At 35.9% G+C, this 61,387-nt stretch overlaps 2 long non-coding RNA genes across 6 annotated transcripts; both read left to right on the plus strand.

Moving 5' to 3' along the window:
- The first annotated feature begins 12,379 nt into the window (after window positions 1–12,379).
- Window positions 12,380–17,295, plus strand: LOC149776782 (uncharacterized). The gene is made up of 3 exons (XR_016416258.1): window positions 12,380–13,286; window positions 13,685–13,822; window positions 17,199–17,295. It is a non-coding gene; the product is annotated as an uncharacterized LOC149776782 (long non-coding RNA).
- A 12,421-nt stretch (window positions 17,296–29,716) lies between these two features.
- On the plus strand, window positions 29,717–59,980 carry LOC149776783 (uncharacterized). Of its 5 annotated transcripts, none has more exons than XR_016416120.1 (5): window positions 29,727–29,792; window positions 44,976–45,155; window positions 58,541–58,662; window positions 58,956–59,116; window positions 59,872–59,980. It is a non-coding gene; the product is annotated as an uncharacterized LOC149776783 (long non-coding RNA). The 5 variants fall into 5 exon arrangements; XR_016416122.1 differs by having other exon boundaries at window positions 29,730–29,792; window positions 45,049–45,155; XR_016416124.1 differs by lacking the exon at window positions 44,976–45,155 and adding an exon at window positions 35,064–35,154 and having other exon boundaries at window positions 29,756–29,792.
- Window positions 59,981–61,387: the final 1,407 nt, after the last annotated feature.

The raw sequence follows: 61,387 nt of genomic DNA on the forward strand, positions 1-61,387 counted from the left end.
GTCTCCGGCAGCCTCACGTTCATCCACTTCTCCGTTGATGACACCAAGAACTGAAGAGTACTTGGAGACGTTGATCACACCAAGAACTTCTCCGTTGATGACCCCAAGAACTTCCCCAGTGGCAGGACCCTCCAATTTAGTGGCAGTGGCTGCTGCTCACAAAGTACCTTCTCCCAAAATCAAAGTCCAAGAAAGATCGGGCATGTTACAAAGTTTACTGGATTTGTCCAAGCAAGAACTGGCTCGATTTAGTCCGTTGCGTACACCTGCACGACGTGTCATGCCTGTCCTGAAGTTGATACGACGTAAAGACAATCAGTGGCGACGCGTTCCAGTATAAAAAAGGCCTGTGACCAAGTCGGGGGTATCAGTATTTTTGGTGCTGAAGACTCAAAGATGTCACCCTCCAGAAAACATCCCTCTTCTAAACATCCCCAAGGAAAGAAAAGAAAAGGACTGCCTCCTCGTTTAGTCAAATATGGGGATATGTTATCTGTCCTGTCCAAAGCTTCTCCACCTCTACGAAAAAAACTCATTCAATCAGCCTCCAAAGAGGTCATCGATACCGTGTGCGAATGCTGTTTGAACGTCTTGAAAGGCACGATCCCTTTGTCCAAACACCAGAAACAATGCTTAGGCAAACATCGTCACGTTCTTCGCCAAATGGTTCAAAAGAAAATTCCCATTCGTCAAAAGAAGAAGATGTTGGTCCAACGTGGAGGCATTTTACCCCTCTTGTTAGGCCCCTTACTGAAAGGAGTCTTGGGAACCATGTTGGGAGGACTGGTGGGAGGAAGATAAAAAGGCCCTCTGAAGTCCCAAGATCTCAGAATCGACCCCTGACAACCCCATGGAAGGACGAAAACTAGCTTTAGTGCCTTACAAACGATGGATGGAATACCATCGTTGGCAAGAACAACGCACCCCGCATTTACCTCCCAATCCCAATTCGAGCGAGATGTCCCAGTTACAACACGAATTGCAGTCCTTGATGGATCGCCAAAATTTGTCCGAAACAGAAAAATCGCAAAAGTACGGTCAACTCTTGCAACGACTGCAACTCTTTCACCAGAAAGCTTTAGAAGAAACAGCTCTACCCATTCTGAAAGATTTTAAGACCTTGATGAAAAGTCCAGCACCATCATCACTACCACCACCACCACCACCACTACTACCGTCCCCAGGGGTCACCAGAGATGCTACCCCACGAAGACCTGAGGAAGAAGAGATGCGAGAAGTGTTTCAAACACCGTCAGCAGCTCCCATTTCGAGTAAGATTGCAGCATCCTTGTTGACCCCGTCCCCCACACCCCAACGAGAAGAAATGAAAGCTTGGGTTAAAAAGATGATGTCCACTCCTCCTTCGACAGAAGTGAAAAAGAAAGAAGGGAAACCAGAATTGAAAAAAGAAAAGAAGACCAAAGCCATTCCATTGCCACCTCCACCACGACTACCTTCGACTTCTACTCCCGTAGCCCATCGGACACGTAAATCCGTTTCTAAACCACCCTTTCGACCCACCCAAAGTAGCATCACCGAAGAGTGGGTGACTTATTAACACACAAACAAACACAAAAAATGGAAAAAGTCTTAGCCAGCATTTACTACGATCCCTCCCATCCTGCAGGTTACGCAGGAATTCAAAAATTGTATCGTGCTGCCAAAACGCGACTGAAAAGTCTCCGTTTACCTCAAGTACAACGATGGTTACAAGAACAAGCTACATACACTTTACACAAACCCATTCGACGCAAGTTTTCCAGAAGTCGCTCCCGAGTGGAAGGCATCGATCATCAATGGCAAGCCGATTTAGCCGATGTCTCTCATTTGGCCAGCTACAATCGTGGCTACAAATATTTGTTTTGTGTCATCGACGTCTTTTCCAAATTTGCCTGGGTCGTGCCCTTGACTTCCAAATCCAGCAACGAGTTAGTGCGAGCCCTGCAACGAGTGTTGAAACAAAGCGGTCGTCACCCTCTTCGATGGCAAACGGACAAAGGTACCGAATTTCTGAACCAAGCTTTCCAAAATGAATTAGAGAAACGTGACATTCATTTTTTTACCACCGAGAATCCCGAAACCAAAGCCAGCATCGTGGAACGTTTTCAACGCACTTTGAAAGAACGCATGTGGAAATATTTTACGCATCACCACACTCTGAAGTACATCGACATCTTACCGCACCTGGTGCAAGCGTACAACCAATCTTACCATCGAAGCATTGGACGTGCCCCGCAAGCAGTGACTCCCGACAACGAAGTGCTGGTGTTTGAGCGCCTGTTTGGTACGTCCCCGACGAGGGCTGTCCCCAAGAAAAGTGGAGAGTTGACCGTAGGAGATTGGGTGCGCATTGGCAAAACCAAACGCACTTTCGACAAAGGTTACTTACCTAACTGGACCACCGAATTGTTTCGTGTCACTGGACGAGTGCATGGCCGTCATCCTACCGTCTATAAATTGGAAGACATGAACGGAGAAGTGCTCAAAGGAACGTTTTATTTGCCCGAGTTACAACGTGTCACCAAAAAAGAAGACGACGTGTACGACATCGAAAGCATTCTCGAACGCAGAACCCGTAAAGTGGGTAAACGACATGTCAAAGAAGTCAAAGTATGTTGGAAAGGATATTCACCCAGTTTTGATTCTTGGATCGACGCTTCGCAAGTCATCGACTATAAAAAGAAGTGACCATCATGCCCTTTCACACAGACGCAGCTACGTCGAACACTCCTTCACCTAGTTCTTCTCTGCAAGATTTACAAAAACAACCCTTGTGGGTGTGGTGCGGAGAAAGTGTGCCTAAAATGCAAATCGTCTTTTTCTGCCAAATCTTCGTGGTGTATTGTATCATCGGGGCAGCCATCGCCAATTTGAGTTTGCAACAAGGAGACAAACAGTTGTGGACCATTTTATTGAGCAGTTGCATCGGTTACCTGCTTCCTAATCCCTCCCTGAAATTCACCTCGAACGGGAACCACGGGAACCTAGTGTCCAGTGACAGTGCCAGTCACCAGTCCAACAACAACAACAACCCTATTTTGGGCGGAGACACGCCTCTGACGTCCAGTAACCCCTCGGACAGTCACAGAACTCTGGAATTATGAGTCACCAAAACCAATTTTACTTAACCTTACCCAGTGACAGTTCCATGGAGGTGTTTCCCAAGAACACGTTGTGCTATTACACGGCCAAATTACCCCAGGCCATCCCATTAGATCACGAAGCCCATTGGGAAATGGCTTTAGTTGAAATCATTGACCCGACCCAAGTCCTCAATGTCCTTTCCAATCAAACTTTTTTTACGGTGGAAGTTCAGTGCAAAAGTACTTGAATACCCATGTCAAATATGATCACAAAACCTATGATGACAAAACTCAAAAGTGGTCCTACCACTTGTTGATTCCCCCAGGCTACTATTTTAGTGGTCAACATTTGGTCAGCACCATTACCTCCAGATTTAACGTCGTGTTTCTGAAAGCTTTGGAAAGTGTCAAAAAAGTGTCACCATGAAGTACCACAAAGCAGCTCGTCGCTTCCTGATGAAATTTGACGGGGGTAAAATCATGTCTTTTTTATTTTGTCCTGAATCGTTTGACATGTTGGGCGGGGACATGGACATGAGAATGGCCATGCTAAAGAAAAACGAATTACCAGTCATTTCCGACAACGATTCTTTTACCAAGTTATTTCGTGCCCCGGTAGAACTGAACCAAGGACTGAATTTGATGTTTGTGTACTCCGATGTGGTGGAGTATAACGTGGTGGGACACACCTCTGTGCCGTTATTGCGTGTCATTCCTTTCAAAGTGGATTCTGCCACGAGCGCTGACGAGGAAGGTGGAAACACTTACCACTTTCACCGCGAATTTGTACATCCTCACTATTTGCCTGTCAGCAAGTCGTATTTGGACACGGTCAACATTGCTATAAAAGGAGATCTGGGACAAAATATTCCATTCACCAAAGGAAAAGTCACGGTGAAACTGCATTTTCGAAAACAGTTCTCTCACGACTCGTAAGTCATGTATCCAGTGTACCGAGGGGTTGCTCGACAGCGAGGACACGGTTTAGGAGATATGTTAAAATCGGCTTTTCGTTCGGTGGCTCCGGTGTTGAAACCGATGGCGACACGCGGATTGCACGCCTTGAAAGATGCGGCACTGACACAAGGCAAAGAATTTCTCCAAAATGTCATCATCGACAAACAAAACCCCAAAGAAGCTTTCATGAGGGCAGGTAAAAATGTCTTGCTGCAAACGGGTAAAGACCTTTTGGGCCGACGAGAAACACCTATAAATGCCCTGCACGCTACCCAGTCAGGCATTCAGCAAGGACAAGGCAGAAAGAGACGACGAAGAAAACACCCTTTCACCAGACTTCACACGTCTAAAGCTAGAAAGACAAAGAAAAGAAGAACCGTTCGAGACTTAGATGTTTTCGATTATTGAGAAAGAACAAAAAAAAATGATGCACCGAGAGTCTTGCGCTTGTTCCAAGTCGGAACTGGATCTGTTTGCCATGCCGCCCACCATGATGACCATGCAAGAATCCCAATGGGTGGAATTTCACCCGGTCTCCTCTTTGACGGATTCTGCTCCCATCGAGTTTGACATCAAAGGTCAGCCCGAAGATTACATCGATCTGAATAGCAGTTACCTGTACTTGAAAGTCAAAGTGATCAAAACGGACAACACCAATCCTGGAGCCAATGATAGAGTAGCTCCTGTCAACAATTTCATGCATTCCTTGTTCAGTGAAGTGGACTTGTACTTGAATAACAAACTGGTCAGAGGCAGCATGGATACTTACCCTTATCGTGCCTACCTGGAAAATCTCTTGACGTACGGAAAAGAAGCCAAGAATACTCATCTGGATGCTTGCGTGGCATGGAAACCTGACACGACAGGCACGTTTAACGACACAGTCCTCACATCAGATGACGCAGCTCACAATGTGGGGTTTAACACAAGTAGAAATAAAATTCTGCAAGGGCGAAGTTTAGAACTGATGGATCGTTTGCATTTGGACATGTGGTTGCAAGAAAAGTATTTGCTGAACGGAGTGGATATCCGTCTGAGGCTGAATCGTAGCAGTGCCGCTTTCCATTTGATGGCCCATGCCAATGAATACAAAACTTTCATTCAAGAAGCCCGACTTTACGTGCGTCGTGTGGAAGTGTTACCTAAAGTGGGAAACGACGTCAGTCAGACGTTGAGCAGAACGACCGCCAAGTATCCGATACGACGCATAGAAGTGAAAACGTTCACCATTCCTGTTGGACAGCGATCCATGATCGAAGATCATCTGTTCCAAGGACAGTTACCCAAACGTTTGATCGTTGGTATCGTCAGGAATTCAGCTTTCAATGGACTTCACAACGAAAATCCTTTTGAGTTTCGACACTTAGTCGTGTCCAAGATCGAAGTCAGTCGCGACGGCAAGACCTTGTGCACCCGACCCTTTGAGCCTAATTTTACCCAGAACAATTACTTGAGATCGTACTTGTCCCTGTACGAAGCCACGGGACAGTTAGGAACCAACACCAGTCATGGCATTACGTACGAGGATTATGCAGGAGGCTATGCTTTGTGGGGTTTTGATTTCACTCCAGACCAAGGCAGCGACGAGGGACATTTCCACCCTATAAAATCCGGCCAGATTCGTGTGGAAATTCAGTTTGCAAACCGAGACCCTGCTGATCCAACGTTGAACGTCATCCTGTATGCGGAATTCGACAATACGATAGAAATCAACAGTTTGAGAGAAGTCATTCTAGATTATTAGAAGCCATGGAAGACTGTTATCCCTCTTTACCTAGTGGAGAAACTTTGGACATGGAATGTGAGGAGACCGTGGAAGAATCCCAAGACAAAGACGAAGAAGTGATCATGATGAAGTCAAGATGGCCAGAACAAGAAGCCCATTTAGTCTCCTGTTTTGCCAAACACTTGGTCGAAAAAATGACGGAATTGATCAAGAAAGATTGCTATGGATGTCAAAACGATCATCCCAGTCAAATTCAACACGATAAATGCCTGATGCTGAGTCAAGAAGAAAAATTGGACGAGTATCTGGACGAAGCTTGGAGTCTCATCTCGGACGAAGTCGTGTTGCATCAGTGGTATAAAGGCTTGCGTGAACATTCTTGTCCACCATTAACCACTCAAGAGATCCATCGTATCGAAGCTCTCCTGAATCAGAGTGAGGAGACGAAACGAAGAAACGGTTATTTGTCAGACATTTTCAAGCAAAAAGTCAGGATCGAATTGATGACTTATTATTACCTGTGAAGAAGAAAAAAACCACAAAAAATGGATACCTGGGAACTTTATTACCTTTTGAACCACAGTTCGTATACGGCTTCTTGGAATCCTGTCGTCTGTGCTAAAGATGAACTCCCTCATCGCAAACTTCAAGACCATCTAGCTTATGTGATCAACACGGACGACAGTCATCTCCCAGGAACCCACTGGGTAGCCGTTTACTTTCCTCAAGAAGGATGTGTGGAATATTTCGATTCGTATGGATTGCCCCCTTTGGAAGACGATATCACTGACTTTATGAGAAGAAATGCTCAGACCACCCGATTCAATAATGTGAAATTACAAGGCACAGATTCCTTGGTATCTGGACAATATTGTGTGTATTTTCTGCATCATCGCAGCCTGGGTCAGACACAGTCTGATACCGAAGCCAGAAGAGATAGAGAATGTGAGAATGTTAAAAGTCACTGAAGACCTGATAGAAGAGCTCTTCAGAGAAGAAGTGAACAGGGAGAAAGAAGAATGGACAGAGAAGTACAGACTTCAGAGACAGCAGCAACAGCAACAACAACAACAGCAGCAGCAGCAGCAGCAGCAACCTGAACCTGACAGAGGCTTTGTCGATTGTCGTATCGACACCAAAGAGTTCTTCTTCTCTTTCCGAAGAAGCAGACCTATCGTCAGAAAGTCTATCCTCAGAGGACGTCGCATTCTTAGAAACTAAAAGATTGCCATAGCAAACAAAAACACAACCCTTCTCAGGGCTACCCAATACTCTAGAATAGAAATAACAATCGATTTGCCAATGTGTGTATGTAGAGTAGTGTGAATATAAACACTGACTCTTTTTTATAGTGTGAGTGTATGTGTTTGTGTATATGATTGTGCGTTTGTAAGTGCTCATGTACGTTTGTGTGGATAGTAGATTAAGATCATGTTTTTTGCTGTTTGAGGTGTGGGGAGAGTAGATTTGGGGTTTGATTGGATTGCTTTGCGTATGTGAATAGTATATTATTTGTTTAATAAAATTTTTTAGAATAGTGATGGGCAGTATAAAAAAGTGAGTGAGTGTTTCTTTTAGGTCCGCGCGTTGTTTGGTTACGATCTAGGTAAGATCAATTTTGTTTTAGGGGGATGTATTCCATAACGTCCGCGCTTTCAGTATAAATTAAAAATCGTTCGGCAGTCTAGCTACCCTTGTTGATTGATCAACACCACCAGAATGAACACCAGACTAGCTAAACTGCTTGAACTTCATGTACACCTGGAATATGCCAGGCGTATAGTGAATGAGCTGGCTGCAGAGGCCATCGTAGAAGAGGGAAGGATGAAAGAGGAGGAGAGAAGAAACAAAGAAGAGGAGGAGAGAAGAAACAAAGAAGAGGAGGAGAGAAGAAACAAAGAAGAGGAGGAGAGAAGAAACAAAGAAGAGGAGAGAGGAAATTTCAGAATCCCAGAGACAGAAAATTGGGATTCTGAAGCCACTTATCCCGCCTCTGCTCTTCCCCCAAAAAGAGTGAAAAGAGACTGGGGAAGAAGATGTGTGTGTGGTGCCAGGCCTGGAAGGTGCCATCATTAACCAGGTGTCATGGAGTTCAAAAAAAAACAACAGCCCTTTTCAGGGCTACCCAATACTCTAGAAAAGAAATAGTAATCCATTTGCCAATGTGTGTATGTAGAGTAGTGTGAATATAAACACTGACTCTTTTTCCTAGTGTGAGTGTATGTATTTGTGTTTGTAAGTGATCAAGTAGGTTTGTGTGAATGGTAGATTTTGTGGTTTTGTAAGCGCTCACGTAAGTTTGTGTGGATAGTAGATTTGGGTTTAATTTTATTGCTACTTCACGTATGTGGATAGTATATAATATGAGATGAGAAAAGTAGGGGATGTTTTCCTTCACGTCCGCGCGTTGTTAGGTTATGATCTAGGTAATATCAATTTTATGTCTTAGGGGATGTTTTCCTTCACGTCCGCGCTTTAACTATAAGAACCCACAAAGTTTGATGTTGGAACCATTCTAAGGAATAACTGAGACAAAATGACTCAAGTATCAGTTTTATTTAATCTACTGAGAGACATCTATTTTTGGATAATGGATGTAGAATATGTTGTAGGAAGAATAGAAGAGGAATGGAGGCATGGAGATATGAAAGACTTGGTAACCAGTCAAGTTCAAGGCCTAAAGACAGCATGAGATATCATAGCACGGATGATAGAAGAAGAAGTCAATAAGTCAAGAGGCTTCATTAACCCACCTTACTTCAGAGTGAGAAGTTTGAAGGAAGCACTGGATCATGTCATCCAAGTCCGGTGCTTCCTAGAAAAGATATTGTACTGGACAGAGTGGAGGAATGTAAAATGGGGGTTGGACAAGATGAAGAAAGGGGAAGATCTGATGAGAAAAGTAATGGAGGAAGAAGTAGAGAAGATTAAAGAGAGATGGAGGGAAGAAAGAAAAGATGAGGAAAACAAAAAGAAAAAGGAAGAGTTTGAGAGGCTTAACAACAATTGGATGAAGATACAGACGAAGTTTAGAGAGTGCGGCATCCTGACTGGTTACCGGAGTCAGATATAAAGAAGAAGAAAGGATTATTAGAAAAGATAAGGGGATGGATGAAGAAGTGGAGGAAATAAAAGAAGAAGAAGAAACCCAAAGGCCCTTTTCAGGGCCACTCATAGGTCTCGAAAAGAGATTGACTTTCAATTGCCTACCCATTTTTTATTTTTATGTTTTTTTTAATAAAAAAAAAATCCCATGTTAAATTTCCCTTGACGCTATACAGTCCCACCCTGTTTAAATTCCCTTGACGCTATACTGTCCCATATTCCCATGTTCAATTCCCCTTGTCGCTCAACAGTCCCAAAATCTATTTCCCATGTTAATTTCCCTTGTCACTAAACAGTCCCACGATTTTTCGTCCATGTTAAATTTACATAGTCGCTAAACAGTCCCAGGGTGATTAATGTTAAATTTACATAGTCGCTAAACAGTCCCAGGGGTGTTTTTAATGATAAGTCCCATTGTCGCTGAATCGTCCCTATTCACTACTCACGTTTGTTAAAGCCACGGCTACAGCATTTGTAATCTCCATTTTTCTTAATTTATTTTTTACAAATAAGATTTCAAATCAGCTGCGGTTTTATCGTTTCTTATTGTGGACTGTATGCAGTAGTATTTTTGCAAAACGTGGAAACATTAACAGTTAATGATTCAGGATATTGTCAGCATCTACATTATAATCAAAAGGAATTGTAGTTTCGCAAATGGTTCACAAAATGGTCTAAAGTAGCAGCGTGTGTGTGATTTACATTGTTAACGTAGCTTTATCTATTTTAGTCATATCGCTACGATGTCTGCTTTTAGCAGTTTATTGCTACATCTAAAGTAGCAGCGTGTGTGTGATTTACATTGTTAACGTAGCTTTATCTATTTTAGTCATATCGCTACGATGTCTGCTTTTAGCAGTTTATTGCTACATCTAGCACTGGGGCATCATGCCACAGACATGTAGCATAATCCCCCCCCCACGTCAGATTATTCTGACACCAGTCCTAACACTAAACCCTTAATGCTGAGCGCCAAGCGAGTCAGCGCCTAGTACCATTTTTATAAATCTTTGGTATGACTCGTGGGGGTTCGAACCTCATCCGAGGCGGACGCTTTAGCCATTTATGCCACTGGAGCGGTATTGAATCAATTTTCTTTTAAAAAACACAACTAATAACCAAAAAAACTTGTATTGTTTATCGTAGAGTATACTATATGCTGTATGGGTATCAAATAGAAACGGGTCATGTTGCTTCAGTTACTGAAAATATGCATTATTCATGTTAAAAAGGAACTGTTTATAACTGTTTATAAGGATAAGGTAGGAGCTAGGTTTTAGGTTCTGTTTGATGGCACAGTCTCCGTAATTGCATAAATGTATACTTCAGTCTAACCATATTTTAAGATACGTCCATCATGAAGAAGAAGAACTAAATAGGCCTAATTACCGACGTGCAAGCTAGAAAAACATGCATTAACAATAATATTTCCTAAACGGAAAAAGAAACTAGTTCCAAAGGTAATATATCCACTATGGTGGTAAAAGTAGTAACGCCACTGTGGCGATATCCATTTTCTCCCTCTGATATTATTTCCCATCTCATTATGAAATATAGTGTGTGTGTGTGTGTGTGTGTGTGATTAGTATTTTTAACGTATCTTTAACAATTTTTCAGTTATATTGATACGATGTCAGGAGTGTGACAGCTTATAGTGATGTCTAGCACTGGGGCATCATGCCACAGACATCAAGCATGATTTCCCACCCAGTCACATTATCCTGACACAAGGCCGACCAGTCCTAACACTAATCTCGTAATACTGAGGGCCAAGAGAGGCAGTATATCACTATGATCTGATACTAGAGAACAGAAAAGCCACATAACATAAAACTTACTTTGTGTTTCATTCTAATTTGTGTGTGTGTGTGGCCCAACTAACAATAACAAACTGTTAATAAAACAAACTCGTACATTACATTTTAAAAGACTTTTCAAATTAGCATTAAAATATAAAAATTATAACCGGCATTAGTACTTCGAACATGTAGGATAGCTTAAATATATATACGTACGTATGTACGTACGTACGTACGTACTTATGTATGTATGTATGTATCAGGCATGTAAATATGATTGATTGGTCCCAAATATGAGAAAAATAGTTTTTCTTTTCAGCCTCAACTTTTTTAAGGGAACTCCCTTTTAAATAATACAAGGTTAGCTGTGTTTGGGGGGGGGGGTTTCTTTTCTTTTTTGTTTGAGAAACATATCAAAAGTTGGAATGACATTAAATACAACTTTGCAACGTGCAATATTGCTTTGACTTCATTCCTTGCATACGTTTAGCAAGTTCATATCTATGCTTTCAAATTTTGTTTTGAGAATTTATAGTTCTTTCCCTGCTCGAGTTCCTTATTTGTTTAAATTTATTTCTTTAAATTCCGCATAGCTTTTAGTTCGTTCATCTATATGAGATACGTATTGTGATATGTATGAATGTGAATGTCTGTGTTACACACGACATTATAAAATTATGCGAAATTGATGTATGTACATACTTATTTATGTATGAATGCATTTATATGTCTGTGTCATATACAGTCATGTAAAATTATGCGAAGCTTTGTAATGCATGTACTTACGTACGTGTATATTGTATGTATGCACGCATGTATGTATGTATGTGTGTATGTATGTATGTATGTATGTGTGTGTGTGTGTGTGTGTGTGTGTGTGTAGATAGGTAGGCAGTCAGGTACTTAGGAAGGTAGGTAGGTAGGTGTGTACGTACGTACGAACATGTGTGTGTGTGTGTGTGTGTGTGTGTGTGCTTAAAGCAATTGCCCAGAGAATAAAACGGGATGGAACACTGTATATGGTGCAAATTTGCAAGTGAGGAAGAAGGAAATTACAGGTTTCAATATCACCATTGGATGAAATATTAATATCAGGAAACACTATTTTTTATTTGAAACGGCCGGAGGGTAACTAGAACATGATTGGGCAAACCAATTTCCTTGCATTAAATTAAAGTAAAGGAAAGTTTTGTCAGGAGGCGTTGAGATTGGCCAAACTCATTTACTTGAAGCTTGGACAGAAATTTACAGTGCAAAAGCGCATTTATTTTTAACGTATTTTACGCTTGTTTATCGTAAAACGGGTAAGGTAACTGCGACTTCATCTTTTCTCTGTTGTTTGGCGTATAATTTGCTTAAGCTTCATTTGATATTTTATTTTTCACTTTTCTAAAGTTAGCCGTTATCATAAAAGGTTAAGTTTAATACATTGTTTACTTATCAACATTTCGTTTCTCTATATCTAAAAGTGAAATGAATGTTTTAAATGTTTGACGGTTAAACATGTTTGTTTTCACATATATTTCTTTCTGACTTGTTGACTTTCTAATAGACATTTTTCAAACTATTTACTGCGGTTTAGACGCATTCTATATATCTGACTCCATCCTTCATATTACTAAAATATGTTACTCCATGTGACGGTTTACCAGTGAAGATATTTGCAACCCATGGTAGCTGAATGCTTTGCTCTGCGATATTACGGGATGTTTTATTTACTTTTTATAAGAAACTTCAGCAGAGCAGAATCTGGTAAATGAGTTATGTTTATTTCACGTTGGTTGCCTTTCTTGTATTTCTCGAATCGGATATGATATATGTGTTGCTTTTAGGACCTGTTGCTTCGTTTCCCTTTCACCACCTTCAAAATAACTTTTACCGTCATTGTTGCCAATCCATTCAAACCTGATTAAAGCAAGCTCGCATATCAGCGGTACCGAAGGAAAATATGTAAACAGCTGACGTCAAATCTAGATGGCATACACGTAACAATCACCTTAATGCAATACATTGTCAGAGAAATTCCATACCAGTTACGGTTCTCATCTCTCATTTGTTAAGTCAGATCTATATCCTGTTGATTCCGGTTCATACGCATAGCTTTGTTTCTGATGGATAATTTCATTGGTTTTGGTCTCTGACATTAAGTTACGAGACTCTGTTTCTCCTCCTCAATATCACAACTTGTTTTAAATGTACTTCTTTCATATTCAGTTTGATATACTGTTTCTGTCGGCGATGCACTATCTCTGCGTTGATAACGCGCTTGCACAAACCTCTGTTTGTGGTGCTCAGTATAGCAGGTTTATTTTCTCTGACACTAGTTTTCATAAATTTGTCTCTGCAATATTCTACTTCACAGTTCTGTGATAATATTTCACAGCTCGCTGCCAATCTCTGATACTCATTTTCACTGTATCTGATTCGTATTATCAGAGCTTGTTTCGTCCAACTCAGTTTAACAGCTATACATCTCTCAATCCAGGATGAAGTCCTGGACAGCTTTGGTTGCTCTGTTGCTGATGTGCTCAGTATCTGAACAGGCTGGCTTTCTCAAACCACCCATCATTGTGCGCGATTTAGACAGTGGATTAGGACTAACCGCAGCCATACCCCGTATGTATGCTCTTATCCACCCTCCCACTTCTATCTCTCTTTCTCTTTCTCTCTCTCTGTTTTTCTTTGGGCCTTCTGTTTGTTTACAGTCAAATTACCTCCCATTAAACCATTTAAAAAAAACTAAACATTAAAATAATAATAATAATAATAATAATAATAATAATAATAATAATTGTTATTGTTTCCAACTTCCTCTTTTATACATGTTGATTTATTTAGGCAGTAATTTGTACCATATACAGGACATATATTGCATTAAATAAGAAATTAAAATTATATTGTTGGGTATATATCGCTTTATATAATTGAAATAAATGCCTAACTGTATAAATTTAATTTTAATTAGCTGAAACAAATTTTATACCTAGTTGAAAAAAGTTATATTTCTATTTTAGTCTTTTTTCTTCTTGCGTTTCTGCCCTTGCTTCGTGGAGACGTGAACAGACCACGGCGAGTCAATGCGACAAACGATAACCTGGCATACACGTTGAACAATGTATACGCTGGGCTAACCGTTGACTCAGAAGCTATTGGTAAGTGTCACCTAGGAGTGTGTGTGTGTGTGTGTGATTTGGATTTTTAACGTAGCTTTAGCAATTGTTCAGTCATATCGCTACGATGTCTGCAGTGTGACAGTTTATAGTGATGTCTAGCGCTTTGGCTTGACTCATCCGGGGTTCGAACCCGCGACCTCCTGCATCCGAGGTTGACGTTCTATCCATGTAGCCACCGGAACGATCAACGGACATTTGGATCTCTTCACGCTATTCTTTTAATTGGTTTTATATTTAAGCCGCTTGGAACAATTGTACGCACTGCATCCAAACAGTCATTTGGAGAACATTAATATACGCATTACATTCAATCATTCGTATATGATGTAGATATTTACTGCATTCAATCATTCGCGTAGCATTTAGAAGTGTATTTCTTTCAAATATTCGGAAAGTATCACGATGCACATTGCATTCATACATTCTGGGCACATTAGGATACATATTTAAGACTTTCTCATTCACATCCTTTACCTCAAACAATAATTATCAGCAACACCGACATTAAATTCACGCAGTCAGTACGAAACCTAGGTGTTACTCTGGACAGTACTCTCACATTGCACCAACATGACATGAACATATGCAAGGCTGCATATGTTGAGCTGAGACGCATCAGCTCCATTCGCAGATATATTTAAGTTAATGCCCCTTAAACACTAGTGTGTTCAATAGTTGTTGTTGTTGTTATAGGGTTTTAACGCCATTTTCCAGCACACGATAGGCTATACATGGCTGCCAGTATTAATGGTGGAGGAAGAACCCGGGAAAACCTCGGAAAGAACCACCGACCCACGAGAAGCTACTGGCAAGCTTTCTCACATACCCACATTGTCTGAATCCGAGACTCGAACCCACGCAGACAGAGGTGAGATGACAGTGATCCGTAACAGAGAGCGCTGTAGACCACTCGGCCACTCGGGGCCCCGTCTTCATTAGTACTTTCAAGACTGGACTATTGTAACTCAGTTCTGTCTGGTTCATCTCAATATTTACCCCAGAAACTTCAAAATGTTCAAAACACAGCTGCTCGGATTATCCTCAGAGTATCGCGATCAGAGCACACCTCCCCGCTGCTCTGTACCCTACACTGGCAATCCATTCGATCCAGAATCAAACACAAAATTTGTTCTCTGTGCTGCGTTTCACTAACGGAGTCCAATCGAACATACCTATCCGACCTCACCCATGTGTACACACCAGCAAGATACTTACGCTCCTCTTCTGACAATCGTATACTCATTATTCCCCCTAGGAAAACAAAGTCATATGGACAACGTTCTTTTGCATACCAGGACCCAGCAACGTGGAACGAATTGCCAACTGAACTTAGACACAAAGACACAGTGATCTCATTCAATAGTGCTCTTAAAATTCACCTATTTCGACTGCAAGAACAAACTTGAAGACCTAATAGTGTTTCCTACCTTAAATAGTTTCAGCATTTGTTTATGTTTTCTAATTTCATGGTGTTTGTTTTTTGTAATCATATCTTTATATGTTTTCATTTTGGTTTTTTTTTATGTTATAGGTGTTGTCTAATGCTGGAAAGCGTTTAGAGCTTCTAAAGATTAGGCGTTATACAAAGTCCTCTTTATTTTATTATTATTATTATTATTATTATTACATTCAAGTATTCACAACACATTAAAATACTTATTGCATTCAATCATTCGAATTAGCATTAAGATGCATATTACATTCTATCATTAAATGAGCATTAAGATGCGTATTACATTCTATCATTAAATGAGCATTTTTGTATTCTGAGAGCATTAGGATGATATTTGCGATCATTCAGAGAGCATTATTACATTTGGATAGCATTAATATACGAATAACATTCAATCATTCGGAAAGCAATACCATTCGTATTATATTCTATCATTAAGTGAGCATTATTACATTCGGAGAGCATTAAGATACGAAATATTGTAATGGGAAGCAAGACAAACAGGAACAATATTTTTTTAGTTTCTGGATACGTAGTTCTGGATATATGAAACGGCAAGAATGCTTTACTTGCAATTCCATCCTCATCATTTGGTATTGATAGAGTTAATGAAAGTTTATTCGTTCTATTTACATTCTACGATTTACATTTGAGTCTACTGAGTTTAAAAACTGAAAACCTTACCTAATACACTTATTTGTAATCATACTCTAGCAAAATAGAACGACGCTGTATGAAAATAATCGTACAAAATATAGGCAATGACTATCGGTTTCTTAAGGTACGAAAAAATAATGTAAAATCCAAACATACCATTAAACATTGATGCACAATGCAAACATGCTATTAAACAATATTGCATAGTCCAAACATGTGACTAAAACTAATGCATAAGTCAAACATGATATTCAACAATATCCAAGTCTACCATTAAAATTAATGCATAATCCAAAAATGCCATTAAAAAATGCATAATTCAAACCTACCATTGAAAATAATACACAATCCAACCTACCATAAAAACAAAATACATAATCCCAATAGTGCCATTAAAAATAATACATAATCCAAACCTACCAATAATCCAACCTACCATTGAAAATAATGCATAATCCAACCTACCATAAAAACAAAATACATAATCCCAATAGTACCATTAAAAATAATACATAATCCAAACCTACCAATAATCCAACCTACCATTAAAATAATGCATAATCAAAACATGCCATTAAAATAATGCATAATCCAAACATGCCATTAAAATAATGCATAATCCAAACATGCCATTAAAATAATGCATGATCAAAATATGCTATTAAACAATAAACTGTCTCAATAATCCAACAACCTAGACAGGCAAGATTAAAAATCCAGATATTTATCAATATTTTATAAATATTAGGGTACAAGTTAGGCTATTACAAGCGTGTTGCAATACTGAAAATGACGTGGTGCGATACAATGTATGAAAGTTCAAATAATAGTACAAATATTGTAAAAATTAGGTATCGATTTAGCCAAGTGATTTCGGCCATGTCCTTAAAACGTTTGTCTTTTGAGCCCTAAATTTAAAACTAATGGACTTACTGTTCTAATAAGATGTAAACTCGCTACAGTTGGATTTGACAAATTGTTCTATGACGGAAATGATTGCACCCTCCACCGCTCTTTCTTTCTGACTACTTTGTTACACCGTTCGATGATCTTTAGGAAGTAGCAGAGTGCAATGCAACCACGATGCATAAAACAAAGCATTAGGCGAGAACTATGCTTATAAAGTTAGTCTTTCGTTCTCAGGAAGAAAATAAGACAGCGTATTTCATATCCATCTGAAGAAAGCGTATACTATCTGAAACTAATTAAAACAAATATCACATATATGTTGCATTTATTTTTCAGGGTCGTGATTTTGGTGCCATTTTCGCCCAGTCTCGTGCAAAATGAAACGTTTGGTACTATTTTATGGTCCATATTTCTAATTAAAGTCCATCTCTATAGATCCTTTGTTGTGTTTTCTTTCTCACGCCAGTGTTTGGCATGCTCCTGCTGTAACCAAAACTCGCATATATCTTAAAAAGTTAGCGTAAAATTCAGCTTAACCCAACAGGTCCTATAATCTAAATCTACGATCTTTCATCTTGGTATTATTTTTCTTCATAAACATCTATCTATCTATCTATCTATCTATCTATCTATCTATCTATCTATCACATGATCAAGAAACAAACAAATAACTTGTACGAGTTTATCTATCTATCCTTTTATTTATATATATATATATTTATCTATCTATCTATCTGCCTGTTTATCTGTCTGTCCGTCCGCCCAGCCATTGATCCATTCATCCAGAAATAACTTGTACGGATTATCACTTGAGGAAGAAGAAAGTCAGTCTTTTAAATTGAGTTCTTTGACGACAACATCACGTTCTATATGCTCTTGAGATCGCAGATTAATATCATCCATCTTACTGAATCTCCGTAATTGTATCCATGATACACTGTACCACCATAAAGCTACCAAGCAATTACTGCTGCAATTTGGGACGTTATGAGAATAACGTCACTGTTGTGAGTATGACGTCACTGACTAACAAGTCGGGAGTCGCATATTTTATTAGTTAAAAGGCATGGTGTTTGGTTGCCAATTTCAGCAGGATGCCAGCTAATATAATCGAGTAGGAGGGAAAGATTGTATGCGACTGTTTCCAGTCATCACTCTCATAACAGATAAAACACTTTAACATGACAGTTTTTGCTAGATTTAGAACTGTCTCTGAATTTTTAGCAGTGGAATAAATAAAATATATTCCTATCTATTTATGCACTGACCAATATGGATGAAGTTGTCTACTTGTGTTTTTAATTATTTAAATAACGCATAATTGCAATGGCAGTAGTGGTACAGGAAAGTAACATTTCCATTGGTCAGAATGTTACCAGGTGATCAAAATGAATTGCGTTCATTTCTGTATGAACGGTAAGGAGAACTACTTTTCCACTTCTATAAATAGAGTCACGTGTACAGCATAAGATAAACACTGCCAGTGAAGGCAGACACGAAGTAAGCATCAAAGGAAAACAACATTCTTACATTTCTTGTAAATATAATTGAATAAATTTGGCTTCCATTGGTTGAAGGACTGGTTTTATGATGACCTTATTACGATCAAGCAGGACAATCCCAAGTGCTATATATAGCTACGTAACAGAAAAACCCAAACATGTATTACTACGTTCAATTAAGATTTCTAATTTGTAATGATGCAAACAAAATAACATAACGAATAATTGAAATTTCAATTATAAGAGTTTAACGTTGTTTTTTCTGAGTTTATCGTGGTATAAACTGTCAGTTGCCGACTCACACAGCTTACATAACGCCCTTCGGGCGTTATTTGCTGTGTGAATCGGCAACTGACAGTTTATACCACGACAAACTCAGAAAAACAACGTTAAACTCTTACTTGTCAGATCCAGAAACATAAATGATAGATATTAAAATTTATTTGTCATCTAATAAAAAAAAGAATTTAAAAACTGGCTAATCATATGTTTTTATGGATTCTTTTGTTGGTCCAGCAAAACTTATTTACCATATACATAAATACATACATACATACATACATACAACACCTTAATCTTCCAAACCATAATCATAAACATTCCATTCGTTTTATCTTGTCCGAAATTTAAAAAAAAAAAAAACAATCTGAACGCCTTAGTCTGTATCCGTCTCGTCCTCGAAAAAAACACAGTATGTAACGAATGGCAACTTTTAATTGCTGTCAAAACCTTGATTGTTATTTCTTGATATTACGATGATTTTACGACGTCTTATTCCTAACAACAACTTAATAGTTTCTTAATTTTTTTTCATAGCAAAGTTCGAAGAATGACATTTGTTATTAAAAGCGCAGTGATTTCATTATTTGTTGAAACATAGTAAAATGTTTATATTTTTCAATCCGTCATTTTATAAGAATCTGTTCTTCTTACATACAACTGCATGTTAGTCCGCCAAAATCTAACTGCTTTAGGAAGTATCACTTAGATTATCTCTGAGTCTCTCTCAAAGAATCGCAGTTATTCAGCTTATATCGGAAAAAAGACGCCGATGTTCCGAATGATTCTAAAGGCGAACATATCTTTATTAGTAAAATTCTATATTGCTACAACCAGATTATATTTAATATGTATATGTTTTTGTACAGAGGTTTTCTGGAATATGGATGAAAGCCTGCACACATGTTTGTGTTTTCGCTTTGTTGTCAAATGTTGACTTTTCAATAAACTTGATCTACTATAAAAAATCATGATTTAGTACAACAAGAATAAAAATAAGAAGAAAAAGAAATGAGAAAGAAAAACGTTTTATCCCTGATATCGAAATTTGTCTGCCATTTGTCGCTGTACGAAACTTCAAGAAAATCACAACAATTGTCTTCTTTACATGTATTACCAGATGAGTTTAATTTTATGTTAAATAGTACATCGATGCAACATGTTTTATTTAGAAATTAAGTCCATTATATTATCGATACGACCTTAAAAGATTGTCACTAACGTCAAAACGAGAATGCTGGAAATATCCAACCGCCAAATTAATCTTTTATTTTTATTACGAAAACGCCATTTTAAAATTTGATTACATTTGGTGATACGCGCGATCGCTATCGTCATCATTGTTCGTTTTTCACCTGTTTGAAATTCACAAAATTTATCAGCCATACAATAATAAGTACATTAGTATGTCCCCATTTGGATACATTTTGACTGTTGTTGCGCATTCATATATTTTAGCGTATTTGCATCTCATACAGAGATATCATTCCATTTTGTAAAATATCTAAACTATATTGGTGCATTTAACATGGTGCGTGCATTAGATGAGCAAATGAAAAATCACCAGCAGAGTAACAAGGAGGCTGATGTAATGGCATTTATGCAGAAGGATAATATCAGAGAGAACAGAAGCAACTTTATTATCCTCCACTGAATTCGAGTGTGTTCTTGTTCCATCTTTCTGATAGACTTTGGAAACGGCTTATATCTTGTTTGAAAGAATACTGTAGAATGATTGCAAAGTACAGCCGTGCTGCTGCTATTCACTGGACAACTTTGTGAATGGTCCTAATCTGTGTTCACTCGACTTTGCGTTTTTCTGTTCGCTTACTCTCTCAACAGGATCGTATGCTTGTCCGTGTATGGACTCGTGTTCATTTGCTCAATTCTCTTGACATCTTTCCATTCTTTAATTCGTCTATAGGTTTTTCTTCGTCCAGCAGTACGCAAATGGCCCATCGATCCGTTATTTGCCGACTGGTTCGCTTGTCCGTTTTCTGGTCCGTCGGTCCGTCCATTCATGTTCACATCTCTTGATCCATATCCAAGCTATATTATAATCACCTGTCAATCAATTTCTCTGTACATCTGCAAGTTTCTTCTTTCAATCCATTTCTCTGTACATCTGCAAGTTTCTCCTCTCAATCCATTTCTCTGTACATCTGCAAGTATCTCCTGTCAATCCATTTCTCTGTACATCTGCAAGTTTCTCCCGTTGTTGTTTACCACGGATGTATTTATCTCATCAAAATGTTGTTTGCTTATGTCGTCTTTCAATTATTTTCTTTTAACAAAAGACCAATAAAAGATGTAATACTCCTCGAAGGTATACTTTCTGTCATCAATGCACCCACACATTTTGCAAATTAAATGAGAAACTATTATTTTGAAAAGAAGTTGTCATTATTTTAACATCCCCATACACACTGAACTGCAGGCATATCGACATGCATGCATTGTTCATTTTGTAACGGAGCTAGGCACTATGAAAAAGAACAGAAAGAAAGTGAAACCAATAATTAAAGTAAATTTCAACAAACAGTTATTTCCTCTTAATAGAAAGCTTAAATTCAAAAGACGCATTATTGTGAAATGAATCCCAAATAATACTAAATGTATTGAATGCCCTGATGTACCAATGGTCTTGAATATTGATGCAATCCTAAATGTCTTTGATCAGGAATAATAAGTATATTCCAAAATATTGTGTTAATCCATCCAATGAACACTTATTAATTCCAATGAACGATTTAAACAAATAATTCTACTTGAATTATATCCAAATACGGTTATAAACTATGATAACAAACGGATTACAGAGACTGATCATAAAACAGGAATGATTAGTTTATTTACACAGTCCACTTTATATTCTAATTTCATTTTACGTACGATGCAGTAGAATGTTATGAAATTTCAGCGGATCATTCCACTAGCTCTTAAACAAAGGTAGACCCCTGAAATCAAATATATTGTTTACTACCTACAATCATGACAAAAGTCAGATAGGCGAAAACTAGATACACAACTCACAATCACCGCCAAAAATCAATCACACGTAGATATACATAACAATATATACTACACTTACATTTTTTGTGTGCTGATTCATATGTTTCCTTTTCGAATGCACGTTCATATGTTGACAACAATGCATGTGTTGGTTCAAGAAAACTCCAGTGACATATTTACCCATTGAGGGTCATCATTTTATACTAGGCAATGACCTAGCTGAAGATATGGTTTTGGTTAGTCCACTTGTAACTGACAAGCCTGTTTTGGATCAGAACGTTGATAACGTTGATAAATTGCTCTAACGTAATGGCTTTTTATAGTTATTGCAGAATCTTATTATAGTTGGTAGAGACGAAAATGATATATTATATTTAATAAGAACTGATGTGAATTTAGTTGTTTTTATTTTATTTTTACAAGGGTTTATCAACGTTGTTCACGGCAAATTAAGAACAAAGCGCACACGGATCTAATAGATTTACACGATATTTTCTCAAATTCACAAACACTTATACACGTAGCGAATATTTTACTAAACATTCCTATATCGTTGATGTTGAAAATCATAATCTTCACTACATCATGTTGTGACTTTTCGAGTTCCATTCTTCGGTGATGAAGCTCCTACGGAGGTCAAGACTCGATGTTCTTTCCACGCGACTGTTAACTCTGTACAAAGAAACACGTTCATTTTCACGGCCTTTTGACATTTTCAATACATGAGAAAGAACAAATACGTAAAATGAAATTTTTTAGATTTATGCAGCTATCCTCCTTTGTGTCATTATGTACTGTTCATTTGGGATTGCAAAGTGTCATGGTCCTCCATTTCATCTATATTTGAGCTTATCCTAATTGGATGTAAATAGTGTCGTATGTTTGGTATTTACTCTGCTCATTCTTTTCGATTCTGCAACACACACACACACACACACACACACACACACACACACACACACATATATATATATATATATATATATATATATATATATATATATATATATATATATATATATATATATATATATATATATATATATATATATTCATTAAAAGTTGGGTCAGTTGTCTGTTTGAAAATATCCTGTGCATCTAAAAGGTCTCTCAATAATCTTTTAACTTGACGTAAACACGATATGAGCTGTGTAACGTATGTCTTGGCTTTAACTTGAGCATCTAAAATGTATATCAGATGAAACCTTATTTGATTTAATTTTGTTTTTCATCTCCTGCGAGTCATTTACTGTCACACAAAACGAAGAATATTTAACCTGACTATTGGACAATTGTTCCGATTGTGTTAATTTGATCAGATGATAATTGTTCTCTAGTAGTCAACAAGATCTGCGCAGTTCACAATAAACGAAAAGCAAGCTATTGTAGTACCTCTGCTAAATGACTAAACCTTGTGGTGCTTTTATTCCTGATGGTCAATGTAATCTTGGGAAGTGCTTGAGCAAAGACAAAATGGGAATATATGCTCATAATGACAATGCTTAAGTTATTCACATTATGCAATTTTAAATTACCAGCAATTCCATTCAGTCAACAAGTTATATAGCCAACAAGTTATATAATACACCTTTTCTCTAACTGCGACACTCGGAGGTAGGAGATATGTAATATTTATATAACTAGTCACGTGTATATGACAACCTAGCAAAATAAATCATTATTTCTCGTAAAGCTTACAAAGTCACATGAATAGAAAGACCACTTTGTTTACGGCAAGCTTCTGCAGTCGGTTCAAATGTTGTACATTAAGGTAATATCCCAATGTAGATCAATTATAATGACATATATGGACAGATTTTAGTTACTAATTCTGTCTGTCCAACTTACTTTAAAGCTATTTCTTTGAATAAAAGTTTTGTTGCAGAAGACATAGACTATTTATGCTGGATGAAGCATATTTTATGCGTTGTACTTGTTTTGTTTTTTTTTACATTTTGAGACATTTAAATAATAAAACGAATGAAATTATGTTTAGGTTTGGTAATAGTATGATTATATTGGATGCTGAGTTGTATTTTATAATTGTACAGGATGTTGCTTTTTACGTATAATTTTGTACAAGATCTTGATTGGTTTAATACAACTGTACAGGATGCTAATTGTTATATCATCAGTGTGCTGGATACTGATTGATTATGTATAATTGTTTATGATGCAGAACTTTGATAGTATGATTACACAGTGTTGATGTTTTCTACGCTAATATTTAAAGGGTGTTATTTGTATATTACCATGCACTGGAAAAAGGTTTGCGTTGTATATTGTGTACAGGATCATGATATTTATAGTGTCATTAATCATGATGCTGGTTTGTATAACAATTGTACAGCATGCTGATTTGTATAACTAATTGTATAAAAGGCTGATTTGGGTGATATAACTGTACATTGTACTAACTGGCATTATACCATTGTACAGTGCAATAATACTGGAGACTGATTTGTATAATATAATTATACAGGATGCTGACTGGTATAGTGCAAATTATACGGTGTGCTTATTACTTTATGGTTGTACATATGCCGATTTATGTAGAATAACTGTAAAAGATGCCGATAAGTATAGCACAATTGTATAGGCTTATCATTTGTACAGTGTACAGGATGATGCCTTGTTAAGTAATATTGTACATGACTATCATTTGTACAGTGTACAGGATGATGGTTCGTTAAGTACAATTGTATAGGCTTATCATTTGTACAGTGTACATGATGAATGTTTGTTATGTACAATTGTAAAGGATGCTATTTGTATTGAATTCTTGTACAAAATGATGATGTGCATTATGGAATTTGTACATAATGCTGATTTGTATGATGGACTTTTCGAAGATGTTGATTGCTATAGAATAATTGCAGACGATGCTGATTTGTTTATTATAACTCTACAAAATGTTGACAAGTATAGTATAATTGTACAGTTTACTGACTAGTATAGTATAATTGTACAGAATGTTGAATGATACAGTATAATTGTACATGATGCTGACTAGTATAGCATTATTGCACAGTATATTGATTTTCATGATACAATTGTACAGGACGCTGATTTTGCACAATGCAGTTGTATAGGATCTGATCTGCGTGGTATAATAGTACAGGATGTTGATTAGCTTAGTACAATTGTACATGATGCTAATTTGTATAATACAATTGTACTGTATGCTGATTTGTAGGATACTAGTATAGGACGCTGATTTGCATATGAAAATTATACAGGATGCTTATGTCTTTAGTACAATTGTACGGATATTCTGTCTCTGTATCGTTTAATTGTAAAAGTTTAATTTGGAAAATGTTTCCGTTTCCTTTGCAAGACATTTTCATCGTTTTTCCTCACAGTATTTTATGGACACAAACATAAACATGGCATTATCATCTAAACCTATTTTAGTTTTCATCCTATGCTCTTGAAATTATCCCTAAGATAAATGCAATAATTCACAAAAAGCAGAAGCGTGTCCAACCAAATCATCATGATACTAGAGCAAGGCACCTGTTAATGATAGGCCAGATATTCTTGTTCAGAAGATAATTTTGGTGAAGTGTTTATATTCCAGATTTAAGAGCATTTTGCTACTATAAACATAGAACATCAAAAATTAAAGTTTCGAAAAATTTCAGGCAAGCTATTTACACCAATATGGATTTTTAATGGTTTACTTAAACACAGTTGATTTTGGCAAAACGAAAAAGCAAGCTCGACTTCAATGAAATGCAAGAAGACTTGACATTACCTATGACATATTCGCATCCAGTTATCTACATAAGTGGTGTGTGTAACCTTTCTATCGTGAACGCATGCACATTCGCAAGTCAATCTGCATCATGTATACATAAACATAATGACTTGAGGTAATGCAAAATAAAGCAAATTAAAAGACCTGTTTTATAACACTGGTATGTAAATTCCTTAACGAGTGATATCCTTGCAAGGAAACTCGCGTGTGTGCTTTCGCCTTTTTTCTTTATTTTTCGGGGGTGGGGGTGGGAAGTGTTTCGGAACCGAAAAAGTGATTTGTGCATGCGGATGTATACGTGTTTGATAATAAATAAGACATAACTTGCTGAATTGTTGACGTACTTTATGAGATAATTATTTCCGACAATATACACATATATACCAACGTTGCCAGTGTTCTCATTTTGCCAACAAGAGCATGGTCTTGTCACTGAAAATAAAAACATAAGATCATTAGATAATATCCAGTTTCCTAAGACGTATATACACGTAGCTCATTGCTATTATTATTGTTATTATTATTATTATTATTATTATTATTCCTGATTTGGAAAGGATTTCTAGAATAGCTACTACTGGAAAGATAACAGTCAAGGAGTTTCAGAAAAGGATTGGAAAGAAAAATTTCATAAGTAATTAAGAGAGTATTGATACTAAAAAAAGCAAATAACAAAACGAAATTGGGTCTCATTAGTCTCTTCGTTTAAAACAAGATTTCTACTGTTATAAAGTAGCAATACTCCACCAGTGAAGATGGTTTATTTTATGTATCATTCAAAAACATAGAAAACAACATTGAAGAATTCTATGATACAGATAAAATGTTTGTACTAGTTATACAAGAAAGTTCAGGTCTATCTAGTACCGTAGGAAAAGTAATTTGAAGATTTGTTTTCAAAACCTACGTTCTAGCACTAACACTTACGATCTCGTATTTCAACTTATTTTCTTCAAACCTTTATGTTGTATTTCAGGTGATAAATATGTAACGCTAGATAGATATGTAACACTATATATGTGGTAATGCGAGATATACTGTAACACTAGACACGTGCAACTTTTGATAATCAAAATAGTATATGTCTAGACTTCAGTGTTGTTTCTGATGCGATTGATCGTGTCAGATAATAATGGCCAATACAAAAATGTAAATGTTATCGAGTACAATTCTAGCTTAATAATGTTGATGTGACTCTTTTGCTAATTGAGTTTAAATGGTATTTTTACAACAACAACAAAAAGCTGAATACAACAACAAATATGTTGCTGCTGGTGTATCACGGATCTCTGTGATATGCCCTTTATGTTTATCATTGATATTGGCAGATCTTTAAGTGATCACCCCTTATTGGTAAGCAAGCTTTCTGCCATGATAGTTCAGTGGTTTATTCATCAAATAACGTGAATGAACCTGAAAAATGTAGTCTTTTGCTACAACGAACGATTTAGGATCCATGCGAATCGTTGCTTATTGTGACGTATCCTATTTATGTTAAGTTTACTTGTTCGTTATTTCAAGTAATTTGAAATAACTAGGTTCGCTAAAGAGCAGAATTACTGTATATACTGAATGAAAAATTTAAGAGATGGGTCCTTACCTTTGTTAAGTTTCAATAGTAAGGGAGTAGGCGTCCACTACTTGGTATATATCGTTTGTGGCGTTAGAATAGTTATCGTCGTTGACTCTAACGCGTCTATCGTTACTATCATCTCGGAAAGAAAATAACAGAGGGGCAATTGCAGCCACTAAAACAGAAATAAATATCCATATGTTAGAATTGTAAGATGGAAATATATATTTGAACTTCATTGTAAGCGCATACATATTTTGCGCTAAATCCTTAATTTTGTCCGCATTTTGAGATAACAAGTTACATTTAAATGAAATATACCAGGAACTTGGTAAAATTAACAGAACAAATCTACAAATCTGTCACTAGGAAGGTATATATTTTTTCAATTCCTCTTTTAACTTTCTTTATCTTCATCTACCAATGACATTTCGAAAGATTGAAGCAGTAGATGTCAACATGCTCAATTTAACAATGCGCTTTCGATCCTTTATAAAAAGGCCAAATATTATATTAGATAGCAGCTATAACAACTATTCCTTATCTTACGGATAAATCGCGCTTCGGGTACTTTATATATCTATATCTATATATATATATATATATATATATATATATATATATATATATATATATATATATATACAGAGTGTAGACACAAAATTGGTAATAGTTGTAAATGATCAACTTCAAATTAAGTAAAAGAAGTTAAGGTAGACCAAATTTAGATCAAGAGCAATCCAAATCAGGAATAATTAAAGACTGTTTGAGCTTTAAGAGAGAGAGAGAGATGGGTACATACAAGCCAGCACTAGCCCCAGTCCGCCTGACCCATTGACAGAATTTCCATGTAACAGGCAAACTGAATATGCCAATAATAGGATGACGGCAATCGAAGGGAGTTTCATTCTGAAAAGAATGCTGTTTACATTTAGGACATATAGGAAAATATGGAAAATAATTTTATGAAACGTCCGGAAAATTCGGAAAGAAAAGGTGCATATTCTTCAAAGATTGCAAGAGTAGACTACATCGAAAATACTTGTATCAAACAATTTACGGAAGTGTTGTTTATGCAATATTTACCATAATTACAAAAATATAAAACAACACCAAAAATAAAAAAATGAATTTGATAAGAATGATTCAGAATACAAGACTCGAATTGTAATGAAAAATACGCTACAAATTAATTTAAATCAATTTTACATCTCATTGCAATCTAGCTAAAAGGTATATGAGAAGAATTTATTCAGCTATATATTCTGCACAAACGTATTTGTACAGAAAATTGAAAGTATTAGATTATAAGAAAAGTTAATTATTTTCATTAAATAAAGATATATTTATAGATATGATGTTGTTTCATGAATGCAGAAAATAAATTATATATTCGAATGCATTAATGTGAAAAGTTTAATAAATACACTTCCAGAATCTATCTATCTATCTATCTAATAAATTCTGCAGATCAATGATGAATTTCCACTCATTATGTTACACAATTTCATTGCAATCCTTTCTGCTTTCCGTTCCCCCTCCCCTCAAAGACGTTCAAGGACATGACGAGGTTGGACTGGACTGGGAGATTAAAAATTTTCATTTGGTAAAATTATTTTTCCTGTTTCAAATTCTGAGTGGTGTGCCCCATATGCACAGTAAGTAACAATTGTTCCTCAGTAGTTTTTTCTTTCTTTAGTTTGTTTGTATGTAAATTGTATGTTTGCTTGTATGTAAATTTGATTCTGTCGCTCTTCCAGAATGTTATATTATCTAACTTTTCAATATCTTACTAAGTGTACGATTATGTGTATTGCGTGAGTGTTGTTTTTCTTTTTTAAGTTTGTTTAATAGTCTGTTTCTTTGATTTTTTGTTTGAATGTCAAAACCATGAGAAAAACGTGGTATCTAACAAGCAGAGAGGAATTTTAAACCAATAAACGTTCATTGAAAATTGATAATCTATGCAGTAGTACTATGTTTTTATATTTTTCATAGTAAAAGGTAACACTTAATATAATCATTCATAGAGACCAAAGACTCATTGTCCAGCTAGTTTATCTTTGACGTAATAAAAGCCGTGAACATTAGTCCGTTCCTCAGTTTAAATGGATATATGTCTATGTCTTTTAAAGTTTTACCTTTGTATATTTAGTGGTTCTGTAAAGAGTAATAAAAACATATAAAATATTATTTTAAGGTGCATCCTAAAACAAAGAACAAAATAAGATTAAATCAAACTGCCGAAAAGCAGACGGTCTTCTTCCTGTAAATCTTTTAACAGAGCCAATTGTTACGTACTAATATATTGAAACACTTTAATGTTCAGTATGGTTATGCATATACTTTCACTCCTTGTCATTAACGTTTGTACACAAAATATATGACTTTTACAGGAATATTATATTGTTGCATTCAAGCTCTGTTTGTTTTAAGGTAACACAATTCTCACCACAATATCCTAAGCAATGCATTCCTTAAAAAGAATTGTTCATTATTGAATTTAAACATGTTTTACGTTACCTTCTCCAAATAGATTGTGGACACGACTGCCTGCAATGGTCTTGATCAATCTGAGAGCGAATTGTTATGATGTGTCCAAAACCGTAGAAAATATTTATCGCGTTAAAAGCAAATCAAATGAAACGATTCTTAGCAATCAATTACTTCCGTCACCATGCAGTAAATCATTTTACACATCTTTTCCGCATTTTAGTTATAAGCCAATCACACTAGACTTCCTTTTCCTCGTGTGCCTAATTGCTTCAACACGAAGATCAGTCGTTCTCTTTGAAACACTTAAGGTATGAGAGAAGCTTGCCGCAAGGGTTACGTTTATTTGCAAATATACATAGCTATCTTCCCAGCCCCGACAGTGTTAAATTAGCGCAAGTTCGATTTCTTGTTGATACGAATATATATATATACATGTATAGTATGTACACTGTATCAATGATAATGATATACCACGAGATGTATAAATTTTTCATTAAAAAAAAAATCGAGGCTTGCCCGAGTTTCCTTTCAATTAAAAAATTATACAACGAGTGGTATATCATTGATACAGCGTACATACTTTACATATATTTTATTTATACCACATCAAAGTTTTCTTTTTGTATGGGAGATAAAACTCACGGCCACAGTGCACTTTAGGGGAGTGAACTCTTCACAAACCCCGCATGTATGTACGCTCAAAAAGAAGTTCTGTAGTGATTCATAATTTCCAGTATACTTCATTCATATTAATTCCTGTATGTTTCCTTTAGCAATATTAAATGAAATGAAAACACAAGGATGATAGTTAACATTCAAAATATTTTAATAATGTGCATGCAAATATTGAATTTGCAGCGTTCGGTGTCATAAACAGTAACATGGCGGCCATTTGCTACTATAGCAACAGTACGATTCGAGCCAGAAACATCAAAATAATGAAGGAACAATAGGTAATTAAACAATTTAACCATAACCACATTTCATTGATATCGTTTATGTCCATATTTCGCTATTCCTACTGACTGTCAGTGTCACTTTCAATAATTCTCCTATGTTTCCGCTGTATGGACCCTGTTTGAGAATTCGCCGGTTGAAAGAAGTTGACCCAGTTAGGGATCTCGTTCATCTTTTCCGTTAGGTTCATAACAAACATATTTTGTACGGTGATGTTTGATCCGTAGAATGGGTTGCTGATAATCTGATTCTGCTGAATATTACATGTTTGGGAACTTGATATACTACAGTCTGTTGCAGTGCAGTTGGAAATTTCTTTGTTGTTGGGGTGGGAGTTGACAGCATCATTGCTTGGGTGGCCGGTGTTGCTCAGGTAATTGGAGTACGTCTGTTGTTGTTTTTCACTAATGTTTGAGTAGCTGTTTATAGACTGTACGTTTTTGTGGCCTGAAATTTGCATGATATCAGTTGGGGGAATGTTATTGTCTCTTAAGTTGTGAATTAAGTACTTTCAGCTACTTGTGTTGGTTAATTTCTTTCTTTCTGTATTGCCAAGGGACCAGTTACCGCCACTTTATTCGGATTTCTCAACGCATTCATAATAATCACGAATGTTTGAAACTTGTAGTTATATCTAATTAATCTCGACCTATTTTACAAATATGTCAAAAGAATAATGTAATGAAAGTCATGCCGTAAAGAACATCTTAAAGTATCCCTAGTAACGAGTCCCTTCTTTCTCAGTGACAGTACCAGTTACCGCCAGTACCGTTATTCATGATTAGAAATTCAGATATGATTTATTTCTGCATAATAACAACAAAGCATTCATATTTCATGCCGCAGAATTCACTTTCTTCAAAAGGAAAATTCTACTTTATGAACTATTAGCAACCAAAGCAACCGATAGTCAGCACCTCGGTAGTGTTGACGGAAGCCAACATTATGAATCGCGCATGCGTAACAATGATGACCCACATCAAAATAGGGTTTGTATCAAAATAATTTATTATTTAAAACTGATAGTCGATAACGTATACACCACTTACACTTTCAGTAATTATTTGCTTTGTACATATAACTTCTTAAAAACTGAATCTTTTCTTAAGCATTAAAGAATTACATCTTCAGTATCAGTTACTGGAAAGCTTAAAACAGCTTCATATATATATATATATATATATATATATATATATATACACATACACACATATATATAGACTGGATTCTTCATAGACCTGATGATAACATTCTATGGTCCTCCCTGGTATCCCATGACATTGCATCAGATCACCTCTGCATTATATGCCATCTTGACATATCAGTCCCTAACTCTCCACCCTTATCTGCTACTAAGAGAAACCTCTGTATAATAAATAGAACCAAACTAATGCACGACATCCAAGCTAACCTAACAACTTGCTTACCTCCTACCGCAGAACAACTCGATAACTGTCTGAGTTCATTGCCTGACAAACATGCCCCAGCTACCAAGTGCAGAGTATCAATTCAGAAGTGTTCTCCATGGTATAGCAGTGTTAGGGACCAGCTTCGCACTGCTAAAAGAGACAGCAGTAAAGCTGAGAGGCTCTGGCTTTCCACCAGACTCACTATTCATAAGCAAATCTATGAAGTCGCTAAGGAGAATGTCACAGATATAGTCCATGCAGCGAAATCAACCCACTACACTACTTAGATCATTGAAAGTTCCAGCTGCAAAGAGCTTTTTGAGATTACTGACAAGCTAATGTCGAGGAACAAATCAACACCACTTCCAACTACCTTCTCTCCAGTTGACCTTCCGGACATGTTTGCAAATTTCTTCCGTGACAAAGTACAAACCATTAGAGATAAGCTTGACACCACAATTTCAATCGACTCGTTGTCACCATACAGTTGGGATACAGAATTTGAGCGGCAACCATTAGCAGCATTTGAACCTGTCTCTATGGATTTCGTACGTACAATCCTGATGAAGAGTGCACCAAAGTCATGTGAACTTGATCCAATTCCAACATCACTGCTGCTTGAGTGCTTAGATCCAGTATTGCCTTCACTAACTGATGTTATTAATACCTCTCTCTCATTAGGGGAATTCCCATCGTTTTTCAACACTGCGATTGTAAAGCCTCTGCTGAAGAAACCAACACTAGATCATAACGATTTAAAGAACTACCGCCCAGTTTCTAATCTCCCATTCATATAAAAAATCGTAGAAAAGGTTGTTCTATCCCAGCATGTATCTCATCTAAATTCAAACAGTCTTTTTAGCAATGTACAGTCTGCATATCGCCCTTGCCACATTACTGAAACTACTCTTCTGCATTGGATAGCGGAAAGATTACATTCCTCACCCTCCTTGATTTGTCTGCAGCATTTGACACAATAGACCATGAAATATTACTTCACTGTCTCCAGCATGTATTTTGCATTCATGATACAGCCTTACTGTTGTTCAAGTCCTACTTGGTGAACTGGACACAAATTGTATCTGCAAATGGAATACACTCCAACCCAGTTGATCTATGTTGTGGTGTTCTGTTTTTGGACCTGTTCTCTTCATTCTGTACACTCAGTCACTCTCAAGTGTCATAGATAATCATCCAGTGTCTCACGAATTGTACGCTGATGCCACCCAAATATATAAATCTAGCTACCGAACTGAAGTTGATGCTGCCATCCAAGGTGTAGAGAGGCGCATTTCTGATGTGAAATCATGGATGACATGTAACAAGCTGCAGATGAATGATGATAAAACTGAGGCCATTCTGATCAATACACAAAGACTTTCTCATTCACATCCTTTACGTCAAACATTAAATATCAGCAACGCCAACATTAAATTCACACAATCAGTACGAAACCTAGGTGTTATTCTGGACAGTACTCTTACATTGCACCAACATGTCATGAACATATGTAAGGCTGCATATCTTGAGCTGAGACGCATCAACTCCATTGGCAAATATCTTTCAGTTGATGCCACTAAAACACTTGTGTGATCATTAGTACTTTCAAGACTGGATTATTGTAACTCAATTCTGTCTGGTTCATCTCAATATCTACTCGAGAAACTTCAAAAAGTTCAAAACACAGCTGCTCGGATCATACTTAGAGTACCACAATCAGAGCACACCACCCCGCTGCTCTGTACCCTACACTGGCTATCTATTCGATCCAGAATCAAACACAAAATTTGTTCTCTGTGCTACGTTTCACTGTTGGACTCTAGTCCAACATACCTCTCCGACCTCACCCATGTGTACACACCAGCAAGATACTTGTGCTCCTCTTCTGACAATCGTATACTCATTATTCCCACTATGAAAACAAAGTCATATGGACAACATTATTTTGCATACCAGGGCCCAGCAACGTGGAATGAATTGCCCACTGAACTTAAACACAAAGACACAGTCAAGAGGGCACTCAAAACTCACTTATTTCGACTGCAAGAACAAACCTAAAGACCTAATAATGTGTCCTACCTGAAATATTCTCAGCATGTTTTTTATTTTTTAATGTTTTTCTAATTTCATGGTGTTTGTTTTTGTAATAATATTATTATATGTTTTTTGTCTTATAGGTGTTGTCTAATGTTTTAAAGTGCTTAGAGCTTCTAGAGATTAGGCACTATACAAAGTCCTCATTATTATTATGATTATTATTATATATATATATATATACAACACTGTTGCATTAAAATTTCAAGATCTGAATACTTCCACATGTATAGAAGCCAAACTTTCAATATCTTTGATTACAACTTCATTATCTGCATCCAATATTCTTGTGACAAATGTTTCATGCATCTTAGGATTAATATCCCTGATGTCCTTGACATTGTCTCCTGTTCTTGTTTTTGTCTACCTTTCATTGAGTTCAAGATACAAGAGGCCATTCACACCTTTCTTTAGTGTAACATCCCCCATTTCAGATTGTAACGTTCAGTCACTCCCCTCAAACCAAAATGCACAGAGTTGTTAAACCACAATGTGTTAACAATGGCTTCAGGTGTTTCCATCCCCATTAATTTTTTACTATACAAGGCATTTATTTCTTCGTCTGTGATCGGTTGACTCCAATTGGGTTTATTTCCTTTTCCTTCAGATTTTAAATCTTCTTGCTTAGCCCGGAGAGCTTCCCTTGTTAATGCAGATTTTGCGTCTGTTCCTCTCATGATTGTACTTGCATATTTATTGATTTTAAGGTGGCGATCAATGGAGCTGATGATGCTTCTTAAGCTGTTCGGTTCAAACTCAGATCCATCTTTTCTCCTAATGCTGAGCATAAAACCAGCCAGGTGCTGATCCAATTCAGATGGGTGTATCTTGTGTAAATTTCTGAATTCGTTTTTTTACTGCAAGAATTCTGTCACTAGCCTTACATCAAAAAGTGTCTTTTTTAAAGTGTTTGTATTCTGCTTACTTTCTGTAAATTTAAGTATATCATCAGGCTCATGGTGTACAAATCTGTCTTCCCTAACACGATGATCATTATCATTTACAAATGTTTCAGCCATGTCTCTATCAAACTCTCCAACTAACTCACAGTTTAGTAGCTTAAATGTTGCTTCATCATCTTGCTCCTTATTTGATGTCATTGTTTTCTTTTTTCCACAGAGTTGCAGTGTTTGATTTTTGCCAGAGGGAGAGACTGGAAACAGCAGTGTTGACAGAGATGGAGCTCAATAATATTTATTTCCTGGATTGAGTATGGTTGTTGTTTTTTTTGTGTATAAAAATGTTAGTTTCTATAAAAAATATTTTACAAGAAAATCATTTTCTTGTTATTTTTTCCTTTTTAAATGTAATATTCCAAGAAATTCATATCCATGTTTAGACAGCATAATAGCTATAAAAACATGTTCATTATGCTTATTCATACGCCATGGGCAAGTCACAATTTGATATACCAATACTGTTGGTATATCAAGTTGCTTTATACCAACACTTCAAAGGCCATGTTATTTTTAATGTATGTGGTATAAATATATATATATATATATAATACAAATCATATGGCTAATAAAAGATCTTTCAGGTGCAATGGATCAAACAAGGGATCACAGTGTATCATGAATTAATTAGAATAAATGAAATAAACTGACACTGAACAGTGCATAACTAGTATCTAACATTTTTTGTTAGTCTTGTCCCTGTTTTGTATTTGCCTTTGAGAAAGACTCATTTAGAGTCAAAAATGCTCAGGCTCGTTAGATACTACTTTTGCACTGTTCATTGTCAGTTTATTACACACACACACACACACACACACACACACACACACACATATATATGAATCGTATCAAAAATGAAAATATAGTGTTTTCCAAGTACTCTGCAGTATTACTTACGTTGATTTAATTTCTTGCCTAAAACATAATGATTAAAGCAGATTTCATTTTCAGTTAAACAGGAAGCATTCGGTATTTTTGAAAAGCATGTACTGTTATATTTGTATTCAAAAGGTACAAACTTAAAAAAAGAAGTGATGTGAGAGAAGTTATAAAAAAGACGATATGAAAGTGAATCTGGAACTGAACATATTTAAATGCATTATTTTCGGTGTATATCCATTCTACTATACAATATATACATCACCACATGAATAAAGTGCAAGTACAATTATAGTTCGTATCAAATGAGTTCACGAACCCATGGATTGTTTATACAAATTTTAAATCGTATATGCCATCAACTCTGTATTGATATTGCCTTAACAAGACCAGTGCGCAGATAAAAATATAAATGAATCAGTAATCGAAAGGTCAATACACATAAGCAGAAGAAGCGAATCAATCTAACATACCCTCTCAATGGACTAAATTTCATTTCTGCCGAACAGAACAATATTTATGATTCGAGAAACTCATCAGCTAAGTATGGACTGAAATAGGACAAAGCTGCAATCTAGCTCTACATCGTGTGATGATTGGAGGTCAGCCTGTAACATTTTTTTGTCCTCCCGGTATACATTATATTCTATACCCACAACAAAACATTTAATCTCGCGGAAGAAGCTGACAAGGACAAAGGAATCGATAATATTTGTTAACAGAGCAAACTGTACTTCACGAAACAATTGATAGTCTTCCATGTATACTTTTACATAGATGTTGTAAGATTCAGTTATATAGAGCCAAGGTTTGATGAAGCATAAGATGTTCCCAAAAGTTTACCTCTTTGTAAGGCTTCTGTTCTCGATAGTGTAAATGTGTGTGTGTGTGTGTGTGATTTGGATTTTTAACGCAGCTTGAACAATTTTGCTGTCATATCATTATGACGTCTGCAGTGTGGTAGTTTTTAGCGACGTCTAGCATTGTGGCATCGTGCCGCAGACACGATGTCCAACCCAGTCACATTATCCTGTCACCAAACCGACCAAACCTTACACTAGCCTCTTAATGCTGAGCGCCCAGCGAGGCAACTGTTTGTACCATTTTTTTGGTTATGTATTTGGTATGGCCCGCCACGACCTCCCCCATCAGAGGTGGATGCTGTAACCACCACCAGGCCACCGTAACTGTAATATGCTTGAGCTGCCTAATGAACTCTCTCGTCTACTTAGTTCATTTTTAACCAGTCTCTTAGAGAAACCACCGAATGTTTAATTACATGGAAACAAAACCCTTCTAATGTATTTAATAGTAGACCAAAGTCATTCTCATTAGGAATTCATTTTTCTGGTGACAAAATATAATCTTTAAAATAGTTGTTCAAATTTGTGGGTACTTCTGAATCATGACCAAAAATTCTGCTAGTTTTACAATCATAACTTATTATTCCAATTATTGTATTACTTCTTTGTTTAAATTTGTTAGTTTCTAATTGTCATTGGTGGGTATATGGTCTAACCATAAAATAAAATTTCTAAATTGGTCCTAATTCTGCCGCATTTCACTATTTAAATAAATCCATTTTTTTATGGATAAATATCATTTCTCAAAAATGTAGAATAGAAAAAAAGTTAGCACACGTTATGAAAAATGACGCAATCTGGCTTCATGGTCATGTACGCTGATCTACTTACCTGAAAAGTCTTGGCAGCTGAATCTTAATTTTTTTAAATTTTATTTTTTGCTTTTGTTTTATATTAGTGAAGAAAACTTTCAACTGTTATTAGGGATATAAAGAATGGAACCTCTTTCATTTAATTAACAATGCAGTAATTTTATTGACTAGACAATTGTTCCACCCTTGGATTAAATTCTTCTCCTACCACCGTGTAATCAAATCAATATTATAGTCTCATTATAAGTTATTTTTTATTTTAATTTTTCAATTTTAATTTATGAGTCTTTCCATTTATAAGTCATATGCATCTAAAATCATGTTTCTATCATATCATAGCTTTTGTTCGTTATTCTATTAATATGTTACAGCTAACTTTCTGACAAAAATGATCATGCTTTCTTCATGTTACTAGCATCAGTCATCGACTCTAATATTATGTTCATGTACATTTCAAGGTTATAAAATTAATCTTTTGTTAGGGAGACAGTTTTTATTTCTTTATCATTAATGTAATATAATATCTTGGTCTTTTTTCTGATCATTTGAAATATTGTAATATCCATTATATGTAATGAAATGTATAATCTACCATTTAAATAAAAACAATGAAAACATTTTGTAGCTTTAATTATCTTAAGTAAATGGGCTTTACGGTCACTTGTTTTCAGACTTCATAGTAAAAGTTTTGTATTCCTGTTTAAATGTGATGACGTGATGCATAAGAATATTGGTGTCATAATATTCTGGCGTCCATGTTTATTCACCTCCAAGTACTCAAATTATTTTATTACTGCTGTTTTTATCGCCTTGTACCTGTACTATTATATTACATTCCTCATCACTATTTTATTATTGCTTTCACCATTATTCACCATTATGTCAATGCTATTTGACTTTCTTATAAGTTAGAAGCTCGTCGTGTTTAAATCCAAACTGTTTATTAGCTTTTTGGACAAATTCTAGTATAGTTGCCTCCAACAAATACAAACCAGAGGTATAATAAATCTTGCAGCTTATTTCTGCAGCTGACGAAGCTATAAGTTGCAACACCCCATGCCACCAGAAACAGTTGCCATACTATCCTCTATCAAGTCTATCCAGTTATATGTCACACTTTTTTTTTGCTACATCTCAGGAACATTATCTATTTAATCAAGCCGTTACTAATTTCTCTAATTTTCATCCACCTAAAATTAAACATAGTTGTCTGTAGATTGTAATAGTGGATACATGGTAGAGATACACCGAGACTGTATTTAAGTAGACATTTCCTCTCCCATTCCAATGTAAGAAACAGACAACTGTTTTTGTAGTTTCTGCGCCGCTTTTTCCAGTTTAGACTTTATGATAGCACTTGTTAATAATACTTAATTATTTTTCTTGTACTATCTCTTGTAATCTGGATATAATCAATGATGAACATGCGTAGTGATCTATTTATTTCTTCTATACACATGTTAGTTGGAGAATCCCGTTTAATTAAATATTCGCTTTAAAAGTATTCTAAATTTTACCATAATGATGCTGCATGGAAAATGGTGTTAATGATGTTCTTAATGATTACTTTTCATCTGCCAACATTTCTGTGAATAACATTAATTGATCTGCTTATTAAACTAGTTTTAATGGTTTGTTTCCTGCATTTAAATTTAACAACTGAGCGCACCTTACTTACAACCCATTTTCCTATGACAAAATTTCTAAATTCTGTGTGCGCTATCACCTTCAGATTTACTTCGCTCATGTCATAAATGTACTTTGCCCTATCTCTAGTCTTACTTTTTACCGCTTGATACGCTTCTTCCTCTTCTTTTGTGTTTAATCTTTCTGCTTTGGCTTTTTGTGTGCATCTTTGATCATTTGTGATTCTACCTTTTCTGGTGATTTAAGATTTTAAAATAGAAGACATAAAAAAGATATTGGAAAATTTAAAGATGTAACTAAAAAAGATTAAATCGCAAGAAATGTTTCAAAAACTGAACAAGTTCTCAAACAATTTAGCATTACACAAATTTAGAAAATCACTTTAGAATAAATATTAATTAACATCATGTCCAAAGGTATCGAGCAGTTACCATTAGCTGAAAGGTTAAAACAGCTGTATAAAGATAAGTTTGAACAACTTCCTACTGTTTGATTGTTATGACAGCAATAACTCTGTTCTAAACAGTTGTTTTGTCTGTCAGTCCTTTGCTACCTTATCAAAACAAAAGTCGATCATCGAGTGTTCTTCACGGCTATTATCAGTAAAGCATTTATTGTTTTCCATCACTGTGTCTCCAGTAATGTTAAGAAGTAATCACAAATTATATTTATTTGTATTACAGTTAAGTTACAATGTCCTGAATTAAACGATTCCTTAGCGGTGATGATATGGAACATTCAGATATGATTGTTCTTATGCGAACTTATATGAAAAGTCTATAAATTAGTTGTACTAAATTGTGTATAATTAGTTCTGAAAAATATTATGTATTTTGCATATGCCATATTTATATAGGGCATTTTGCTTCAAATATCTTACTCTGTTGTATCAGATATAATGGCATCAGCGTAGTTCTCACTCAAACAGGGATAATTTCAATTTCCACCCAAGAAGATAAAAATTTCAAAAATTATTTATCAGCGTAATTATGTGAGTCTGAGCATTGATTGCATATCTCTGGTTGTTCTGTGTTTTAGTTATCTGTTTCTAAGTGTTGTCTATCTGTGTCTAGTTGTTACTATGAATGCCTTGCAGATGTAATTTCTGGATTTGTTTGGTCTCAATTACTGAACAATGTAGATGATGAGCGAGAAAAAGCAAGCGTTGGCATCATGGTCTTTTAGATTGGCTTCACAATAAGCCATACGTTTTTAATATACAAGTGTATGGCACGCCAAATCGTTCAAAATGGATGAGCTGGAGCTATCGTGGGGTGAGCTTGGAGCGATTGTAGGGTGAACTGGAGCAATCTTAGGATGAACTTGGAGCGATCGTAGGGTGAACTGGAGCAATCGTAGGGTGAGGTAGGAGCGATCGTAGGGTGAACTGGACCAGTCGTAGGGGGGAGCTTGGAGAGATCGTATGATGAACTGGAGCAATCATAGGGTGAACTTGGAGCGATCGTAGGGTGAACAAAAGCAATCGTAGGGTGAGCGTTACTAGAAACACCGAAATACACTGAAAAACTGACATGCACCGAAATACACATGTATTTACATGTTCTCTCTGTACATATCGGTTTCCACACGCAAACTATTATTTGTTTTTGTTTGAATAATAATATAAAGCAAAATAAAATATGATTTATGTGATTTTGATACGAATTATTTACTTTTTTCCTATTTATAGCACAATTTATGTAATGATGTCACTCGGTCCTACTTGATTCGACAGACCTGTCCTCTCCGAAGATTGAATTCGTTCCGGAACGATCAATCATTATCATACTAGCTCCGTTTCGGAACGATCAAGGTGTCCAATCAAGTACGACCAATCGACGCGTGCTATAACTAGGAACAAGTAAATAATATATCAAAATCACATAAAACATTTTTGTCATATTTATCAGTCATTGTCTGCGTAGACATGAAAAGTTCAGTTATTATCTAAGTGGAAGCTGACGGCTATGTTACCTGTGTACGACTCTGCTTTGCAGTGACTTTTTGCTGCACATTTTGACTTTTTACCAAGAAACTTCCTATAGGATGTTTACTATTTACATTTTTTTTTTGAGGATTTCATATATCGAGTTAGAGTCTTTTTCATTTGAAATGCAAATATAAATAGTATACAACTTTTGGGTTTCCTGTCTCAATGGGTACCAGATGGTGCTGCGGTAACACACACACTTTACACCCCTGGAGTTGTTAGTTTGATTAAGGTTTTTGACACGTTACTGATTTGTAGTAACCAACCAAAACCTGTCGGGTTCCTCGCAGTTCTACATCTTCCTCCAAATTCAAGACCATGTCCTGTATTTTCTAAATTAATTGAGGAAGACACTCAAGTTCATATCAAACTCAAAAACAATTAGATCATGGAACTTTAAGGATTTGCTTTACTTTGATGTCTTCAATAACGGGCTAAATTTATTTCGCTTAGAATTTGCACTTTCAATATATTATTTAATTTCAGGTTTTGAAGTTAAGCTTGAGCTTCTTTTTTCTTCAACAAAGTTTCTAGGATACTGGTTTTATCACATCAAAATCGGTAATCGACATTAAGTAAATAAAGTTTAAATTTGAAATCTAAATGCCCAAATGTATTTAATTAATATGTACTCAAATCTACTATATGTGTCATCAGAATGGATGAGTTATTTGATTCAAATTTTCATTATCAATAATATCTTGGGCGATAACAAGTATGCAACTATAAAAAATTGAATTTACATTCATTGTAGGGGTGCAGTACGGCCAAGGTAAAAGTGATTAGATCTTAAGTAGGTACTAATGGGAAACTCTAGACTTAAACGACATTCAAGTTAGTTCGTGACTTTACTCAAACCATCATTGTTCAAACAAATCCAATATGAAAGTCTCAGTGTGCTTTCATTTTATCTATGCTATTGATATGTTAATGAGTCCATATGTGTTCAGAAAGCAGATCGTAGACTGTGCTACTTTGTACAAGCAATTTGTGCTGTTTTAATATTTGTTTTTCCCCCAAAATGTCGAAATCATTCCGTTACATACATTCGATGTGCTTTTTCTGAATTGACATGAAAGGCTGAGGGCGCTCTGATGAGTAAATGCTTAGACCTGCAAGTAGGTGACCCACTTGGATATTGTTTCACTTGTAGTAATACTTTAAATAATAGTATAACATTAATTTCTCTTCTAGTGTTTAAACTGTTAATACAGATTCTATAATGACGTATTTAGACAAGAAAATTGAACACATATATTACAAATAATATTTAGAACAGGATGTTGATGATAAAAGGTCTGTAAATAGCAGTATCTCTCGAGTTGTGTTATTCCTTAAGAATGTATGTAACTTGGTCTCAGCCATCAAAATGTATGCAATTTAAACTCTACCATCAGAATGATATAACTTAGTCTCACTGAAACTCATCAACCATCAGTATTCTCAATTCTTTGATTTCACATCGTGAGGAATGCAAGAAGAATTAAAACTAATAGGCATCCTGAAAATTCAAGGTTTACATGAACAATAATACATTTTTTTAAAATATGAAAATGGGATGACAATATTGGACCGATGATTCGAGTTTCATTTCACTGTTTGATTGCAAGGCTTAATGCAAAATTAGGACCATTTTAACCTTCTAACATTATTTAGTTTAAAAGTTTGTCAGTCCAAGTGTTGGTATGTTCTTATTTTGGTTAAGTGGTGACTAATGACTCTCAAATTCCCCTTTTTAAACGCCAAGTAATTGCTAAGTATATATATATATATATATATATATATATATATATATATATATATATATATATATATATATATATATATATATATATATATGAGGAGCTGGCCATCAAGGGTTTCTTCGGTTCATCTACATTGCAGAGTCGTAGTTTCGTTAACACGCGTTTCGATCCTCATTTGGCAGCGACGTTTAACTGTTAACACATTAACCCATAGCGACGACTTTACGGGGCAGAGGTAGTAGCCTGCTGCCGAGCTCTGTAGCGTCATGGTCATGCATGATACACTAACGTGGATGGTATTATAGAAAGGTAGACTGATGTAGTTCTACAATGATACCAAATAATCTGGAATATCTAGCTGTACTACAAAATACAGATAGAAAAACCTCATTTTTTGGACCCGACTTTTTTTTACGCAAAATTCGCCCGTGGTCGGAATCCCATTTTGTGTCCGGATTTTAGACTTTTAGGTCTCAGATCTAAGGGGGCAGGGTCCAGTATTTATGTACAAATTTAATGCCGCAATCAGCGAGTATAAAAAATCATAAAAAATCAAATACACAAGTGAGGTCAAAAAGGTCCATATTTTTAGATACATATATTAAAACAAAGCATAAGAATAGTATTCACAATAGTATTCACTTGACCAGAGAAGTCAATGGCAGTTCACAGCAGAAGAGGTTTATTCACCCCAACCCCTATTTTATACCTGCATTTTTCACATCCAGATGCCATTTTTGACAGCATGTAGTGCTCACAGTTCAAACGCAAGCCCTTTTCCTGGATGAAAATTTTGAAAAACATTGTCTACTAAATAGTTTGATGCAATTCAGAATAGTTGTCATCCAAGCCGTTTTTGAGATACTCTACTTGCCTTGAACCCACGTGTCTACTGCTATGGGAGGCTAACTCTTCTTCCTAGCCAACTATTGGTGTTTCACTATCAATATACTGCAGAGCAACTATGGAAGGTGTACATGCCTGACATCAATTTCAAGAACAACACAAGCCCAAAACACCTAGTTCACAAATATATCCATATCTATAAATACTAAACAATAATAGCTGAAAAAGTCACACCATAGCCTTACGTTAAGAAATTTGTCAGGGGCCAATTTACGAAACTGGACCCTGCCACCTAAGGCAAACCGGTATCAACTGCAAGCAGACAGATGAGCCTTTGAAAAAAGTAGGATAAGATGGGCATTTGGAATAAAGAGTGGTCTCCATACGAAAATAATGGCTCCGTTTAGCAAAAAAAAAAAAATAAAAATAAAAATTAAAAAAAATGTCCAACTTTTACCCTTCTGCTCATGCGCGAGTCTAATAGCCAACGAAAAACGATGTTTCTAACACAACTAGGCAGTATGTTATTGAAAGATGACCGGGGATTTGGTGTTTTCGAGTCTATTCAGAAATAGCTTTCAAAATGTGTTTCCTACCCTTAAAGGAGCCCGGGCCGAACAACGCCTTTTAATTTTATAAAACAAAAAGTTTGTTTGAAGAAGAACTAGGAGAGGTCCGAGTATTTCTTACTCCAGGACCCGTGATACGGTCCTGGTACTATGTTACGTGTTGACGTGTGCGACGCGCATTAAGATTACATTCAAAACGAAAATATTTTATGTTCATGCGCTTCATTTGAACGTCGAATGGTGTGTAAGGAGAAAACTGTATACATTTTAATATGAAATCGTGTTAACTTTGAAAATACAAGTACATGGATCTTTAAAGCGGAACCTTCTACCTAACCGTGGAACTAGTCGAATAGTTGAGGCCTGTACGCAAATCTTTTGATCTATTACTTTTCAAACAAAGTCAATGTTATTGTCAACAGGCGATATCAGCTCGGAACTGTATATAAACAAGGAGTCAGTCTTTTTATATTACATAAATAATTTGCATATGGTTATATATACTGACTAAGAAAACGCGGGAACAAAGGGGGCTTGGGACTATTCCAGAACTATCGTTTAGGGTTGGCGTAAATAAGTTGGCAAAGTGGGGGTCCAGGTGGCGAAGCGGTAGCTCCTGCATTTTACGCGTTTCCAGGGCATAACTTTTCCCATCTAGCTGTAAATAAACTTAGTCTAGGAAACATTACGTTTCACGCTCATTTATTTTCTTTCATTTTTTAAGTGAGGGGAGGCATCATCCCCAACCTCTTCTGGATTGTCCCCGATGCCTGAGACTTCCATTATTTGTTTGACAGGAGCCGCGGTTGGCCAGTTGGTAGAGCGCTGGACTCGTTATCGAAGTGTCGCGGGTTCCATACCAGCACAGGTCAGCCGTGGTCGACTACATTTTGTGTTGGGAAAGGTAATTAGTTCGCATTTCCTCGGCATGATATAGCCAACAACGTTTTTAAAATAAGAGTGAAACACCCCACTCGAAAACACTTTTGTTATTTTGCATGACGCTAACTAAGTACTGCTTAGCGCTGAAGCCAATACATATACATAAATGCACCCCTCGGCCTGTAGGTCATGTATTGTGGGGTTTGAGGTGAGTTAACTTGAAGATATACACTCTTTTGAGGAATTTATCATGCATAAAACAGAATAGAACAGTTAAGTAACTAATCCGTTTTTCATCTTTACTCTTTTGAAAATGACTTATTACGAAGTAAATAGCACTAAAAAGACGACAGATTTACATTCTTTTAGGTAAACTTGAACCGTTTTTTTAATATAAAAAAGATGCTGGAAAATTGACTTCGCAGAATCTGAATAATAATAAGTGATCCTGTATCATTTTATATAAGCGCATTTATAAATCATAAAGTGGTGACTGAGCGGTTCGGACAGCAATATTCAAGTTTATAATCCTGGGGAACGATGGTTTTAACAATAGATACTTTGTTAATATATTTCACGTTTGCTAGGCATATTGGATACAAAATGTGGTTAAGGTCAAATGATGCAAACTAGATATGTGGATATTCTTTTACTTCTATGAAAGGAAAACAGACACGAAAAAAAACAAACCATTTAAAAATCAGTTTTATCTGCTGACTCAGTCACTTTGAAATATTCGAACGTTACCTAATATGCATTTTGTTAATACAAATCAAATGGCTCATGCTGGTCGGCCTGGTGTCATTATAATGTGACTAGGTGGCACATGATGCCACATATCTGCGGCATGATGCTCCAGTGCTAGACGTCACTATAAACTTTCACACTGCAGACGAAAATTGTTAACGCTACGTTGAAAATCCAAACACATATGCATAACAATTTTCGCAATATTCTAGAGAAGATGGTACTAGTAAGTATAATTTGACATGACATAGTTCAGTGTCCTGCAAAAAATGTTGATGCCAAAATTATTGTCGTCAGCTATGGGATCAACCTGAGTCTGAAGTATCAGACGTTGCTGTTCAGTCAGAAAACAGCTGTTTTCTGGAAAAGTTATTTGACCTAATTCATCAGAACCATCTGATAAGGTCTCTTGTATTTGCTTGAAGTCTAGGCCTTAGTTACCAAGGTCGTAAATATCGACGGTGTCTTGCAAATATCCACTGTGCCACAACTCGAGTGGCGAACGATTTCCTGCCGTTCTTAATCCATGGTCGTTCCACTGTCCAATAAACTCGCAAACTGATCTGCGAATTATGGGTAAAAAGACATAGTGTAACGCCAAAATATGTTTCTCGTTATCTGAGTCTAAGACGTTTCGCTCCTCCATGAATTTTAACATATCACTGTAAAACCTAGAGACGACTTAGTTATGTTCTCCCCACATTCTTTCTACACGCTGATTGTGAACACTGCGATCTGAAAGTATTCCGCGGACGGAATAGTCAAGTTCCTGCAAAATGTGTAAAACTTCTCTTCTTGCAACAAGATATATGCACCTTTCTATGACAGCTAATAACACGATGTAGTCCTCAAGTTTTCTAATTTGGTATTCAATTCCCAACAAATATTGTGTCAAATAAAATCTATTAATATTTTGCCGACAAGAATCGAGGTCTATCAAGAAGTCGTCAATTTCATTTCTCTCCATAATTATTCATTGAAGGAAAAAAGGTTATTTAAAAAAATCACAAAGCACTATGAATGCAGGACCGTTAGTCACGAAGTGAGATTAATCTAAAATCCAAACGGAGTCGTTTCCATTATGAACGTTTTCTACCGCTCACCCTACGATTACTTCTGTTCACCCTTCGATCTCTCTAAGCTCACCCTACGATTACTTCTGTTCACCCTACGATCTCCCTAAGCTCACCCTATGATTGCTCCAGCTCACCCTACGATCGTTCCAGTTCACCCTACGATCGCTCCAAGCTCACCTACGATCGCTCCAAGCTCACCCTATGATCGCTCCAAGCTCACCTACGATCGCCCCAAGCTGATCCTACGATCGCTCCAAGCTCACCCTACGATTGCTCCAGCTCATCCATTTTGAACGATTTGGAGTGCCATACAAGTGTAACTGTTGGATATCTAAGACTAATTATTACATATCTGCACCTGATTGATATATGTGCCTTATTTTATTGGTTATTTTTCAATTTAATTCTTTGTGTAACAGTGTCTTGCTTGGATGGCATGGTTCTTATGTTTGTAATTACTGTCTTTAGCTGGTGTGTACTGGCTGTGGATGAGAACAACGTACAGGAACAGGCAGTCATTAACTGCATAGCATTGTAACCGGGTTTTCCTAGATTTATGTAAAATAACTATCGGTTCCATGTAAAAGGTGATGGTTGTCTTATGAAAATTATAAGGGTATTAGTATTAGTGGGGATTGTTTGCGAAACTTTTCATGGTTTGTGGTCTAGTGTTTGGTGAAAAATTATGTTAAAAAGTTTAAATGTTGATGACAATGTTGTTGTGAAAATTGTCAGTGTTGGTGGCCGCATATGTTTGTAAAAAATGCAAGAACTACTGGCCTAGTATTTCGGTTAAACATTTAGTAGATAGGAGGATAGGTGGCCCACGGATTTTGTGAAGAAAAAGATTGTTTTCTATTGTGGTGGGTAGATAATTGCTGTTCGAAGGAAGGATATGTGCAATGGCCCAGGGATTTTATTTGAAAAGAATTGTGGGAGAGAAGGGTAGTTGACTCTCTAGTGGTTGTGGTTAAATGTTATTTATATTTGCTGGCTGCTTATAATGTTTTCCACTTTATTCATGGAGTTTAATAAAATGTCATCTAAAACATCACATTCATGTCGTAGACCAAAGTCAGATAAGCATTCAGTGGGTAGGTTTCAATTTGTGTACCAGGTGAAAAATATTCTGCAGACTCATTTCTGGCTTTTTCATTCAAACTGTGCACAAAAATCAGAATCTAGGAAGTATTTTACAATCTGACTCATATGCTAAAATCAGATATTACTAGCTGTTTCGGACTTTCCTAAACCTGAAATAATGCAATAAAACTATTGATCTTATCATTAAAACTTTCATACCACGTTACAAAAATCATTTCATTAAATGTCATTACAAAAAGTTTACGACATGGTTTCTTATAAAAGGCTTTGGATAACTTGTGGTCAATCTAAATAATGGTCACTGACGCAACCAGAACTGCTTCATTGTTTGTTTCAGCCTGTCATAGTTCTTTACATGTTATGATTGCTTTGTTCCGTATGTGCCCAGTCGTCTTTCCTGAGCAGCAACATATCTTTCGTGATGTTGTACAAAACTTCCCCATGGTTTTGTAATATGTACCCCTTGTAACACTACAAAGTTTTTACATGCTATCCATATACTTCCTTTATTTTCCATTTCTGAGAAGACGCACAAAATTAGTCACACATTATATTTCTTCGTGATGAATTATTTTCATCGTATCCAATCCAAATCCTTGACAATATAAATATGTACATATCCTGACATTTTATATATTGTTTACGTTTAAGCGATTGACATAAAAGTAGCTCATTTTCAATACCCGAAAACTAAAAGTAATTTTCTTGATGTAGTGAATTAAAACACTTATGTCATCAAACCTGAATAAAAGTTTTATCTATTTTGATATAATACATTTCGTGAAAATAAGATTTGAGCAAATTCATAGATTGAAAGTTTTCTTCTATGATTAAATACATAACCTTCGTACATCTTTGATTAAATAAATAAGCTTCGTACATCGTTGATTCGTTTTAATTTTGCTTTATTTATGACCTTTTATGACGTTTGTTATTGACGAACAGCGCCAATGAAATAAAGTAAACAACAAGTCTCATTATTGGTGAGTTCTCTTATTGATTCTTTATCTCTCTCGTGGCACATGAAACACTTTGATTGTCATGTAATCACTAGCACAGTTAAATATTCAAAGTTTTGATTTTATAAAGACACTAGATAATATATATACTTTAAAGGAGTATATGTTTAGCAATTTCATGGTTTCAGAACATCTGTCAAAATCTTATTTTTTCTCTTTCTACACTCTACATACATTGTACATCACCTAAGTCTCCCGCCATAGATCATTCTTCATTCTGATTGGTTGATACAAAAAAGCGATGGATGCAATGAGTATTAAGCACCTTTTACAGCGGAGCCTGAAAAATAGTTCAGATTTCAACAGTCCTGGCATCCATTCTCAGTGAACAAAGAAACTCCACTCACATATCTACAATTTTGAATAAAGTACATGGCCCATGGACACACCAGACCTAGAGTAATCCGAATTTAGAATGTGAACCCGCGCCATCTCATGGTAACCATTGAGCCACCGAGACTTTTGGAGTCTTTGTACAAAGACATTTGAAGTGGTGAGGAGTAAAATGATATTAGCGGTTATAGATAAGACGCCACTCAAACAAACAGTTCATTTCTGGCGACCCATTATTCTAGAAGCCGAAACCTAATAATATTATTTATGTATGTATGAGGTCATAGTTTTTCTCAATTTGATAATATAAAGCGTGTTCCGTTATTATTTTTTCATAAGATAAATTAGCATAAATTTTCTTGCTCCAAAACTACACGGGTAAATAATGTATCACTATCGTCCGTACTTTGCTATCAGTGAAAATTCTCTATCGTATTTCATAAGTATTCCTCATACCTGTCCCACACAGTGAGGTTGTAAATAATGGAATGCAATCTGACAGTGTGATATTTGTTTAACCAATCATCGGAATTCATAAATATTAAACAATCTTGGCCGGGAATTTTCACATCAACAACCAGAAGAAAAAAAGCGGCTATCATTTGAATATGAGCACCTATTTCCTGTCGTCATATCATCTTGGGCCTAACTATAGAAATGGTAACATTGTCACCAAAACCAATTCATTTTCAATGCAAAGAATTTATGACTGAATTGACAAGATTAGAAACGCAAAATATATCATACATTTTGATATGATTTTGGCGAATTCCACTCACGAAAAGACAAAATAAATTTCGTCATTTGCAACTCCAGATGGGCTTTATCAATACAAATTGATGCAGTTTTCCACACCTATTCTGCAATTTAGTTTGCCCATGTTTCAGATGCGCTGACACAAGGTTCAACTACAACGCATCGTTAAGTATCAGATTACTCCTGATTATCCCAGAAGATTTTACCGAACCTCATTATATTACATGCGCCTTTACTGTATGTTCCTGTTGATCACGATAAGGAGAATTTTTGTATTTTTCTTCTTGAGGATTGTTTGTTCTGCAGCCTTTGTGCTTAATCCGATTGGGAGAGACAGCCGGTGAACCAGATCGAATAGATGTTAACTTTAAAGATATGCAGATGCTACAAATGCCGAAGATAAATCGATTATCAAATGAATAACGTTATAGGCGCAAGACTGGAACTCCATACGAAAGAAGACATGAAATAATAAACCATTTAAAGGAAAATGGGGATGCCTTCAAATGAGTGTATTTGTTTACAGTGTACAGACTTTGTCAAAATATTGCATGAAATTATGCAAATCTTTCAAACACGTGTACATTCATCCCACCTTCATACCAAACAACAAGAAACAAAGAGAAGAAAATCCCCATCAGCCTGTAGGTGTTAGCCTTAATATAATTTGGTTCAATGATATTGAACTGTTCTCGACAGTAAAGTAAAAACGTGCATTTCACACTGGATAAGAAGTAATGTACACCAACAGTTGGTTCATGTTGTGAATTCAGTATGTTTAAGTTCAATGAGAAAAATTTCTCCAGGAAGGACTTGTCCCTCCTTCACAACTATATTGACGCTTTTGTAATTAATAATAGCATAGATTGCCAAATGGAGTTATTCTTAAATTACAAATAATATTACATATCCCTTGAAATTAGAAACGTAATTAGTTATATCGAAATGCTATCGAAGTTGTATGCAACCCCAAAATATGGCTAACAAAAGTTTAACAAATAATTATATATAAATGAAACCTACCTACCCTTGTACATATGTATCAATATATCTCTATGTCCGTATATCCATGTGTCTTTCTTTATAATTATCGATTAATCTCATCTCCACCCCATGCGTCCGTCCACCAACATTCCATCCATACAACCATCAATCCATCCATCAATCTCTCTCTCTCTCTCTCTCTCTCTCTCTCTCTCTCTCTCTCTATATATATATATATATATATATATATATATATATATATATATATATATATATATATATATATATATTCAAACTATTCTTTACTTGTGTCCTGTACCATGCTACACGTGATCTCCAAAAACGTTTGTACATAAAGTACAGACTAGATGGCTCGCCGACTGAATGCATCCATCCATCCATTCTCTCATTCTATCTCTCTATCATTCTCTCTCTCTCATCTATCATTCTCTCTCTCTCTCTCTCATATATATATATATATATATATATATATATATATATATATATATATATATATATATATATATATATATATATTCAACCTATATTTTACTTGTGTCCTGAACCATGCTACACGTGATCTCCAGAAAGGTGTGTACATAAAGTACAGACAAGATGGCTCTCTCTTCGACCTTCGCCGACTGAATGCTGGGATCAAAAATAATGGAGAAATTTATTCTTGAAGAACTTTTTGCCGATGAATGTGCGTTCATGGGACACACGGAAGCAGATCTCCATATCATCGATACTCGCTTCGCGGAAGCCTCGAAAAATTTCGGACTCACTATTAGTCTGAACTAGACATAGGTGCTTCACCAGCCTGTCCCAGGCACCATAGCTTGCACCCCGAATGTGTCTATCGAACATACCCACCTGAAACATGTCGATCACTTCAAGTACCTTTGAAGCATCATATCTTCAGGTGGATAGCTAGACAAAGAGATAACGGCACGCATCAGCAGCGCCAGTTAATCATTAGGACGTCTCCGCTTTCGCGTGTTGAAACATAGGAATATAAATCTGTCCACCAGTATAAAGGTATATAAAGCATTTGTGCTAGCAAGCCTACTGTATGGATGTGAGACCTGGAGAACATACAAGGAGCACATCAAACAACTTGAGCGCTTCCACACGAAAGACCAGCGCTGGATTATGGGCGTCAGATGGCAAGACAGAATGAGGAACCTAGAAGTGCTGCATAGAGCAGTCTTAACCAGTATCGAAGCTATGGTCATGACAGCCCAACTCCGGTGGACGGGTCATGTCATCTGTATGGAGGAGACTCGAATGACTCGTCAGATTTTGTATGGAGCTCTATCTAGTGGACACAGAAAAAGTGGTCGCCCGAAAAAAAATATTCAAGGACGGTCTGAGATCCTGCTCGTTATCTGTGACAAACCTGGAGTCATGTGCCAAGGATAGACCTGGAATGGCTTGCAGTGGTTAGTAATGGGTGCAAACCTTCTAGGATGACCGCATAACAAAGGTCGCCAATGCCAGGGAACGCAGGAAGGCCTCTACGTCAAGAACCAGCCCATGCCTCCTGTGTGCACACTGCTCCAGAATATGCGCATCTCGGATCGGAATCGTCACCCACATTAGGACCCAACAACGAAGAGCAGCGCAGGATTGGCTTAATAATAATAATAATGACCTTATTTAAAGAGGGTAACATAATTAGCCAAGAAATAATCTACCTTTAGGCCCTGATACAAATGAAGTTATTTAATTTAGCTGCATCTCTGAAGCCACTGGATATATTGGGTTTGGAAGAAGGAAATAGAGTGGGAATGTCTAATCTCAACTGGAATACTATTCCAGAGCAGAGTTGCAGAGTATTGGAAACTTTTTTGTAACTAACTCCTTATTTGGTTTTTGAATTTTTTACTGTTTGGTAGACATGGATCGCAGGTGGGGAGTATTACCAGGTAGCCTATACTGAAATAGTGATTGTAAATATTCCGGAGCCCTATTATGGGATATCCTGTACATTAATTTGGCTTTTCTCAAACAGATTCCGTCTTTAATAGGTAATATTTCTAATTTACCAGCTAAATTTTCTTTGCTTTCTTTCTGGATTGATATTAGCCCTAATGCTCTTTTTTGACGATGTGCCAGTTTTGCAATGTTTTTATCATTTAAATTACTCCATACTGTATTACAGTAGTCTAGGGTTGTATGTAACTGTTATAAAATAGCTTTTGTGTGCCTTTCAGGGAGAAAATGTCTTATCATACTGAGAAGCCATAAACTTGAATTGACTTTTTTACTGTTATGTTTGATATGTTCAGTTCATGAGAGGTTATTATCTACCAAAACACCAAGTAGGCTATCATGACAGACCATTTGCAAATTTTTATCCTTCCGTATCAGACATAGTTCATCACTATCAAGATTAGTCCTTTCTTGCCGTTTTGAGATAAGTAATATTTTAGTTTTACCAGTATTTACCACCATGCCATTGCATGTGCACCAGTTTTCCAGTTTGTTTAGGGCATTCTGTAACGAAATTTCGAGTTCATGCTTTGTGTTGTGGATGTCTGACAATGTTGTGTCATCTGAATAAAGATCTGTAGATGATAATGAGTCTTTTAGTAAAAGTGGTAGGTTATTAATAAATAAAATGGGTAGTAATGGACCTAGAATTGAGTCGTGTTACTCCATATCTAATTGTTCCAGGTTCAGACAGAACATGATTTATCTAATCATGTTGTGTTTTCTCACTTAAGTATGAAGTAAACCATCTAATTGTTCTTTCATCACACTGGTAGATTTTCAGTGTCTTCAAAAGGATTTCATGATCCACCATGTCAAAAGCTTTCCTGAAATATACAAATACAGATTCTATTATTCTACCTTGGTCAAGTGCTTGAAGCCATTTATCAGTTAGGGAGATCAAGGCAGTCTCACAATAATGTTTCTGTCTAAAGCCTGATTGATTAGGGTGTAACAGCAAGTGTTTGGTTAAATATGACATGAATGAGTCATTGACATGTTTTTCGATCAATTTTGACAAGTTTGGTAGCATTGAGATTCGTCGGTAGTTATCAGCGTCATCCTTAGAACCAGATTTGTGAATAGGAGTTAATTTTGCTGTTTTCCATATTTTGGGGACAGATGAGGTTGCAATGCTTAAATTGATTATGAATGTTATGCTATCTACAATAGCAGAGTCGTGGACCAATCTGATCAAGTCCTGTAGATTTCTTGGTATCAACTTCACTGAGACATTTTTTAACAAGGGTTTTTTTTTTACTGGTGGGATGGAGAAACATACCTCCTTAGAGATTTTACTGCTGCATAACTTTTTCAGTTCATTAAAGTTGTTTTCTATCACTGTTGTTTTTACTTTGTGGTAATGTCGGTGAAAATATCATTGAAAACATTTGCAATATCAGTGTCATCAGTGACTATGGTGTCATTTACCAGAAGTGAGTGAATTTTATTTGTCTGATCTTTGTGTTCCTCCAGTGAGTTAACTGAAAACTTTCCAGATGGAGTTTGTGTTGCTCTTTTTGTTTTCAAGCAATGATTGATAATAAGTTTTCTTAGCTTTTTTAATCATACTTGTTATTTTATTTCTCCATACTTTATGTTATGCATGGTTTCCCATAGCCTTGAAGTGGTCTCGTGTTTTCATAGCATCTAGGATTTCAGTAGTAAGCCAGTTAGGTTGAATTTCAGTCTTTACTCGATGTACTTTCAGTGGTGCGTGCTTAAAGACTACATCCGTGAATAAGTCAGTCCACACCCTCAGAGTTTCATCTATGTCGTCCAATTTTGGATCATATTCCATGGAACTTTATATAGGTCATTGAGAAATTGTTCTTCATTAAAAACTTTGGCAATCTGTAAGTGATTGTTTTGTGTGTATATTTTCTTATTTTTCTTGCATTTAACCTTTCTTGTCAAAAAAGTAAATAGTGGTCACTAAGACCAGCATTCGGTACATTAACACAATGTGATCAATAAGAGTGATTTTTCTGTTACCCGTGTAGGCTCATTTAAGAGCTGGTCTAGGCCTAATGATTCAATAAATTCCATCCAGTTGTTCCTTATTTGAGTAATGAGAAGGTCCTTATTTATATCTTCGAGTATATATGTTTCTTTCTCCTGTGCTAGAACATTTTCCATTTGTTTCAAAAAAGTTATCATTCCAAATTGCTTTGGTGGAAGGTGGCCTACAAATGAAACCAGCTAGGAATGATTATGCATTATTTTGAAAAATTTCCACCCAGATACTCTCAATTTAATGTGACTCCAAGTCAAGTCGCCTTTCTGCATTTACATCTTCCCTGTTATATACAACAAGACCCCCCACCCCCACCCCGCTGTCTCTCTGTACCTACGTAATGGTTTATTGTCGCCTTGACAGTGAAATAGATCCTCATTGTGGTTAGCATTTAATTTGGTTTCAGTGAGTCCTAAAACATGTATATTATTTTAATTGGAAGACAATATTAACTTAATCTGGTCTATTTTTCCAACTGTACCTTGTACATTTAAGTGACCTATGTTAAAACCTTTTGTGTTTAGTTTCATATCAATTATATGTATGTCATCATGCAATGGGGTACTCAGTGAGATTGTTTCCATACTACTTTTATCATTCTTACATCCTATTTCTATATTTAAATGTTCATATATATTAGCATCTTCAAAGTCACATAGAAACCCTTAAAATCCATTAACTTTTTCATCTACAATAGTGTCCATTGAAAGGCTAGGGTCAATAGTCTCACTAGGTACATTTAGATTTGTTGCAAATAAAGCATTGGCATTCTCCTCTTTGCCAGCTTCCTAGTATGTATAATACATTGATGGACAAAGTCTTTGTTTGTGTCCATATTCATCGAGCTCAGACATAATTATATATATATATATATATATATATATATATATATATATATATATATATATATATATATATATATATATATATATATATAAAAGTGTATGTGTGTGTGTATGTCATCACTTGTCTTTTTGTTTGTCATCGCTCGGGGTTGGAAACTCGTGGCAGCGTCCTAAGAATTTTAATACCTTTTTGTATTTTTATGTTCAAACTTTCTTTATAACTCGCTTAAACCATTATTTGTTTTACCCTTTTAATTTTATGTTACAACTTTCGTTCATCACTTCCGTCGGAGGACGGACATTAGCTAGTGGATATATATATATATATATATATATATATATATATATATATATATATATATATATATATATATATGTGTGTGTGTGTGTGTGTGTGTGTGTGTGTCATTGTGGCTCTGGTTCGATAAAGATTTGTTTAAAAAAACAACAACAAAAAACAAATAACTTGTAGCATCATTAATACGCATTTCATTATTTCTCTTTTACAGTAATTGGGTGGTAAATTTTGTACATTGCTTGATGATTTGATTTGAAATTTTTTTGGGGCGGGGGGCGGGGGCGGGGGAATGGACCTGTTAGATCCGCGAAGAAAAATACTTTGATTTATAGATTTATAACAATTTTGAAATTGTTTTTTCCATTAAGCTTACAAAAAGCACTCACTACTGAAACTACTACGAAACAACTTTGTAATAAGGGAGGAACTCATAAGGTCAGTAACCGAAGGGTACGGAACCTTAAAAATAAATGTAGACTAGGCTTTCACAGTCACGCGTGTATGCCTAAGAGCATCTTACTTCAAAAACTAGGCTGCTAGAAACGATTGATCTCCGGAAGAACGTAGAAAATCGAGGGTAAGGAAGGACTTTGACAATTTTTGATTGGTTGCTGATCTGCCAACAGGAAAATATATTCGAAACATTAATGGAATGTAGGAACTCAAATATGATTCGTTAATGGAACAAGCTTGAATTTATTTCAGCTTGTGGTGAACATAGTAGAAGGGTTTGTTCATAGCAGATAGTGAACATCGTTCTTGTAGGTTTGGATTGGAAGCTGCACTAAGACAGGTTGATTTTTATTGTCACATTATTGTATATTGATTTCTGAAATCAAGGTAGCTTCAAATAGTGATGGTTCTTTGATATGGCTTATTTTTAACTAAATGGCATGGACTTTGGTTAAAAATAATACTATGATGTTCTGAATATATTTTCCTCGCAAGAAAAGCAGTTATTAATTGCATACAAACTACAAAAACGTTCTTTTAACCTCTTTTTGTCTCGAAAGGCAATATGAAAAGTTAAAACTTTTAGTCTCTGAAAACAGTTCATAATATTATCTGTATGTAGTTCCAATCATTAGAACTGGCTCGATGGGACGGAGAGTATGTTACTTTAGGAGAGGTTAGTACGTTCACAAATAATTAACTTTGAACAAGCAAATACAAACCGGAAGTCGTTGTATAGAAGAAATATTTACGGAAGTCGTTGCATAGTAGAAAGATTTGCAGAAGTCGTTGTATAAAAAAAAATGAATGATTGTCTGAACCAAGTAAATGATGTTCTTTAATAGAAACCATGGACGAAAAAGTATTTTTTAAACATGTCTTGGTCATCCGTCTAGGACAGTGCTCTCCGACCTTTTTGATACCATGGGCCACTGAAAAAATGATTTTCTTGAAGCCGAGGGCAGAAGCAGAAAACTGAAAAGCAACGACTATATAGCTGCTCGAGCTCTGGCGGGCCATTGAAAATCAAACCACTGGCAGCATGCGACCCGCGGGCCGCCGGTTGGACAGCACTGTTTAAAGAGTCTAACAAGCCTAAGCGTTTTCGACTGTTAATTAGTCTTTTTCAAAGGCAAATACAAAACATAGACAACACAAACAACTAAAACAGAAAAACCGTTGTCTTTGCAAAACTTTACATGACTTGCGCATGCTGGAAGATATTTTATATTGAACTAGAAATCGATGAGCCATAGCGACATCTGTTATTTTATGTAAATTTATGTACGCGCATAATATATCCCAGACATTTCATTGTTATGGTTGTAAGTATAAGTTATTGGGTGACTAATAAGCAAATTGAGAGGACACACACACACACACACACACACACACATACATACATATATATATATATATATATATATATATATATATATATATATATATATATATATATATATATATATATATATATCGCTATTGCATATCTTGAAGTTTGACAGAAAAAAATATACCACAAGCTTGTCTAAACTTATATGGCGTTAGATGACACTGACAATACCAGCATTAACATTCATTATCCATTGTCACTGGGCTTCTGCTTACCCTTGAGAGAGTCATTGATGCTTTTTTATATTTATATTTTTTTTAATTGCTTCTTACCGTAATGAATTCCATTAAGTATTAGCATACATTATTACATTAAGGTAGATGTGTATACGCTATGCCAGCAAACAGTGTGTGCATATTTTTCCTATTCTGTTTGTTCTATTTTCAGAATGAGGTTCGTGGCAATTCTGTCGGGATTGGTGCTGTTCAGTTTGTTATCTGGCTTGCAAGGGTTTAGATATGGGCCGGTGCCCGATTCTGGAGGCTCATCCTTTCCCTTCATCTTGCCACGTATGATTTAATTTGTTGTGTTCATTTCGTGTTCAGTATTTCGTTTCATTTACTGAACATCTTATCAGGATATTGTAAAAGTCGTATTTGATATAAAAATCCAAGATATTTTTAATTTCATTGCTTATGTTTTCCATGCCAATTCTGCACTTTAGTATTGTCCATGATTCAGATAAATTACATAACAACTGGGGCATATACAACGCAATGTTAAGTTTGTGATTGCTCCTAAATATCCCTGAAAATTTGGCTTTGATCACGATAATGAGATACTTTTTATATTTCTTCGACAGTGTTGTTTATTCTGCCGCTTCTGGGCTTATTCGGATCGGGATCTGGTGGGACAGGCGGTAAACCGGCTGGAATCGATGTTAATTTTAAAGATAAGGCAGACGCCTTAAATGAGGCTTACAGCTCTATCAATGCCACCGCCTTTGCCGAATATAACAAGGGGGTAAGCACATATTTCTCAATCCATTTTCATCTACCTATCGTTCTGAAGATAGATAATACACAAACAAACACTCGAACGGAAAGGTAGGCATACGCACGTGCATAAATACATGCATACCAATATAAATATATTAATGAATAGAGAATAATTCAAACAGACTATACAGAAAGGAAAAGAATGAAACTATCAGGAAATTAGACCAAAATGAGTGAACATTCCTTTTATTATAACCATTGATAACTTATTCCTGTGTTTGAAGAGTCGGTGCCTTTTTATGATCAATTGATGCGAAGGCGACAAAAGTGACTTAAGTTATTAATATATAACGTTTGCTATTAAATGTATTTCTGGTATTTGACGGTTTTGTTTTTTCTATTTAAATGTATTCTTCGTTATGAGAAAGGAAATTATAATATGAAATAATTTTTCAGCCGGTTTGTATTGCTTTGATGGCTTTAAACAAAATGTATGTTCACACCGCATTTTTTATGCATTTTAAAAATAAAAAATTTCATGTAGGGTAAATATAATGATGTTGTTTAATCTATAGGTTCATTACATTTTATAAACCAAACACGTCAAGGTTTACTAATGCCTTGACGAAGGAATGATATTTTTATGATGATTCCCAATGATTTAATGAATCATTTTATAAATTGTGCCCAACAAGTCTAACATAGTTATTGAATGTTCACTAAACTTTGTCATTAACAGTCTGATGAAAACTAAAATAATCTTTTATATTTTCTTTTCAGTAAAACGATAATGCAATTCATGGAACACTAGATGCTGAAGAGAATTATTGCAAATATTTTGTTATCTACCCTACTCGTATAAAACCACAATAAATGCTGACAACCCGTTTATCTCCTGTTGTCTTTCTTTTCTCCCTCGATTCCTTTCTGTTCAAATACGGCGAAATTCTTGATGAATTTTCCCTATGTTCGGAATTGATGTATATGAAACAAACAATGTTCGTCTTTAAACAGGTTTGTTTTCCAATGACAAAAAGAAAATATGAACACGAAAACAATCATAAGAAGCCTGCATTATTGGAGTTTATATATTTCTAATTCTCTTAGATCACTTGTATGTGTGTCTGTTTGTAAGTCGCTAACTGATTTTATAACGTTTTTGGAAAGCCGAAAATAGATCGCTTGACAATAAATAATAAATTCATATAGGCTCTAGGTTGGATGCTCAGCTGGATTTCATCACTTCGTTCCACACAGAAGAAGACCTGAAACAATAGACTAATTAAATGTATGTATGTTTCTTTATTTGTTTACAAGGTACAAAATTGGTCAAAATATTACATGAAATGATGCGATTGTTCCTAGAAAATGTATACACGCCTCCTCATATACAAGCCACCAGCACCAAAAGAACATCTTCTGTAACCTGTAAGTGTTGGTCTTCAAGGCATTAGGCTCAAAGAGAAATGATCTGTTCTTGACAGTAAAGTAAAGATATATCTCGATCCAAATTAGAACTGATATACACCTACCGCTGGTTGATATTGTGCCTCCGCCAAAATTAAATTCTATGAGATAAACATCTTTATGGTAGTCTTCTCCCTCCTTCAAAAATATACTGATGTCTTAATGATTGCTAAATAGTAATGTGTGTGTGTGTGTGTGTGTGTGTGTGTGTGTGATTTGGATTTTTAACGTAACTTTAAGAACCTTTCAGTCATATCACTAGGATGTCTGCAGTGTGGCAGTTTATAGTGATTGCTAGCACTGGGGCCTTATGCCGCAGACATGTGGCCTCATTTCCTACCCAGCCACATTATCCTGACACCAGGTCGGCCAGTCCTAACACTATCCTCTTAATGCTGAGTGCCTAGCCAGGCATCTGTTAGTACCATTTTTCATAACTCTTTGGTATTACCCGCGACCTCCCGTATCCAAATAAATAAATACATTAATGTTATAGATCGCCAGATGGAGTTATTCTTAAATAGCAGTTAACATTACATATCGACTGAGATTAAATGCGAAAAAAATGTATGAAAATGTTAACGAATCTGTATGCGAACAAAGAAATATGGCCGACAAAGAATTTAACTAAATGAAACTTACCGTCCCAGTCATATATTTATTCGTCTGACTCTCTTTTAATCTGACATTATGTATATCTATCTATTTATATATCAATCACTACTATTCAAACTATGGTTGCTTGTAATAGTCGCGTCAATATGGCCGTTCCAAGATAATAGCTCTGGTTGTAACTTTAAATTAATTATTTTCTAATATAACTTTAATC

This window comes from Sinohyriopsis cumingii, chromosome 18 (genome assembly GCF_028554795.1).
Source record: "Sinohyriopsis cumingii isolate HCF-2022 chromosome 18, ASM2855479v2, whole genome shotgun sequence".
In the NCBI taxonomy this organism is placed as follows: domain Eukaryota; kingdom Metazoa; phylum Mollusca; class Bivalvia; order Unionida; family Unionidae; genus Sinohyriopsis; species Sinohyriopsis cumingii.